Below are 72089 nucleotides of genomic sequence, written 5' to 3'. Positions count from 1 at the left end.
ATCTATATAATGAAGAATGGCAAATACAGCCACAAGGCGATTAAAAGCCTTGATAAAAAATTTACATTCTTCTCACACGTACTATCTTCATTAGAATTTCTATTTCTGTGTAAAGACACCATGACCATGACAACTCTTATAAGGGAAAACATTGATTATGGTGACTTGCTTACAGTTCATAAATTTAATCCATTATCATCTTGGAAGGAGGCAAAGCAGCTTGCAGGCAGACATGGGGCTAGAGAGGGAGGTGAGAGTTCTTACATCTTGACTCACAGGAAAGTGAAAGTTGTCTGGGACACTGGATGACATCTTGAGCATATATAAGACCTCAAAGCCCACCTCCAAACTGACACACTCCCTACAATAAGGTAATACCTACTCCAACCAGGTCACACCTCCTAATTGCACCACTTCCTTTAGGAGCCATTTTCTTTCAGACCACCATAATAGGTATTAGGAAACATTGCTGTAGGATTCTTTAATTAAATTGAAGGTCCCACATAGAAATATAATAACTGAATGAATAATGATGAATGTATTATAATCAATCATTTTTAAGATGCTATGAATATTAACAAACATTTCTTTATAAGAGAAATGATCCAAGAGTGTGACATATGTTAAACAAAATATGATATATATTTATTTTATTTTTGAAAACCTCAGAGTCAAATGATATGCCAAATGATAGAGATTACTCTTATTTGAAGTATTTCAGAGCAGCATGGTGAAATATTTACATAGCAGTATGAGAAAATGAAATATAAACTAGAGGTGGAACCATGTCAAAATATGTATTCATAAAGTTACATATAATACTTATGCTTGTTAATTGGATATTATGCCATTTTTCTTTTTTTTAAGTTTTCTGTTATGATGCTATTTGAATTAAACAAGAATGGCTATGTAGATATATTTAATAGCTCTTATTTAAATATCATTTTAATTCACTAAATCTAGCAAATATGCAAAATAAGCTTTTTATCTTTATTTAATGTAAAGCAAAGGTGGGGGCGGCCAAGTGCAATATTAATTACTGGGCCATCCTGACAAACCTGGTAAATTTGTTTTGTTTTTTGTTTGTTTGTTTTAGGGTGAGTGTGGTTGAATCTTTAGGTATCTATGTTTCACTTAGAATACATATAGAGGTCCAGAAACTTATAAGGGGCTATGAGATGTGTTTCAATGGAGCAAAGAAAGAATACACATAGTATGAAGGGGTGAATGGACTACATGTGATAGGGATGGAGGGTAAGGTAGAGGAGGTAATATGGGAAGAAATAAGGAAAAAATTCTTCTGAGAATATGAAGCTTTTAGTAGTTGATTTCAGCTAAGGTAGGGAGGGTCTGTGTTCTTTAATATTGCAAATCATGTTATACTGGATGATCTCTTGTCCTATAGTATATGAGCAGCACAAATGGGACTTTATAGCTTTTTTAAAAAAACTAAAATGGCGCATAGTTATTTGGGTTGGGAAAGGATTATAAATCTGGGAAGAACTGGAGGACTGAATATGATCTAAATACATTGTATAAAATTTTCAATAAAATACTAAAATTAGTTCAAGTAGCATAAGACTTTCTTGAATCTCATTCACTGCTGCTAATATTATTATCCAAAATCCATAGTAACTTATCACTACCAGGGAATTTACTCTGATATGATATCCCATAGTGCACAGATAATACTTAGATTTTAAAAGTTATTCTATTATCAGCCTTTTTTTTTTCCAAGTTCAATGTAGGAATTTCTGTCGAACTTGTTTCCCATGCTTGCACTCTTCCTTATTGTTGTTCTATATATAATAATTTTCTAGTCCTTTCTTAATCCATATAAGCCCTTGATATCTATTACTCCTACAAATTTATTCTGGAGAATTCCTCTAAGGTCAATTCACCTTATTTTTATTATTGCTGCAGTTCACAATACTTGAATAAACTTATGAATATGTTTTATTAATAAAGTGAACAAAAATAATAGTATATTAGAATATCGTTTTTTGTATCCAATCAATGTGTATATACATTGTCACTATGTCTTATCAATAGTTGACAAACTTAACCACTTATATAAAGTGTTATTTGTACTTACTTTCTGTTTCTGGTTAATAAATATTGAGCTAAATTCTTTGAGACTAAGATACTATCCTGTATCTTTAAGTTTTCACCCACTACTCTATTGATCCTATTGTGTATCTCTTCAGTAACAATATTTCTATGGTCACTTGACAGTAATTTTCTATTATAACCGAAGTCAATCAACAGGTAAAATATTTTTTATTCTTCATAATTTAATTTATTTATACATATCAAACATATTTTCCCCTCCTTGCTCGCCTCTTACTCCCTACCTCTATCTCCCTTTTACCACCATCCACTCCTTTTTTGTCTCCATTCACATGGGGTAAGGCCTCCTGTGGGAATCATCACAGCATGCCATATCAACTTGATTTAGAACCAAGACCCTTCCCAGTGAATCAAGTCTGAGCAAGGCATCCCACCATAGGGAATATGTTCCAAAAGCCAGCTGATGAATGAGGGACAGATACTGATTCAACTGCCAAAGGTTGCACAAAAGACCAAGCACCTCAGTTGCCACCCAGATGCAGAGGGCAGGTCATTCCCCTGCCTGCTACATAGCTGTCTGTCTAGAGTCCATGATCTCCTACAAGCTCAGGTCAGCTGTCTCTGTGGGTTTCATCATCATTATCTTGACTCCAACCTTTCTTGTATAATTCCTCTACCCTCCCTTCAACTGAACTCCCAGAGTCTGGTCCAGTGCTTACCTGTGGTTCTCTATATCTACTCCCATATATATATATATATATATATATATATATATATATATATATATATGATGAATTCTATGATGACAATACTTTATGTGCACTGAAGATTTTTTTTCTTTTATATCCTCACAACCTCACTATCTTTAGGTAAAAATGTGGCTCTTAGTATTATTTATTCTCCCTTTTCTTACTGGATTTCATGAAAAATACAAAATTGTCTTCAATCAATATTGGTGTCTCATTTTCACAGCCAACTGTGATCTGGAATGAGTGAAAAATAAGAATCTGCACTATGCATTACCCAAGTATATTCCCTGATACATTCCAATGACAATGTAAAACATGAGCCAATTTCTTTCCAAGATGCTAGATGCTGAAAACCAAACATGTCATTGATTATTAGCAAATATTTTTGTGCTTGGCTAATAATAAAATATATTTGATAAGGTATAAGAAAATGTATCTTCAGATTCCAACTGAGGTATTTTCAATGGAAAAAATATAATATACAAAGATACCAACTCCCCTAATGACAAATAAAAATAATCCCTCAAAGAATAATTGGAAATCAATTCATAAAACACTTTCCTCTGACTCATACATATACATGTAAGTATGCATATATACATATGTACACACACATACATATATATTATATGTGTATATGTATATTCATATTTATATATGTGTGTATGTATATAACTCTGGAGATAAAATTTATTGTGACTATATACTTAATGTGTAGCCTAAGCAAATATTTAAATATCTTAGATTATTGTTTCTCTAAAATGAATGTCTGGTAAGTTAACTCTAAAATATATTGCATGAGGCTTTCAAGAAACTATCTACCCAGCTTACTGAAGTATAGGTATATTTTTATGGTTATGGGAAGTCAATATTATACTACACTCATTTTAAATGAGATTATTTATTAATAAGCACACATTTTAATTGTGGGAAATAAATCAAGCAAGTAGAGAATAATTTTAATTGTAAGCTTATCTTCATATCATAGTCAAAATTACTAATTTTATATCAAAATGAAAAGAAATCCAATTATAATATTACTCTGTGATTTCTAACTTTTATGGAGCATTCATCATATACGTTTTCTTGATTCAGACTTACTTTTCAATTTACATAATGGAAAGTGGTCTTTTATGCAAAACTGAATAGCAAGAAATAAACTTCTATACAAATAATGAGTCTATGTTTTTCTCCATATACTTTTTCACTAAAATCAACATCTAAAATACCAAACCATTAAAGTCAGGATTGATATATTCAACAGCACTATATTTAGAGTTTGACAAGCTCTGTCATGGTGAGGACTCAATATGGTCTAACTGACTATGAGTTATTTAACTCTTGTAAGATATCATCTGTAGTTAGGAAAGTGTTTTAGACATGGAGACACAAAAACTCAACTTGGTTACACAAAAATTAAATCACAGGAAGTGGAATACTTTATTTTAATTTGTTGACTGAAAGAAAATGTATAGAAGAACACATCAAAAAAACAAATTTTTCCACTGATCCATTTATATATATCTTTACATTAGGAAAATAAGTATACTATGAAGTTATGGCAGGAAAGAACTCTCTGAATCCACTGCTAATCATATTAGATTTAAATCAAATCAAGAGTACAATACACCTTAAATATATACAAATTCTGTAAAAAGAAAAAAAATATCATTTTCATGAAACCACAAATTTTAATTAAAAGACTCCATAAGCATAAAAAGTAAGACTAACATCAAAAATAATTTCTTTTGAAAACAAACATTAGTTCTTAAAATAGGAAAGATTCTAGTCATAGGCTAGTAATCTTTAGAAAGTGTGTGCTGCTGTGGTGAAACAGTGGAGAAAAAAGAAAGAATTCCATTAATAATTCACTCAGGTAGCACTTACTTATTGTTTAAGTAGATTGATACTAAGCTTCTCAGCTATTTAACATACTTAGTAAAACGTCCTAAGCAGTAATACTCTGCTGTGAGGGCTAATCTTGGTATTCTAATTGGTTACATCAGGTATCATCTAATCCCAAGAAACTAAGCTTCCCTGTGAGGAGTTGCATTGGTTGGGTCAATTTAGGAAGGAATTCCAACCTTGATTCTGGGCCACACCTTTTGATGTCAGTCCACATAAAAGGACATTGAAGAAGGAATATTTTTCTTGCTTCTTCCTACCTAAGCTGGGACAACCATCTGTCCTGTGTTCGAGGCTTAATTTGCTGGCACCAGAACCCACTTCTTTGGGAGTCTAACATACACTGAAGAATACCAGCTCTATAGCTTTCCTGGGACTCCAACAGCACATTGGGACCATTAAAACATCCATTCTCATTGACTGAACATCTACTTGATTCTGGCCTTTCCATCTGGACACAGCCATTGTTGGATTACCTGGGCTGAAACCTTTAAATCACTCTTATAAATCCTTTTCTGTGTTTTTGGGGCTGGCACCGCTTTGGGACCAGACCAGCAGGAAAAGAGCTCATAACGGAAACTAAGTATACAAAGGTGTTTTAATTATCAAATACATGTAAATATATTAGTTATTTAACATTATTTTAATAGTTCAACTTATTTAAAGGATATATATTAATATATATTAAATAATTTTGGTAAAAGTCATGTTTCAGTAGTTAAAAGTGCTTGCTGTTTTTTTCAGAGGACTAGTGTTTGGTGCCTTGAACCCACAACAGAGACCTCACAGAAAAAAAAATTCTCTAGTTCCAAAAAATTTCAACATGTGGGAAAATAAATCTGTAAAATATGACTAAAGAAGTAAAGGACATAGAATATACATACATTAAGAGGCATTGGTAATTTATCTTCAGGCTAGGTGTTCTAAAAAGAGATGAGACAATAAAGGATATATGGGAGAAGGGTGTTTTAACAAATTTACAAATAATTACAAATTACAAAGATTTTCAGAACACTTCCTGCCAAACAGCAAGAGGGAAATAATAGTAATCTTTGAGGTACTTCAGAAACTACACTGATATATTAATGTTCAAGGAAGATGAACTTTGCCATGTAAGCAACATTTGCTAAACACGCTATCCTCGCACCATCATATTCTTTTAGCTATTTTGTCGAAAATCAGGTGTTCATAGTTGTGTGGGTTAATATCAAGATTTTCAATTCAATTCCATTGGTCTACCTGTCTACTTTTGTGCCAATGCCAGGCTGTTTTCAGAACTATACTTCTGTAGTACAGCTTAAAGTCAGGGATGGTGATGCCTCCTGAGGTTCTTTTATTGTACAGGGTTGTTTTGGCTATCCTGGGTCTTTTGTTTTTCCATATAAAGTTGATTATTTTCCTTTCATAGTCAGTGAAGAAATGTTGTGGGATTTTAATGGGGGATTGCTTTGAATCTATAGAGCAATTGGAAGATGGTGTGTAGAAGACTTCAGATAGACCATTGTCTGTCGCCATGCACAAAACTCAAGTCCAAATGGATCAAAGATCAAAGATCTCAACATCAATCCAGCCACTCTGAACCTCTTAGCACAGAGAGTAGGAGGTATCATTGAACAAATTGGTATAGGAGACATTGAGAGCAACAATTAATAAATGGGACCTCTCCAATCTTAGAAGCTTCTGTAAGGCAAAGAATACAGTGGACAAGACCAAATGGGAGCCCACAGACTGGGAAAAGATTTTCACCAATCCTACATCCAACAAAGAGCTGATGTCCAAAATATACAAAGATCCCCAGAAACTAGTCAACAAAACACCAAATAACCTTATTAAAAAATGGGGTACAGGACTGAGGAAAGAATTCTCAATAGAGGAAATCAAAAAGGCTGAAAGACACTTAAGAAACTGCTCCACATCTTTAGCTATCAGGGAAATGCAAATCAAAACAACTCTGAGATACCAACTTACTCCTGCCAGAATGGCTAAAATTAGAAACACCAATGACAACTCATGCTGGAGAGGATGTGGAGTAAGGGGAACACTGCTCCACTGCTAGTGTGAGTATAAACACATACAGCCATTTTGGAGATCAGTATGGTGGTTCCTCAGGAAAATGGGAATTAGTTTACCACAGGACCTGGCAATCCCACTCTTAGGCATATACCCAAATGATCCACATCCATGCAACAAAGACATCTATTCAACTATGTTCATAGTAGCACTATTTGTAACAGCAAGAACCTGGAAGCAACCTAGATGCCTCTCAACTGAAGTATGGATAAACAAAATGTGGCACATCTACACAATGGAATACTACTCTACAGAAAAATGTAATGGTATCTTGAAATCCGCAGGCAAGTGTATGGCACTTGAAGAAACCATCCTGAATGTGGTAACCCAGTCACAAAAAGAAGAACATGGTATGTACTCTCTCATATATGGATTTTAGACCTAGAGCAAAGGATCACCAGCATATAATTCACACCACCAGAGTAACTAGTATACAAGGGGTATTCCAAGAGATTCATATAAAGTTGCTCACAGAAGGGGAAGGGACAAGTCCCCCAGAGCACAGGGGAAGTAGGGTGGCAGTGAATGTAGTGAGAAGCAGGAGAAAGAGAGGGGGAGGAGAGGAAAGCATGAGTCAGGGAAGAAGAAAGAGAGACAGAGAGAGAAAGGCAGAGAGAGAGAGAAAGAATATAAAGGAGGGAGCCGTTATTGGTTTGAAGAGAAAACTGGACCTAAAGAAAGGTCTAAAGACCTACAAGACTGCTGCCAACTAACAATTTGAGCAACCCTAGAAAGTCATCCTTAAATGCCCTTCCTGGATAGTGAGATCAACAACTAACTTTTCTATGGAGCCCTCATCTAATACCTGTTGGAAACAGAAGCAAACACCCATACCTAAACACTGAGTAGAACTAGAATCTAGATGCAGATGAAGAGGACAAGACCAGGTTGCTGAAACACTTAGAGAAAGCTGACCTGAACAAGGAAGATCTAATGCCCCCCCCAGCCTGAGAGCTGGGAATCCAGCATAAGATTGACTCAAGCCCCCCCCTCCTGAATATGGGTCTCAGTCAGAAGTACTGATCAGTGTAAGGGACCTCAGACAGTGGTACCAGGATATATCCCTGGTGCACATGAGGACCTTGGGGACACATCCCCCATGGAAGGATACTGCCTTAACCTAAAGACAAGAGAGAAGTCTTAGTCCCTACTTCAAATGACCTGACAGATCTACTTGACCCCACCTGGATGGCATTGCCCTACATGTGAAATTGGGGTGGGGGGATGGTAGGCGAGGGTGGTCAGGGTGCATGTAATGTGGCAGAGAGGGTATAAGGGAAGGAGAGGGGACTGGGATCGACATGTAAAATATTAAATTAAATAAAAAACAATGAATGAAATCACTGACATCACTTTTAATCATCAGTACCTTAAGCACAAATCAATTTGAAGTTTCTTTTACAGTTCTGTGAAACTTGCCTTGTTATAAGTAAAAGAAAGCTAATAATAAACAAATAAGGGTAGTCATTCAATAAGGTGAATATCCTTACATTTTCTATCATGAAATTACTATGAACATATACACATACATACACACACACACACACACACACACACACACACACACACACACGCACCCATGCACGCACGCATGCATGCACACACACACACACCACACCACACATACACACACACTGGAATCAAAATATGTGAAGTCAACATGAAATACCACACATAGCATTTTTCAAGAACTAGAGTATAATTGTGGAGACATAAAAATTATGAGCAGATATTTAAAAAATTATTTTACTTTGAGGAAAAGGACATTCATTGAAACCACACAAACTCATGACATAAGGTTTTTTTCTACATAAAAACACACACTTGTATGTGGAGATGTGGTTCAGTAGTTAAGAGCACTGACTTCTCTTCCATAAGACCTGAGCTTCATTTAGAAATCCAGCCCCAGGGGATTTGAATGCTCCATATATACTGCACGAAGATAGTGAATGAAGGCAAAGCATACATAGAAAATAAGATGGAAAGTTTTTAAACAAGAATTTTGCTATACGTATCTTAACCATTGATATTTTCTCATAAAACTGGTCACATGAAACATCTTTACAATTCTGATTAATATTTAATGTTAATATTTAATTCTTCAGTTTCATAAGAGCAATTAACATTGCATTATTAGTTATCAATCCCATTATCAGGGTAGGACATTTAAGGTAGCCTTTCCACTGTTGCTCATATTGTTATTTGGGATCACTAACTTATATGCCATTACAGAGCCCTCATCTAGTAGCTGATGGAACAGAAGTGGACAACCACAGCTATACACTGAGCTGAACTCCTGGAATCGAGTTGTAGAGAGGGAGGAGTGATAATAAAATGGGGTCAAGAGCAGGCTACAGAAACCCATAGAGACAGCTGACCTGAACAAGGGGGAGCTCATATACCCCTGACTGATAGCTGAGAAACTATTCTTACTCAGACCCCTTGAATGATTGTCTCAGTTTGATGGCCTGGGCAGTCTTAGGAACCTCTGATAGTGGAACCAGGATGTATCCCTGGTATACTAAATGACTCTGGGAGCACATTCCCCATGGAGGGATATTCCCTTAACCTAGATGCAGAAGGGAGGGCCTAGATCCTACTCCAAATCACTTGACAGATATTGATGATTCCCTCCTAAAAGGCATCACACACTCTGTGGAGTAGAGGAGGTGGAATGGGAGAAGGGCCTGGAGGCATAGGAGGGAGGGAGAGGAAACTGGGATCTATATGTAAAACAAGAAAACATAATAAATAAATATATACATAAATATATGCATATATTTTAAAAATTGCAACATTGGAAACTCATTTTTCATAAGTGCTTTTCCATAACAAACTGGCATTGTTCTTTCTCAAGATCCAATCTGTCAGCGTTTTTACAATTTTGAGTATTTCAATCAAATCAGATAAGGTAAAAGAAGCAATTTCTTTATAATTTGCTAGATACAAGCAAATATCCAATAGGAAAAGGTCAAATTATAGTCAAGGGAATAACTGTAACTGTGAAAACAAACAAAATGAAACTCTTCCTTGTATAGTCTACATGGAGAATGCAAAAATGTGATTCCAAATTTCTTCTCTCTACCAAGAAATATCCTAAAAGTATTTGGAATTATTTAAAGATCTGAAGTGAGATAAAATATTTATAATAAATTCTATAAGCTTTCGATTTAGAATTATGTATGTGCTTAGGTTTACATAAATATAGGTCGTTTTCTGTTTAAAGCAAAAAAATATGTGGCTGGAGAGATGGCTGACGGATTGACCATATTTACTGTTCTTTTAGAGGACCTGAGTTCAGCACTTAGCACCTAGCTGTGGACAACTACATGGAGGTAGAGTTGCAGCCTTTGCCCAAACCCAGCTCTCATATTTAAATGTACACACTGATACCAACCCCCACCCCTGACACAGACAGAGAGACACACACTTCTAATATTTGAAAACTAAAATGAGATAGTGAAGGTATGTCAGAAAGAGAATATATTGTACCCTTTTTTCAAGATTTTAATGTTATATAACCATTTAAAAATTTATGAGATACAATATGACAACCCAAAACATGTATAATTATGCAATAATGTGTGCTGTTTAAACTTTCAGTTTGGAATTATCTACAATCATCACATAGACAAGCAATCAGAAAATCAGGTGTGAGATTATTTGAGCTCTCCACATAAATTGGTTAGGTCCATGAAGACTCATGGAAAGTGATTGACACATTAAATGGGCTTGGGATCTGCACTATATAAAGAGGAGAGTGCCAGCTGAGAACAAGTATTCATGGTTCTTGCTCCCTGATCATTCATGTGATATAATCAGGTGCTTTATGCTACTGTCATCTTGACCTCCCAGCCATGATGGACTGTGCTGTGGACTCTCAGTAAAATAAACCCTTTCTCCCTGAGTTCCTTTCATTTGGCAAGTTTGCTGCAACAAGAGGAAAAGAATCATGAGACCATATTGCAGTAATTAGCATTTCCATGCCATTAAATATTTATTATTTTTATTATGAATCTTCAAAGCCCTCTTTTCTACATCTCCATAAAATACACAAATTGTCAGATCAATTTACTCTGCTGTTGTAAAGCAAAATATTCCTTTTAAACAACTAGATCTATAATTTTATCTCTCTCCTTCCATTTACAAACTTGTAATAATTGTTCTGTTATGTACTTCTATTAAGTTGTCCCATTGAATTTCTTTTATTTTTTCATGCTTGATTTATTTTCTTTAATAAAAATGATATAATTTTTATGTATGATTTTACATATGACCCAATAACATCCTGGGTGAGGTAACCAGACCCAGAAAAAAAAATGTGGTATGTATTCATTTATATGTAGGTTTTAAATGTTGTGTCTTTGATAAGATTGCATATAGAATAAGAGAATGGAGTCAGAGACTGAGCTTCTTAGGAAGGGAAAACAGAATAGATATAGTCAAGGTGAGAAAATAGAGATGAGAGACCAGGGTAGGAGAGGGAAGTGTTGTCAAGGGAGAACGATGGGGTTGTCTTTTTGTATATCTGTTTCTCTTACTGGTTAATGAATAAAACACTGTTCAGCCAATGAGCCAAGAAGATAGGCAGGTTTAGGAGACAAAGAGAATTCTAGGAAAGGTTGGCAAAGAGTGCACACCAGAACAGTTGCCATGGAAGGACTATGAAGAAAGGACACACCAGGCATTCTTGTGTAACAAAAGACAATTTGGAAATACATAGATTAATAGAAATTGGTTAATAATTAAGACAGAGATAGCCATTAAGAAGCCCTAGTTATCAGCCAACAGGTTCATAATTAATATAATCTTGTGTGTTTATTTGGGGCTGAGGTGGCTGCCAGACCAGGCAGGTAGAGTAGAAATTGTTATCAAGAAGAAGAAATACAGGTGAGAGAAATGTCTAAAACTTAAGGACATTTAAGGGATTATAGAAAAATATAATGAGGGAGATATAATAAGCTTCTTAAAATATATGCATATATGTTGAATGTGATCTATATGAATCACCAAAGAGTGGAGGTGAGGAGGCAGAAAGATTGGATAGATGCAGTCCCGACTGATCTCTCACTACCACATAAAGCTTCCCATGCTATGAATGGGCTACTTCTTTTTTGGGGGGGTAGAGCCGTGATATTAGGGTTTAGCTATGGCAGGGTTTATTTTTTATTTTTTTTTTATTTTACATATCGATCCCAGTTCCCTCTCCATCTCTCCCTTTCTCCCTCCCTCCCTCCCTCTTTCTCTCTCCTCACACCTCACATGCACTCCCACCGCCCTCCCCTCCCATTTCCCTCTACTCCACAAGTAGGGTGATGCCATCTAGAAGGAGTCATCTAAATCTTTCAAGTCATTTGAAGTAGGAACTAGGACTTCTCCCCATCTCTAGGTTAAGAGAGTATCCTTCCATGGGGGATGTGCCTTCAAGGTCCTTTTGTGCACCAGGAATACATCCTGATTCCACTATCTGGGGTTCCTTAAACTGCTCAGGTCTTCTAGCTGAGACCCAGACTAATAGCTGGAAATCCAGCATGGGACTGACTCAGATCCCCCTGAATGGGCTACTTCTGAGTTGTTGCCAAAGGGGCCAAGGAGAACCCACAAACAAATTCAAGAATATTTGTTGCTCTTAACAAGTTGAGGCTACAGCCCTATTGCTAAGAAAAATAACTACAAAACTCATTGAACATGGAGAAGTCAAGCTGAGGACAACATGGAGATTCAATCCCTACAGACTAGTGTCCATGGTACTTGAAGGTACTCTGCATGTAACCAAATGCAAAAGGTAAATACCAACCTAGCTACTAACCATTCATTTTACCATGGTTACCTGCCTGAAAGCTGAAAGATATATTACCTGATACTACTTGGGTGGCAAAGAACCTGAAATGAGATGAAACAGTGACCATGCCAGGAATCAAATATAACTATTCTGCTAAGGTTTTCATGTTTTAATTTTTGCTAAGACATCATCAGAAAAGCTTCCTCCTGCAATATATGAGGACAAATAGAGAAACTCAAAGCTGCACACTATGCAGAGAGAAAAACAGAGAGACAGAAAGACAGAGAAACACACGGAGAGAAAGAAACCTTGGAAGAGTTAGTTCCAAACGGTAGGACTCTAAAAATAGGCTCACAAAGCCTATTCAAGAAGAGATGGGAAGATTGTAAGAAGAGGGGATGGGGACATCAAAGAAACAAGGCCCTTTAAAAACACCACAACTGGCACATGTGTGAAATCACAGAGACAGTGGGAACATGCACCATGCCTTCCTGGTTATTCAGTATTCATCAAATAGGTTCTTAGTGCTGAGAGATGACTGCGTGTGTCCCCTCCCCTATCTATCTCCATGCTATCTCCATGGATATTCACTCACAAAATGAAAAATTAGTCTTCTTCTCTGGAATATCATTGGGACTACACTCTTAAGTTCAGGCTCTGTGCCTGGCAATAGATGGGTAACACAAAAATGAGCTCAATGGTATTTTTGGAATTCTTTGTCTCCTAAGGTTTTTACAGGACATTTCTTTTCTTTTGTGACTTTGTATGTCTTTTACTTCCAGTGTTGTAGTTTTAGGAGATTTCTGTGTATAGGAACATGCATGGCTGTGCATCTATGTTTGTATACCATGCCTTTTCTTTCTGATTGCTTGTTTTTCTTTTACAGTTTGTTTATTTTTGTTCTGTCTTAATTTAATTATTATTCTTTAGATCCCTGTTGGTTGTTAAAAGGGAGGGTAGGGATGTGAATGGAAGGAAAGTAAGGAAATATCAGATGAATTGGAGGAGTGGAAACTATAATAAGAACATATTTTATGAAAATTTATTTTCAGTAAAAGAAAATTATCCTGTCTAGGTAACAGAGCAAAATCTACATCCAATTTGGTGGGTAAATTTCTGAAAGTATTTTTAAGAAAACTGTATGGAAGCATTCCATGAATACCAATATTTAAATAGAATGTCTTGTAAGTTCAATTGCTAAGTTTCTAATATGCCATTGCAACCTAATTGTTTTTTATGTATTTTTTATTTATTTTATATAACTATGTCCATTTAAATGAAAACAAACATTTTATAGACAATATATGGGAATTTGGGAATTTGGGCATCGTTCTTTCCAAACTACTTCCTGCTGGTAAGGGGCGCTGTCATGTGGGATTCTAAGAAGATTCAAAATCCTGGCTATAGTCTGTAAGGCTGCTTTGTCCAGCTGTTTTCAATGTAGGATCACCTGGAACTCTGTTTCAGGGGGTCTAGCTTGATCAAACCACATTAGTCTGGAAGGAATCCACATCTTTTCATTTTCTGTGGAAACAAAAATAGAAATCCTTTCCCCCAGTATCTTGTCCTTGAACTTAAATTTTGGAGTCAAAGCATTTTTTTAAATTTAATTTATTATTTTACATGTTGATCCTAGTTCCCTCTTCCTCCCTCCCTCCTTTCCTCCCTTTTACCCTCTCTGCCCTCTCACATGCACTCTAACCACCCTCCCCTCCCATCCCCCACACCAATGCCATGTGTAGGGGAAGGCCATCCAGTTGGGGTCATGTAGGTCTGACAGGTCATGTGAAGTAGGGACTAGGGCTTCTCTCCTGTCTCTAGATTAAGGCACTTATCCCTCCATGGGGGATGTGTTCGCAAAGTCCTTTTGTGCACCAGAGATACATCGTGGCTCCACTGTCTGAGGTCCCTGAGATTGCTCAGTCCTGGCTGAGACCCATATTCAGGGGGGCCTGAGTCAGTCCCCTGCTGGCTTCGTAGCTATCAGTCTGGTGGACCTTTAACTCCTCCTTGTTCAGGTAAGCTGTTTCTATGTGTTTCTGCAGCCCGGTCTTGTCCTCTCCATCTGCATCTGAGTTCTACTTCGACTCAGTGTTTATGTATGGGTGTTTGTACCTGTTTCCAACAGGCGTTAGTTGAGGGCTCCATGGATAAGTTAGTTGTTGATCTCACACAACCTAATTGTTTTTGTGAAGTTTGTTATTTTTAATTTTCTCTGAATTGAAAAAAAAATAAATTAAAAGGTATTTGTTTTTAAATGTCATTGACACTTTTACTTTCTTGCTTCAAAATAGAAAGACTCTAATGATGGTAAGTAGTATTTGAGACCGTTTTCACTACATCACACTCTGCAGGCATGTGTGAAGTAACATCATTGTGTTCCTAATTCCAGTCTGAAAGCAGTTTCAGATCATGGTTTGTTTGACAGTGCTATTGTATAACCCAAGTAGAGGTACTGCAAGTTTTACATCCAACCCACTAGTATAAGTTCAAGACTATGCCAATCTCACTCACCTTACGTGTTCCTATCTCTGTTAGATTCAGGATACTTGCTGAATATTAATTAGCTGTAGCTTTTTTGATTCAGGAATCCTAATACTGTAAGCTAACCTCAAATAGAATACATAATATGATTTTGTGCAAATTAGTACACACAGTTTGAGAGGGCTTTTACCTTAGATAACATGGAATTCATCAATAGTTGAACAAAATGAAAGATGTGTAAACTCTGGAACAACTGTTCAATTATCAAGAATTATGCCTATAAAGAAATTCCAAGCAGGAATACTGTCCATTTTTCAACCTCTTTCCACAGCTTCCATCTGTGATTCATTCCCAGGAAAATTATCATTAGAAAGCGATTTATCAAATTATACTTTGCTCAATGATAATGGGGTAGGTAACAACAAGGTTTTTAGCTATTAGAAAATTAACAATTTATGAAAGAAATATATGGTGACAATTTATAATATATATATATATATATATATATATATGTCCATTTGAATTTAATATGCTTTCTATTTAATAATGTATCAGATATCTTTTAATGTTTTCCACTCTTCAACATTGTCCTTATAATTATTTGTCACCTTCAGAATAACCATACAGTTAAAGACCATTGGACAATTTAGTCATAGCATAAAACAATGAGGTGGCAATGCCTCATATACTTTGTAGTAATTTGTAGCATTATGAGTTAGTCTTGGCTCTGCTAAAGAAAGAGGCCTCAGCTTGAGAGTTCCAGTTTCCAGTGAGATCCAACTATCGTGCAAAACCTTCCCAAGTTCCAGCTCAGTCCTTGTCCTCTTCCACCAGCTATTGGCCAGAGGTGAGTCTGGGCCCAATCAGGGCTGCCTGTCCCCTACAACCTCTCCGCCCCCCCCCACCTGAACTACCTGGGTTGGCCCCTGATACTGCTGCTCCTGTCTCCTGTCCCAATCAAGAGCACCCTTGGAGCTCTGATACACCCCCACCCATCCACACTGCGAACCAACCCCCACTACCCTGTGCCCTACCCTACCCATGGACCTGCAGCTCTGGTTGAGAACTGGGACAGAGGGTGGAGCCAACAGTCCACCCTACTTCAGAGACTTCTTTGAGCAACTCTAAACAAAGGAGAGCTGAGTAGCCACACAGGACCACCCATAATTTCCACCTGCTTGGTCTATGACCTAACCTCCAGTTCTCTGCTGGAGTCCATCTATCTCTGTGGGTCCACTCTGAGTTCCTACCAGCAAGAACATTGACCCCCAAAGCAGGGGCTCTGATAAAGAAAGAGGCGTCAGCTGGAGAGACCCAGTTTCCAGTGAGATCCTGCTATCCTGCAAAACCTTCCCAAGTTACAACTCAGCCTTTGTCCTCTTCCACCAGCTATTGGCCAGAGGTGAGTCTGGGCCCAATCAGGGTGCCCTCTCCCCTAAAATCTCTCCTGCCCTGAACTCCCTGGGTTGGACCCTGATACTGCTGCTCTTGTATCCTGTCCCCATCCAGAGCACCCTCGGAGCACTGATACATCCACACCCATCCCCACCGCGAGCCTGCCCCCCCCCCACCCTGTGCCCTACCCTTCCCACTGTCCTACTGCTCTGGTTGAGCACTGAGACAGAGGGTGGAGCCAACAGACCACCCTACTTCAGAGACTTCTCGGAGCAACTCTGAACAAAGGAGACCTGCCTATCCAAGACAGACCACCAGTAATTTCCCCATGCTTGTTCTCTGACCCCACCTCCAGTCCTTGGCTGGAGTCCCGGGCCCCTCCCAGAGATCCACCTATCTCTGCAGGTCCACTCTGAGTTCCTGCACCACTCCTGGGTAAAATAAAAAATAAAGAAAGAAATTAAGGACTTTCTAATATTCAACGAGAATGAGGACACAACATACCCAAACTTATGAGACACCTTGAAAGCAGTGCTACGAGGGAAGTTCAATGCACTAAGTGCCCATATGAAGAAAATAGAGTATAGTCACATAAGGGAATTGACAGCACAACTGAAAGCCTTAGAACAGAGAGAAAGGATTTCACCCCATAGGAGTAGTTGCGAGGAAATAATCAACTTGAGGGCTGAAATCTACAAAATAGAAACCATGAAAACAATACAAAAAAATCAATGCAACGAAGAGATGGTTTTTTTGAGAAAATCAACAAGATAGACAAACCTTTATTCAAGAGAGAACATGCAAATTAAAAATATCAGAAACAAAAAGGGTAACATAAGAACAGACAGAGAGTAAATCCAGACAATTTTCAGGTCATACTTTGAAAATCTGTATTCCACAAAAATTAAAAAATTCAAAGGAAATGGACAAATTTCTGGATAACTATCACTTACCAAAATTAAATCAAGAACAGACAAACAACTTAAATAGACCTATAACATGCAATGAAATAGAAGCAGTCATCGAAAGACTTCCAACCAAAAAAAGTCCAGGGCCAGATAGATTCAATGCAGAATTCTACCAGATATTCAAGGAAGAATTAATACCACTACTCCTCAAACCGTTCCACAAGATAGAAACAGATGGTTCATTGCCAAACTCTTTTTTTTGAGGCCACAATAACCTTGGTACCCAAGCCTCACAAAGACACAACTAAGAAAGAAAACTACAGACCAATATCCCTGATGAACATCGATGCAAAAATACTCAATAAAATACTGGCAAACCAAATTCAAGAATACATCAGAGAAATCATCCACCATGACCAAATAGGCTTCTTCCCTGGAATTCAGAGATGGTATAACATACGAAAATCTGTCAACGTGATCCACCATATAAAAAACTGAAAAAGAAAAACCATATGATTATCTCCCTAGATGCAGAAAAAGCCTTCAACAAAATTCAACACCCTTTCAAGATAAAGGTCTTGGAGAGGTCAGGGATAACAGGAACACACCTAAACATAATAAGAGCAATATACAACAAACCAACTGCCAACATCAAACTGAATGGAGAGAAACTTAAGCCAATTCCTCTAAAATCAGGAGAAAGACAAGCTGCCCTCTCTCTACATATCTCTTCAATATCATACTAGAAGTTCTAGCTAATTCTATAAGACAACAAAGGAGATCAAGGGGATCCAAATTGGAAAGGAAGAAGTCAAACTGTCTCTATTTGCAGATGATATGATAGTTTATATAAGCGACCCATTAAACTCTACCAGGGAACTCCTACAGCTGAAAAACCCCTTCAGCAAACTAACAGGATACAAGATAAACTAAAAAAAAAAATCAGTAGCCCTACATTTTTAAAACGACAAATAGACAGAGAGAGAAATCAGAGAAACATCACCATTTTCAATAGCCACAAGCAACATAAAGTATCTTGATGTAACACTTACCAAACAAGTAAAAGACCTATATAATAAGAACTTTGTGGCTCTAAAGAAAGAAGATACCAGAAAAGGGAAAGATCTCCTATGTTCTTGGATAGGTAAGATAAACATAGTAAAAATGGCAATCTTGCCAAAAGCAATCTACATATTCCATGCAATCCCCATTAAATCCCACCACAATTATTTACTGTCATTGAAAGGATAATAATCAACTTTATATGGAAAAACAAAAGACCCAGGATAGCCCAAAAAAAAAAAAAAAAAAAAAAAAAAAAAAAAAAAAAAAACTATACAATAAAAGAACTTCAGGAAGCATCACCATTCCTGACTTTAAGCTCTATTATAGAGCTAGAGTTCTGAAAACAGCCTTGTATTGGCATAAAAGTAGACAGGTAAACCCATGGAGTCGAATTGAAAATCCTGATATTAACCCACACACCTATGAACACCTGATTTTTGACAAAAAGCTAAAAGTATACAATGGGGCCAGGACAGCATGTTCAACAAATGGTGCTGGCACAATATGATGAGGGTGTGTAGAATACTGCAGATAGACCCATGTCTGTTGCCATTCACAAATCTCAAGTCTAAATGGATCAAAGACTTCAACATCAATCCAGCCACATTGAACCTCTTAGAATAGAAAGTAGGAGGTACCCTTGAAGAAAGTGATAAAGGAGACTGCTTCTTGAACATAACTAGAGGGGAACAGACACTGAGAGAAACAATGAATAAATGGGAGCTCTTCAAACTAAGAAGCTTCTGTAAGGCAATTGACACAGTGGACAAGACCAAACGGCAGCCCACAGACTGGGAAAGATTTTCACCAATCCTATATCCGACAAAGGGCTGACCTCCAAATATACAAAAAACTCAAGAAACTAGTCAACAAAACACCAAATAACCCTATTTTAAAATGGGGTACAGAACTGAAGAAAGAATTCTCAATAGAGGAAATCAAAAAGGCTGAGAGACACTTAAGAAAATGCTCCAAATCCCTAGCTATTGGGGGAATGCAAATCAAAACAACTTTGAGATACCAACTTACTCCTGCCAGAATGGCTATAATTAGAAACACCAATGATGACTCATGTTGGAGAGGATGTGGACAAATGGGAACACTCCTCCACTGCTGGTGGGAGTACAAACTCATACAGCCATTTTGGAGATCAGTATGGCAGTTCCTCAGGAAATAGGAATTGGTTTACCACAGAACCCGGCAATCTGCCTCTTAGGCATATATCCAAAGGATTCACATCCATGTGACAAAGACATCTGTTCAACTATGTTCATAGCAACACTATTTGTAATAGCAAGAACCTGGAAGCAACCTAGATGTCCCTCAATTGAAGAATGGTTAATGAAGATGTGGCACATCTACACAATGGAATACTACTCTGCAGAAAAAAATAATGGTATCTTGAAATTCGCAGGCAAGTGGATGGCACTTGAAGAAACCATCCTGAATGAGGTAACCCAGTCACAAAAAGAGAAACACAGTATGTACTCACTCATATATGAATTTTAGACCTAGATCAAAGGATCACCAGCCTATAATTCACACCACCAGAGGAACTAGGATATAAGGTGTATTTTAAGAGATTCATATAAAGTACCTCACACAAATGGGAAGGGACAAGTCCCCCAAGCTGAAGGAAAGTGGGGAGGGTGCAGCGAATGGAGAGAGAAGTAGAAGAAAACGAGAAGGAGGAAAGGAAAACATGTGCAACCAGGAAGATTGAGCCTGGTTAGGAATAGAAGACAGCAAAGAGAAGAGAGAGAGAGACAGAGACAGAGACAGAGAGAGAGAGAAAGACACACAGAGAGAGAGAGAGACAGAGAGAGAGAGAGAGAGAGAGATCATAAAGGAGGGAGCCAATATTGGTTTGAAGATAAAATTGAACACAAAGAAAGGTCTAGAGAACTACAAGACTGCTCCCAACTAACAATTTGAGCTTCCATGGAAAGGCTATCATAAATGCCCTTCCCTGGAGAGTGAGATCAACAACTAACTTATCCATGGAGCCCTCAACTAATGCCTGTTGGAAACAGGATCAACACCCATACATAAACACTGGGTCGAACTAGAACCCAGATGCAGATGGAGAGGACAAGACCAGGCGGCAGAAACACAGACAGACAGCTTACCTGAACAAGGAGGAGCTAACTAATGGCCACTAGACTGATAGCTGGGAAGCCAGCATGGGACTGACTCAGGCCCCCCTGAATATGGGTGTCAGCAAGAAGTACTGAGCGGTTAAGGGACATCAGACAGTGGAGCCAGAATGTATTGCTTGTGCACAAAAGGACTTTGCGAACACATCCCCCATGTAGTGATAACTGTCTTAATCTAGAGACAGGAGAGAAGCCCTAGTCCCTACTTCACATGACCTGTCAGATCTACATGACCCCAACTGGATGGCATTCCCCTACATATGGAATTGGGGTGGTGGGATGGGTGGGGAGGGTGGTTAGAGCGCATGTGAGAGGGCAGAGAGGGTAAATGGGAGGAAAGGATGGAGTGAGGGACGTAGGGAGAGGAAACTGGGATAGACATGTAAAATAATAAATTAAATTAAAAAAAATGCTTTGACTCCAAAATTTCGGTTCAAGGACAAGTTACTGGGGAAAAGGATTTCTATTTTTGTTTCCACAGAAAATGAAAAGACTTGGATTCCTTCCAGACTAATGTTGTTTGATCAAGCCAGACCACCTGAAACAGAGTTCCAGGTGATCCTACATTCAAAACAGCTGGACAAAGCAGCCTTACAGACTACAGCCAGGATTTCAGAATCTTCTTCGAATCCCCCATGACCCCCTTACCAGCAGGAAGTAGTTTAGAAAGAACAACGCCCAAATTCCCAAATATTGTCTATAAATATTTGTTTTCATTTAAATGAACTTTGTTATATAAAATAAATTTTAAAAAAATTTAAAAAAATATGAGATAGTCTTGCTTATCAATCAGCTTTTTTTTTTTTTTTTTTTTTTTTTTGCCAGCCAGACACCATTTGCATTACTCATCCTGTGGACTACTCTCTATAAGTCTATAAGTGCAGCTACTGTGTAAGGTACTTTTCTCCTATCTGTTAAATATGGTTCAGAGGAAAAAGATTTATTTGACTCACATTTTAAGGACATATTGTCCATTGTGGATTAAGAGCAGGGTGGATACATGGAGGTGGGAACATAAAGGCACTTCATATCCATAGTCTGAGGCTAGAAACAGGGGATGCTGGTGATCTGTTTGATTCTTCACCCACTCACCCCTACTTTTAATTTAGTCTAAGACACAAGCCCATAGGAGACTGTCATGCATCATGAAGTTGTCTTTTCAATGTTAATTCTTTATGGAAACAAGTTAAAATCAGAGTCACAGGTCTCTTAGATGGTTTCAATCTAGCCTAATGAGCAATTAATATTAAACAATCCAAAATTCAGATATATCTCCTGTAGTTGATAGAATAAAAATGACCACAAAGGTCATAGTGGCATAATTCTACCAACAGTTCACTTATGTTTTGTAGTTTGGGATAGTTCAAAGGAAGGTTATGGTCATGTAGAATTGTAGCAAGACTGGAGTTAACAAATATATCCATACTTTGTCTAACATATAGCATACTTATGATGAATTGATCATGTTATATATTTACTACTAGTGATGGGATTTCAACAAGAAGGAAAATTGTTTGTTAATTTTTAATTTTAGTGTTGTTTTTCTAAAAATGACATTGAAATTACTCTACAGGAACCCTTTGAAACTTTTCACAGTTCTACTAGTTCTCTTAAGGGAAATATCTAAATTCCATTGGAATTTGCTTAATTTAGTTACTAGAAACCATCATATTCTCTCTCAGTAATTCTAGCAATGGATATTGTAAAATGTTTAATGTCATAATTTTCAAAAATATGATCCTGCAACTAAATCTAGGAAACTATTAATGCTATAGAGGGTTTTCAATAATTATGTCTCTAAAACTAATAATGACTATGAAATATCTTCTTCAGCCAGGTATTCCATTCTTTTCCGAGACTAATATATAAACCACCCTCTTTCTTTCCATTGTAAAACCTTAGTTAATAACATTCATATTAATTAAAGTAATCAATGCTATCATTAATATTTATGACCTGGCTGATCATAATGAAATTTAACACTTTTGCCTAGTATTGATTATTTTTTCCTTATTTAATTCAATGTGATGATGAACCACAGTATTTACAAAGTTCCTTGTATGTATGCTGTTATGGCAAATGATTACTCTTAGATTTTTTTTGTTTAAATTAGAAACAATGTTATTTTACAAATCAATCACAGTTCTCCCACCCTTATATCATCCTAGCTCCACCCAACAATCCCACTCCCCATCAATTCTCCAAGGAGAGAAAGGCCTTCCAAGGGAGATCATCAGAGTATGTCACATCATTTGGTGCAGGGCCTAGGCCCTCCCCCATGTATTTAGGTTAAGAGAATAACCCTCCATGTGGGAATGGTCTCCCACAGTCCATTCATGCACTAAAAATAAATACTGATTCCACTGCAAGAGGCCCCATACACTGCCCAGGCCTCCTAACTGTTACACAAGTTTAGGGGTCTTTGTTCCGGTCCTATGCTGGTTCCTCAGTTCTCTGGCTGGGGTCCATGAGCTCCCACTTGCTCAGGTCCGCTGCTTCTGTGGTTTTCTGCAATATGGTCTTGGCCCTTTTGCTCATCACTCCTCCCTCTTTGCAACTGGATTCCAGGAGTTTGGCTGAGTATATAGCTATGGATCTCTGCATCTGCTTTCATCTGGATGAAGGCTATAGGATGGCATTTAAGATAATTATCATTGTTATTATAGGAGAAGGACATTTAAAGTAGACTCTCCACTATTGCTTACATTCTTATTTTGGGTCATCCTTGTGGATTTCTGGACAATTCCTTGGTGCCAGATTTCTCCTTTGTGACTCAGTCTTTTAGATCCCACATGTTCTTGCTCCCCTCCTCTTTCTCCTACCTTCATCTCTGCTCCCTTCCCCCATGTTCTCAATTTGTTCAGGAGCTTCTGACCCTCTCCCCTTCTCAGGGGTACCATATATGTCTGTCTTAGAGTTCTCCTTGTTCTTTACCTTCTCTAGAAGTGTGGATTATAGGATGATAATCTTGCTCTATGTCTAATAACTATATATGAGTGAGTACATCCTATGTTTGAGAGGTGACGCATTGAAGGCTAGGCTCACAATAAATTACTAGATTTTTAAAAAAATATTTGGAATGTGAAGTCTGGTGGACTGTATTATCTGTTTCTTCCAACTACAAATTGGGATCATCCACCCTAAGAGTAACTTTTGTTATCTGAAAATTGTATTATTAGTAACAACTACCACAGTGAATAATTGTGAATAGATAATGGCACTATGTAGACAAAACCTTTGGTGTTTATTGGTACAGATTCATCTACAAGGAACATTATCTTTACTTTCTGTCATTCTCTTGCTTGGACCGCCTGTTTCTCTTTTCCCCTAAGGCAAGTCCTAGAATCTTGTGACGAAGGAAGGTGTGACAATCAAGTAATTCAAGCAGGCAAATGTCATTAATCTTTAACTGCTTTCTTTTACTAAAGCTCATGAAGCTTTCAGCTTGCCTCTTTATCTATGTGTGACATCCATTGTTCTCTTTCACCCTGTCTTGCCCCACTACAGAGGATTTCCACTATCAGCAGCTGCAATGTCATATCCAGTCCTTCCCTGGGTGTCCTTCAGCACTTTTTTAATTTATTTTTTTCTTATTTTACATATTGATCAAGTTCCCTCTTCCTTCCTCCCTCCCTCCCACTTTCCCTCCCCTTCCATGCACTTTGTTGACCCCTCCTGGAAGGCCTTCCTTCAGCACTTTATCTTCACTTTCCATTGGCCAATTCAATCCCATAATTGACTATTTTGAGAACATGGTTCTTGTCAATCTTCTCCTTTTCTAATTGTAAATGTCTTGTCTTGTGGTCCACAAGCTCTTCCTCAAATCAATTAAAAATGTGACTTTAGCAGAAAAGGGATCTGCAAGAGCCTGAATGGACAGGCAGACAGACTGAAAGACAGACATTGTTCTGTCTCACTGTTTGTCTACAAATGTCTTTATTTTCTTTGAACATATCACCAACTGACAATCTCAGTTATCTCTGGCAAGTAATGAAAGTTAAAATGTCTGGAGCCCCATATTTATCATATCTTTCAGTAGGCTATTTATGTAAGTGGTACAGCCCCATTATTATAAAATGAATGTATCTGTACATAATCCTAATATTTAGAAAACCATGACAAAAACAATAACAATACCAGTAAATTAACATTTTTCAAAGAAACAGTGAATATTTTATTTAAAATAAGCTTTATGCATACTTTCCAATAATCTTACAGTCAACCCACACCATTCTTTAATTAAATTAATCAAATATACAGTATGCACGAGAATGTCAAGTTCAATCAGTCAGTGCAGATTATGCTGTCTCTACATAAGATGTGGAGTTAACAGAGAGAAACACATGGGTAAATATACAAATGTCAGAGCTGGCTCTATAGAGTAGGCTCCCTTAGAATAAATGTAAGTTTCCTTCCAAAGGAGGATTAGAAATAGAACAGTAGTTTATATATCCATGACAATGTCATATATTACACTTAAGTCTACAAACTAAGCAGAGATATGCATTCAGTATAAATGCATGTGTTGTGTAGGCTGAATATAAATCGTGTTTTTTTTAAATACAGAGAGCAAAAAATCATTGTGCAATTAGAAATGTGAAAAGAAATGCTGCCATGAGCTTTGACTTACCAAGGAAACATTGTGTTAAGTGTGAGCCAAACTCTAGCTGATTTTCCAGTTTGAATTTCCCAGGAAAAAAATGTCTGCTCTACAGGTGGCCATTTCCCCCATTGACAGAGTCATGGAGTCACTATAATTTAACATCATTTTTTTGGTGGCAGTTGAAGACAAAGCTCTACATTGCTGTGTTTAGCACCCTTATTTCTCTTCAGTACTGTCTGCTGAGGTGGAGCTAGGGTTACTGAATCAGCTGCAGAAAGGCATTGCAGGAAGAGATAGCATGTTGCAATACTGAGATATAATAAGACATAATTTTACCACAGTTTTAAGTATTCAGTGTTCCCTGAGCCTTAGGTTCAGGGATTGTGGTGTACACATACTAGTTGCAACTAGGTACTACACAAACAGACTTTTTAGCATTTTTATCAGTTGTGGATTTCTGTAGTAGTCTCCAGCTAACAAAAATTAGAAGAAGCCTCTTCAAAGAGGCTTCAAAGTATATGGTATACTTTCTCGTGAGTGTAAGAAAAGTGTGTAGAACAGAGTTAGAGATTATATTAAAACAAAAGGGTGAGAGTAGTAGGATCCATAACCTCAATGGCCATGTGTAACTGGATCTAGAATACCAGGTTACTCAGAAGAAATATGGGCCAGTATTAAATCCTTAGGGCTATCTTGCCATGCATGTCATCATTGTGGTTTATAGCTGGGTAGCGAAATATTAAAGTGGACACACACACACACATATAAATACTAATATCACTATTTTAAATGTTTATATTTAAGTAAATATAAAATTATGTTTAGATATTTTTAAAATATCATTATTGTTATATATCCAATGTTTTAGAGAGGTGCTGACCACTTCAAATAAGGTCCACATGTTTGCATAGCATGCCTTCTTATCCTATGTGTCTTCTCCTCAGCACCACTGTGACTTTTCTAAAGGAAATATCCATATAATGACATGGTAAAAATGTATCTAAAATATTCTAAGCTCATCGTGGAACTAAGCCTAGATAGTATGGGTTTTTTTATATAATTTTTTATTTAATTTTATATAACAAAGTCCAATTAAGTGAAAACAAACATTTATACACAATATTTGGGAATCTGGGCATCGTTCTTTCCAAACTACTTCCTGCTGGTAAGGGGCGCTGTCTTGGGGGATTCGAAGAAGATTCAGATATCCTAGCTGTAGTCTGTTGGGCTATTTTGTCCAGCTGTTTGGAATGTAGGATCAGCTTGTACTCTGTTTCAGGCGGTTTGGCGTGATCAAACCACATTAGTCTGGAAGGAATCCACATCTTTTCATTTAATGTGGAAACAAAAATAGAAATCCTTTTACCCAGTAACTTGTTCTTCAACTTAAATTTTGGAGTCAAAGCATTTTTTTTTAATTTATTATTTTACATGTCGATCCCAGTTCCCTCTCCCTCCCCTCCCTCCCTCCCCCCAGCCCTCCCCTCCCTCCTTCCCTCCCTTCTACCCTCTCTGCCCTCTCACATGCACTCTAAACACCCTCCCTCCCAACCCCACACCACAATTCCATATGTAGGGGAATGCCATCCAGTTGGGGTCATGTACATCTGACTGGTCCTGTGAAGTAGGGACTAGGGCTTCTCTCCTCTCTCTAGAATAAGGCAGTTATCCCTCCATGGGTGATATGTTTGCAAAGTCCTTTTGTGCACCAGGGATACATCCTGGCTCCACTGTCTGAGGTCTCTTAGACTGCTCAGACCTTCTGGCTGAGACCCATATTCAGGGAGGTCCGAGTCAGTCCCCTGTTGGCTTCCCAGCTATCAATCTAGTGGCCCTTAGAAACAATTAATAAATGGGACCTCTTCAAACTTAGAATCTTCTGTAAGGCAAAGGACACAGTTGACAAGACCAAACGGCAGCCCACTGACTGGGAAAAGATTTTCACTAATCCTATATCCGACAAAGGGCTGATCTCCAAAATATACAAAGAACTCAAAAAACTAGTCAACAAAACACCAAATAACCCAATTAAAAAATGGGGTACAGAACTGAAGAAAGAATTCTCAATGGAGGAAATCAAAAAGGCTGAAAGACACTAAAGAAAATGCTCCACATCCTTAGCTATCAGGGAAATGCAAATCAAAACAACTTTGAGATACCATCTTACCCCTGCCAGAATGGCTAAAATTAGAAACACCAGTGATGACTTATGTTGGAGATGATGTGGAGAAAGTGGAACACTCCTCCACTGCTGGTGGGAATGCAAACTCATACAGCCATTTTGGAGACCAGTATGGCAGTTCCTCAGGAAAATGGGAATTAGTTTACCACAGGACCCGGCAATCCCCCTCTTAGGCATATACCCAAACGATTCACATCAATGCAACAAAGACATCTGTTCAACTATGTTCATAGCAGCACTATTTGCAATAGCAAGAACCTGGAAGCAACCTAGATGCCCTTCAATTGAAGAATGGTTAATGAAGATGTGGCACATCTACACAATGGAATACTACTCTGCAGAAAAAAATAATGGTATCTTGAAATTCGCAGGCAAGTGGATGGCACTTGAAGAAACCATCCTGAATGAGGTAACCCAGTCACAAAAAGAGAAACACAGTATGTACTCACTCATATATGGATTTTAGACCTAGATCAAATGATCACCAGCCTATAATTCACATCACCAGAGGAACTAGGATACAAGTTGTATTCTAAGAGATTCATATAAAGTCCCTCACAGAACTGGGAAGGGACAAGTCCCCCAGACCTCAGGTATAGTGGGGGAGGACAGCGAATGGAGAGAGGAAATGTAGGACACCATGAAAAGGCCAAAATAAGAATAATAGGCATAGAAGAAGGCAAAGAAGCACATTTCAAAGGTGCAAAAAACATATCCTACAAAATCATTGTTCACATTACCAGAGGAACTAGGATACAAGTTGTATTCTAAGAGATTCATATAAAGTCCCTCACAGAACTGGGAAGGGACAAGTCCCCCAGAGCTCAGGTGAAGTGGGGCAGGACAGCGAATGGAGAGAGAAGTAGGAGAAAATGAGGGGGAGGAGAGGGAAGGCATGTGCGACCAGGAGGATTGAGCCTGGTTAGGAATGGAAAATAGGAAAGAGAGAGAGAGACAGAGACAGAGACAGAGAGAGAGAACATAAAAGAGGGAGCCAATATTGGTTTGAAGATAAAGTTGAACACAAAGAAAGGTCGAGGGAACTACAAAACTGCTCTCAACTAACATTCTCAGCTTCCGTGGAAAGGCTATCATAAATGCCCTTCCCGGACAGTGAGATCAACAACTAACTTCTCCATGGAGCCCTCAACTAATGCCTGTTGAAAATAGGATCAACACCTATACATAAACACTGAGTCGAACTAGAACCCAGAAGCAGATGGAGAGGACAAGACCATGTGGTAGAAGTACATAGTAAGATACGTGAAATGTTTTAACGTGACAATATCATTTTCCATTCTTAGGAGAATTTGAAGACTGATATATTTTTGTCCACATGTTATTGAGAATTTGATATTACCACATTTTTGAAATGTTTATTTTCATTTATTGTCATGTAGTAGTAATATGCAATCTCATTCTTAATTCATGCTTACTGAGTCAATGCTAATTTGAACACATGATAAGCCTTCTTCAATGCCTTTTTCACATGGGTGCCTTCTTCAGTGAAATGTTCATTCATTTGTGTTCTTACTGGAGATGGAAGGTTTATTTTTATTTTTATTTATGTGTTTTTGTGTATCTCTATGTGTGTGCTAATATACATGATTGTGACTAAGCAAGCTAGGATCAGATAGCAGTTCCCCTGTAGCTGAGTTTATGTCCATAGTGAAGCCACTGATTTGAGTACTAGAACATATAGCAATAAGCATGCTTAAGCACTCATCCTAATTAGTTCAATTTTTTATGACTTCTTTTTTTGGGGGTGGTCTATTTTCTTCCTTTCATACTTCTTTATTTAAATTTGAAATAAGGTTGGTTTACATATCAATACCAGTGTCATTACCCTTCCATCCTTCTCCTATCTTCCCCCACCAAACCCCAGCCCATCCCCTTTCTGCTTCCCAGGGAGGGTGAGGCATTCTATGGGAAGTCTTCAAAGTCTGTCATATCATTTGAGGCAGGGCCTAAGCCCTCCCCTGTGGGTCTAGGATGAGAAAGTATCCCTCTATGTGGGATGAGCTCCCAATGTCCATTTGTATACTAGAGATAAATACTGATACATTACTATAGAGCCCATAGACTGCCTAGTCCTCCTAACTAACAACCACATTCAGGGTGACTGGGTCAGTCCTGTGCTGGTTTCCCAACTATCTGACTGGGGTGCATGAGCTTCCCCCTTGTTCAGATCAGCTGATTCTGTGGGTTTCTCCAGCCTGGTCTTGACCCCTTTGCTCATCACTCCACCCTCCCTCTCTAACTGGATTCCAGGAGTTGGGCTAGTGTTTAGCTGTGGGAGTCTGCTTCTGCTTCTATCAGCTACTAGAAGAAGGCTCTAGGATGGCATATAAGGTAGCTGTCAATCGCATTATCATGGAATGGCATTAATTGTAGTCTCTCCACTATTGCTTAGATTGTTAGTTGTAGATCTCTGGGCATTTCCCTAGTGCCAGATTTCTTCTTAGAACTAATGGCCATTATAGATTTGTGACTTCTTCTATGTGTGTTTAATTTAGTTTTCCAAGTTCTTTATGTAATCTACATACAACTATTCTGTCAGATGTGGATATTGTTATCAATCCTTTTTTGGGGGGGAAATTGATGTGAAAAAAACACTATAACATTGATGTAATTCAGTTCTTTTAATACACACATACACATACATACATACACACACACACACACACACACACACACACACACACACACATATATATATATATATATATATATACATACACACACACACACACATTCAAGACAGGTTTACTTCGTATAATTTTTGAGCCTATAGTGGCACTCACTCTGCAGACTAGGATGGACTGAGGCACACAGAAATCCACAAGCCTCTACCTCCTGAGTGCTAGGATTAAATGCATTCAGCACCACTGCTGGGCTCAAAGTAAAGAATGACATGCCAATGAAAGTACAAGAAGCTTACAGAACACCAAATACAGTGGACCACAATAAAAGTACGCTCACCACATAATAATTAAAACACCAAACATATAGAATAAAGAAAGAATATTAAGAGCAGCAAAAGAATTGGGATAAGTAACATATGCAGGCAAACCTATCAGTATTATACCTGATTTCTCCATGAAAACTCTGCCAGATTACTATAACCAGCAAAGCTTTCAATCACTATAGATGGAGAAAACAAGCTATTCCATCACAAAACCATATTTAAACAATATTTATAAACTAATCCAGCCATAGACAAGTTCTAGAAGGAAAACTCTGACCCAAGGAAGTTAACTACATACAGAAAATCATAGGCAATAGAGAATCCCACTTTACCAACAGCCAAAACAAAATTTAGGGGAGATACACGCACAATACCACCACCAACAACAAATCCAAAACAAACAAGAGTTACCAATCAATGGTTCTTAATTTCCCTCAACATTAATGGACTTAACTTGCCTATAAAAAGACACAAGTTAACAGATTAGATACGAGGACAGAATCCTTCCTTCTGTTGAGTTTTCCTCCTTTCATGCTTTAATTCAGTTACTACATAACAAATACAAAAACAGTTGATGTTACACTTCAGTGATTCAAATTAACGTGATAATATTTGCTACTTACAAATTTACCATTACATATATTTTAAATAAATCAATAAACATTGTTAGCTGAAATGATTGTTGTTACTGGTTTATTATTTCCATGGTGCAGGTAAGCAGAATAAGTAACACAGTAAACAATTTGCTTTCTGCCTAGCTCATTTTCCTATATATGAAATGTATAGACCTCTTATGAGATTTTCATTTTAGGTACCTCTCTTTTTTCTCATTTCAAAGTGTATGCAAAATACATGGCTGTGGAAAAAAAGAGAACAGAAAGAAAAATTGCATAATTTCCTTAAAATAGGAACACACAAACTTTGCATTATTTATTTTAGAGGCATTTTACATAAATCATTTTCACTCATATAAAAATAATTATAATAAGAATCAGTATCATTCATGTACAAGTACTGTGACATACAAAGGGTATTTCTTTGGAAGATATATTGGTGACATAGTACTACAAATGTTATGTGCATAACAGACCATTTGATTGTTGAATTTTATATCCATTCCAATAGATGGAATGCATATCTGCCATTAATAAAGTGGCCAAAAACTTAACACTATGTAAAGCATGACCATAGAAGATAGCCTATTTACATTATCTTATAATTTTCCTAATGACATGTTGGGATATAAATTAACTCCTCACCAGAGAAGTGTCTTATTGCAGTAGATGGTAGTTAACATAATGATCCTCAAAAATACCATGTGGTGAGAGTTTACGACTTTGAAGCATTCAGATCTACATAGAATGACTTTATCAACATGCTTCCCTTCAGGTGGAAAGGTTTTAAGAAGCACATGTGGTGGATGTCACAAAGGAAAATGCATTGTTCAAACACAACATGATTATTACACATATAAAGTCAAAGAGACGATGAAAGCATGCACAAGATATGTAAAATTTCAAATCACATGAAAATTACTGAAAAGTGTACACAATGTCTCACTAACCCCTAGCCAAGAAGAAATCATGTAATGTTTCATGTCTTCTTTGAAATCATGAAATGTAGTATCTAAATCATTCTATAAAAAAATGCTGAAAGAACCAGCTAACAGTTGAAATACTTGGGAAAATTAACTTAAAAAAATACTAATGTTAAAAAAAACATTCAATTTCAATAAACCCTAGAAGCCAATAGCATTCAAAACTTGACCTCCCTTTTAGTGAGGTGGTCTATCTGAGATTACTGATATTTTATCAAAAATATCCTGAGAGTGTACACAAATTGCAATTTTTCATATTCAGACCTGAAGTAGCTCATAGTCAGTTGTTTAATTATTTGATGGTTTACAAGAGTCCCATATTGGTTCATCTTCTCTGGAGCAGAATCGTGTCTAAAGTGTTATAGAAAAATAAAAGGGTAAAGAGAAAATTGACATGTTTAGTTCCTTCCTTCTCCTAGCAGAAATACTTAGTTATATCAAAATGGAATCAGTCAAGGTAGAATTAGGCCACCTGCTCTGAGTAATAGGTCTGTGAGGAAATAAACTTGTGCCTTTCATATTCTGAGCAAATATCATAAAGAATAAAACATAAGAGGCACCCAAATTCCCTTTCAGGATGAATGACTCAGTGAGTACAGAAGCAATCATTTTCTCTGGAAAAGATGAGTCAATGAGTACAATTGTGGAGAGATAGCTTCACTGAGTTCAGAGCTTAAAAAATGCTTAGTATCAGAAATGAAATATATTAGACAGGAAATGGTGGGGAATTTTAATTGCATAATCTTGCCTTTTAATCCTGTTTCTGTCCTAATTACTGTGTAACTAGTGAAATTTTCATCACACAGGTTTTATGATTGTGATGTGAACAAATTCTTAGCTAATTAGAATAGGTGGAACTAAAAATGCCATACCAGCATTAAACATGTGATAAGAATCTGTTCCCTATCCATTTCTTAGAGTTAAACTTTTCAAAACTTTAACACTGAAGTACATTTCATATAGAACACTACAGAAGTCTTGACATGTGATGTTTTAATTCATCTAATATTGTTAGAAATTAATGAAGCAAGTATTCAGGCATTCTTCTTGGTCCAGTCTTATTCACCTTATTCTTATCTACCATTTAGGATGAATCATCTGAGAGTTATTAATCTTTATGCTCAACCTTACATATTTACATAAAAGTTCAATTACTTATAGATTGTTTTAAATTTTTAACATTTATTCCTAGTCATCAAATTTTAGTTTAGTGATTGGTTATAAATATTGCCTGAACAATGGCAACAACAATAGACAAAGATGATCTCCCAAAGATGAAGGCATGGAATACAGTATTATGGGAAGTTAGAGGAGAAATTATAAATAGTGAAACTAAACATAAAAGGGTCTAGTGATAAATATCTTAGACTAAACATCATGAAAACAGACAAAGGTGAGTGGCATCCAATATAATAAATAGAACCACACAACTCAGTTTCTTATAAGTGGACAGAAAGATTTTGTGATGCAAGTCGCTAAAATTATTTTCTTTTGGAGGACCTCACAACTGAGACAAAATATAAATTCCTGAAAAATACTCAATGCTTGTACAATAGTTTATTTTTCATTCCTTATAATGTGATTGTGTGATTGCATAAAGCTATGTCTTAGTAACCTATGACTCAATAAAATTTTGTTGTAATCTAGTAAAAGTATATAACATAGTAATGATTAACACAAAATATCTTTAAAATATTTTAACATATTTCTAATGAACAGGTTTTTAAGCTAATGTATAAGGAGAGAGACAGGATTGTTTACAAAGTCTCGGTACTTATAATGGTTTATTAGTAGCTAAGTCATTAAAGTAACACACCCAGAAGCTGATATGCTTCTCCATCAATTAAGAAGCCTAACCACCATTTTGTTTTAATTAGAGAACTAATAACGTATTGCCTATGACATCTGGCACATCATTGCCTTATCATCATAGTTACATTTTTCATATGTAGATGCCGATATCAAATGCACAATCAGAATAAAAACACTGATGTGCTCATGCAAAAAAAAATATGTGTTTGATGTACCCACCATTTCTTATGCATTATTCACAAAATTTAGCAAACATTTATTGCATGATTAAAGCAAGATGCTCTATCCTAGTCAATTAGGCAAGACTGTCAGGCATAAAAGCAATGAAAATCACACAGGTGTCATGCTGTTGAGCTGGAAAGTAACAGTGATTTCTGCACCACAGTCATTGTGAAGTGTGCTATCAGTGACTCAGCAGTCGCAGGTGGCTGAAAACATCAAGGTGATGAAAGCAACACTACTTTTCATTCTGATAAAGAGGGTGACATTTTAGGAATTAGGTTTATGAATTCCACACACCTCAGAAATACATCACTCAGTACCCAGTGATCAATCTATATATGTACTTATTCATCCATAAGTCATTCCATGTATCCTTATCCTGAAATGTAAATATTTCTGTGGACACTTTGAAGATATAAGTGACCTTAAAAGAAAAGCATTTATATAAATGCTTTGGATATAACAAACACATTCTAAATTTTACTCTCTTTAATTTATATATTTAATTATATTCAAGACATGGAAAGTATGAATGGGCATTTTCCTCCCTGTTTAACTATTGGTGATATTAAATACAAAAAGAAGAGGAATCCTTCCCTGATAATTATCTCAGTCCTTTGTGTCTAAGGAAGATTTTCCCAGAGTCAGAAAAAGCCTCTCCTCATTCCCCAAGAAAGATATATGTCCAATACAGATAAAATCAATAATGATTTCAAGGACCAATAACATAAAGGCACATATAACCCCTTTGTCATGAATAACCGAGATTTTCTACCTTGAAAGATGGAGTTAAAAACCTTAATATCAAACTTGTCTTTTATAACTCACCAAGTTTAATAACTTCATTTAGATATGTCCTTTTTCATGTGTAAACTAAGACAGTTTATGACATTTATTATTCTTTGATGAAATCTAGTCAGACAAGTGACCAGATTGACCAACATTGATACTGTTTATTTAGACACATTGGAGATATAAGGCTTAGTAAGAACAGAACCACACAGATGTTACTTTAAACAAAAGTTACACTAAGTAGGCCTATGTCATTCATCATAAAATATAAATTCAGGATCTGTAAGTCTGAGTCTAGGTCCCGGATCTGACACTAATTTTGATCAAGGTATTTATGAACTCATTCTTTTCCTCACCCCCCCAAAAGACAGATGATTAGAGGTATTTTAATGGGTTTTATATTTAACTGATGTGACTAAATAGACATTAAATCTAAAAGAATATGTAAAACACCAAAAAATAGAAAAAAACTGAGAAAAAAAATATACTTTAAGTGAGTAGTGCTGGAACATGCTTGTAATCCCAGAACTTGGGAGGCAGAGGCAGATAGATCTCTGAATTCAAGGCCAGACTGATCTACAGAGTGGATTCCAGGACAACCAGCATGTTTACACAGAGACACCTTGTCTCTCAATGACCAAAATAGTTGTACTCGAGTACAACAGGACTGTATATTCACAGTAAATAAAGTATTTAAATATATTGATTTCTTTTTTAGTTTCAATAGGATAATGATTGAGTTGAATGTTCATGAGACTGACAAAGAGCAAGGCACCAGGCCTGACTTTAAATATGTTTTCCATTATACTGTCATGTATGAAGATAATAAAATTAATATGTTTAAAAATCCTGACTATACCAAGTACTTTCATTTCTAAATCAATACCCGATGACTAGTCAATGAGATATTATTAACATATAACTAATAAAAAAGAAAATATGAGTTGTAGAACATGTAGTTGAGTTCCTAGACATGTACATAAGGAGGTCCAGTTTATGAAAGATACAAAATATCATATTCCCATATGATAACTACATTATTACAAGCAATTACTCATTTACACTCTGTTGTCATGATATAGTTTACTCCACTTGATACATTTTCTCTTTCTGTATATATAAATACCATATTCATATATATTTTTCCAAAGTTGACACATTCTAACACAAATTTCCATGTGGTGGTCACAGGGACATGTAGCAAGGATCAGGATTAATCACCCAGCCAATGAAAAGGATGCTATTTATGATCTGGCAGAAAAAATAATCTCAGTATCTTTATTTAATTATAATTTGTTACATAATTAGGGAAATCAACTTATTAGGAAGCAATTAAAGAGACTCATTAGTATATTTAATTACCTTCAGTATGCTGACGCCATATTGCCACTTCAGTATTTATCATTTAAGTCTGTGTCTGTAATAATTTAGAATTCTAGGAAGCAACAACACAAGTGATTGAAGTAGGTTATACAGGTGAATTATTAAAAAATAAAATAATTTCAAATAAAGAAAAGACCCAAGTGGCACTACTGTTTATTCATATGCTTTTTCTTTTAACAAATGAAATTGTCTAAATGAGTTTTCTTTATGGGACACTTTGTTTTAAAGATGCAGACTCAATGGAAGCCTGACTCACCACTCCTATTTGGGGGGCTGGTCTGTTCATTTAAGTAATTTCACAAGGAAACCATTTTTATTACTTTTACACAAAAATTTATTTTGTAACTAATTGAATTATATTGGAAGGAAGTATACATAGCTGGGTTCACATAAAAAATTCATGTAGAGAGTGAGTGGGAAAAAAATATATATATATATAATTTCTAATTTGATATATTTTGCAAGTTTTCTATTTTATGAGCTACTTTGGCTTCAAACTATAGGAGAGAAGAAATGTAGCAAGCAACTTAAATTCACTTTTTTGTTCTTGACTGTAGATACTTTGTGATTGTTGTTTTGAGGTCTTGTCTTGATTTTCCTTCAATGAGAGATTATAAGCTGGAACTGTGGGCTAACTTACCATCCTGTATATGGCTTTTTTTCCACAGGTGAAGGTGAAGACTCATTATATAGACACCCAAGGATGTTGGAATATCTACAAAGGATCATAGCAGGTGTACAATGAAGAGGGAAGTTGTATATCATGATAGCACAAAGGAGAGGTAAGTCTTCCCCTGGCCACTGTTGGAAAGATAGTGGCTGAGTCACAGGTGTCAAACAATAAGCTATAGTATTTAGTATTTGCAGAACTGTTTTGGTTTTATTCATTTTCTATACCCTAGAAATTCACTTTTTTGAATATTAAATATGCAAATTCTTTTTATCTTTTTACAGCTAAGAGGCATTGGAATTTTTAAAAAGAATGAACTTCTAAAGTGTTAAAATCATTAAAGTCATTGGGGACTTTTAAATTTAAAGCATAATACATTTGTGATTGTATTATAATTAAAGGATGCACACACACACACACACACACACACACCCACGTATTAAAAACGAATATTATTTTTCCTCACAAAATACATTACGTTTTCTCTTCTTTACCTCTCAGAGTTCCTTCCACTTCACTTACCATCAGACCTACCCAATTTATGTCTCTAACTAGAAAATGAAGAGGCTTCTAGGGAATATAAATAAGATAAAATTAGATAAAGCAAAAACTGACACATCAGAATTGGAAAAGCAAACAAACAGAAGGAAAAGAGCCCAAGAAAAAGTACATGAATCAAACCTACTAGCTTACATAATCAGAACTCCCATAAAAGCACTAAACTGGAAACACAAAATATAAACAAAATATCTTTATCATGAAAAGAAGGCAAACATAAATATAATTAAATTAAAAATAAAATTAATAAAAGTAAAAGGGAAAGGCCCTGACATGGCTTTGTGAAACAAGAAACCTCTAAAGATGTCAATAATTTTGTTTTATATTGACTACCAACACCTGGGCATGGAACTCCCTCGAAAAAAGTAAAATTTTATTTGCGAATGACTATCACTTGGAGATTTGTCTGTGGCAGGAATGGAAATGTGTCCAGTTCTTTCATCTCTTGGATCCTATATAATAAAGAACCATAAAAGGCAAATTCTACACATATTACCTAAGACTCTGCCTAATTCAAATGTGCATGTATCATGTTGATTTAAAAGATCTTCATTCCCTATAGCTCTTACATTATTTTTCCTCCTATTTTGCAGGGTCCTTTGAGCCCTGGGAGTTAGGATTTGATGAAGACTTCCCATTTAGTGCTGAGATTTACAAAGTCTCTCATTCTACACATAGTGGACTTAATGTATCTGTGTATGATTGTATGTACTGTGTGATCAAGCTTTTCTTATAAAGGCAGAACAAGGCATTGATTTATGACTGTAGCAAAATTTCTCTGGAAATCATTTTAAAAAACAATTTTTTATCACATAATATATCCTGATCACAATTTCCCTTTCCTCTACCTCTCCCAGTTTTGCCTAACCTTTGCTCCAACCAAAATTGACTTTTTCTGTCTTTCAGTATATAAAAATAAAAGGACTATAAGGAATAAGAATATAATATAGCATAAAGGAAAAAAAAACACTTTGTAATTGGACAAGACAAAGATACAGAAGGAAAAGAACCAATGTGAAGGCACACAAATCTGAGATGCATTTGTTTGCACACTCAGGAATACAATAAACACTCAACTGAATGTCATAGTGTATACACAGAAGACATGGTACAGATCCTTCCAGGTCCTCTGCATGCTGTGTCAACCTCTGTGAATTCACATGGACATTGGAAATGTTGACTTAGAGAGCATTGTTCTCAATGTGCCCCTCCACACTCTCTGGCTCTAATACTTTTTTTCTACTCTTCTGCTGTATTATCTGAGCCATGAGGGGAGGGATTTAATAGAGACATCTTATTTAGGGATGAGTGTTCCAAGGTCTTTCTTATCCATATCTATCTACTCTGTTTCCATTTACTAAGATCTTCTGCCCCTCCCTGTCCCATACTTTAAATCTAGCCCCTATGGTTCTACAGATTGTAGCTTGTTTATCATTGATATGATAACTAATATCTACAGATAAGAGAATATATACCACATTTTTTCCAGGTCTTAAATACCTCACTCAAAATGATTTTTTTTCTAAGTCTATCAATTAACCTACTAATTTCATGATTTCATTTTCTTTATCCATTTTTATGTTGACACTAGATTTATTGCAATTTTTCACTATCATGAATAGAGAATCAATGACCAAGATTGAACAGTGTCTCTATAATAAGACATAGCAATTTTTTTTGCATACATGCCTATGAGTAGTATAGCTGGATCACAACATAGATCTACTCCCCATCTTCAAGAGGATCATGCACACCTATTTCCAGGATTGCTGTACAACTTTGAACTCTTGCCAGCAATGAATTGGATGTCTCCGTACTCATGTCCTTGACAGAAATAAGCAGTCACTTGTTTTATTTACCTTAAATCATTCTGACAGGAATAAGATGAAATCTCAAATTGGTTTTGCATTTCCCCTAATGCTTAAGGAAAATGATGATTTCTTTAATTGTTTCTCAGCTGAGTTTCTCCCATTAAGAATTCTTTGTTTAGATTTTTACCCCTTTTTAAAATTGTGTTGTTTTCTTGATGTCCAATTTTTATGTTCTTTATATATTTTCTATGATCCCTCTATCATATATGTCATTTCTAAAAAAAAATATATATTCCTATTGTTTAGGCTGCTTGTTTGTTGGGAATGATGATGTCATTTTCCACACAGATGATTTTTGCTTTGTTAGATTTCATTTACTAATTTTTGTCTTAAAGCCTGTGCTATCTGTACTTTCTTCAGAAAGTATTTTCCTGTTCCAATATGTTCAAAGATGTTCCCCACTATCTGTTGTAACATGTTTATTTTGATTGGTTTTATGCTGACACCTCTGATTCATTTGGATATAAGTTTTGTATGGAGTGGTAAATATGAATTTATTTGAATTCTTTGACACACATTCATCAAGATTGACCAGCACCAGTTTTTGTAGGTGTTTTCTTCTTTCAGTGTGTATTTTTTGCTTCTTGATCAAAAGTTAGTTGATATTTTAATGTATTTCATTTTATGATATGTATATGAATGTTTAGGTACAAGAAGTGGAATGTCATATGTTTTAAAATAATGGGCTTTTGTAAAACAGACTAGTTGACACAGTCTTCGGTCATTTTGGAGGAGAGTTTGAGTAGAAAATGAATATATCGGGTTGGACTGTGTATGTCTTTGGCGATTTCTCTTGATTATTAACTAATATATAAATACCAAGCCCACTGTAGTATATCCTATTTCCTAGGCTAGAACCTGAATCAAAAGAGAAATAATAATAATAATACAGTAAAATATATGTATTTATTTCTCTCTGCTCTTGGCTGTCAGTGTTAGGTAACTAGTGTGTTCTTGCCTCAGCATCACCTCAGTAATGGACAATAACATGGAATGAATTGGATAAACATTTCATTACCAAGTGGATTTCCTTTTGTTCATGTATTTGCCATACAAAGAAATGAAGCTCAGGCTGAATTGCTTCTTAGTTTTGTAGTTATATAACTTACACAATTTAAGAAAATTATATCTGTCTTGAATGTTCGATAAAATAATTGGTGAGTTTAATATTATGATGTAGATGGTGACAATCATTTTATACATCTTTTCAAAAGTGGTCTTAGAAATATTTCTGAAACATAATACTTACTATACATGAAATGCTTTTGCTTATTGTTTAAATACTCAGAATAAAGTCTCGAGAAGTGTCATTTAGACCATTAATTTCATTGTAAAGAGAGGTTTTAAGAGTACAACAGATGTATTACATGATTACTCTGGTTTATTCTTTATAATAGGAATAATGAACTTTAATCTGACCATGTAAGTTTGATATCATATGATATTTTTTTTAATTTCATATGTTCACATCATTCTGAATAATGTTGATTGTATAATACATCATTTTCTATGTCATATCTATGTGCTTATATATTTATTGTGTTGCCAAGGAAATACTGTAATGCTTTTATATTTGCACATTTTTTTCCAAGCAGAATTTCCAGCTTTATTTAAATACTAGATAAGGAAATTTCTCTGAGACCAATCTAAAAGATGCTATAAATCTGCTAACTATATTGAGTAAATGGGCAATTCATGTTTTATAGATTTGCTACAACTAATTATTTCAGTCAGAAAAAAAGACTACATAGAGAATTTTTAGGCAAAACAAATGTCATTATTTTTGTATACAAAATTAAAACAATGGGAAAAAAATCTCCACAAAAATTTTTCTTGTTTTTAACTACTGATTGCCAGTATGTATGCTACTCTGAAAACTGAAGATTATTTTGCATGTAACATTTATTTCAATCAATATTATACTCACTCAGTATCATGATTTCACCTGAAGTAGGATCATTGAAAAATGCTAATTGTAACATTTTTCAGTTGTAATGTGATATTTTGATTGTATTCTGACAAATAAAGCTTGCTTTTAGTCATAGGGCAGATCTAACCATCAGCTGACCAAAATTAATTATAGAGGTTTTGAGGAATGTAGACAGATAGGAGACAGATAGTAATAAGTCACAGTTGAAAGAGAATCTCAGTTCATATATATATTCTTATTTTGCATATCATTACCAGTTGCCTCTCCCACCATCCCATGACCCCTTTCCATACCATAACCCCCACTCAACAGGTAAGGTGATGCCTTCTAGGAGGGATCATCAAATCTGTCAAGTCATTTGTAGTGGGTCAATGCCCTTCCTCCTGTCTTTAGGCTAAGGCAGTATCCATTCATGAGGATGTGCTCCCAATGTCTTTTTATGCACTAGCAATATATCCTGGTTCCACTGCCAGAGGTCCTTTAGAGCCCAGGCCTTCTAACTGAGACCCACGTTCAGGGGGTCTGAGTTGGTATAATGATTGTTTCCCAGTTATCATTCTGGGAGTCCGTGAGATCCCCCTTTTTCAGGTCAGCTGTCTCTGTGAGAATCTCATTTCTTTTGGGGGGAAGAAGTGGAAGAGCTAGAAAGTCACTGGTGCCAGCTCTCCTGCTTCTCTGATCTTACATGTTTCCCCCCCCAATATCCGACTCATGATTTTTTTTTATTGATAAAGGATAACCAGTTAAGACTTCACTCAATACTTTACTTCTAATACTTATGTGATATTTTCTATACAGTAAAGATGGGGCTATCATAATTCATTTCTTCAATGAGCAGTCATGTTTCTATTTTTTCTATTATAGCTGTTACCACAATGAATATTATTAAGGCCCAAATGTATTATTGCCTTTAAATTACACATATTGCACATGACTGCATTCATACTGATATGTACTTTGTAGATGTTTTAAATAATTATTCCTTTAGAAATGTTAATTCTTTCCCATAGGTATTTAATATGAGAAATATCATTAAGATGAAACAATAATTTCTATAAAAATTAAAAATAAATAATTGAGATAATAAATGTTTATGTATATGATAATATCTTTGGTAGTTTAGATAGAAAGGATGGAAGTTACATTAACTCATAAACATAAATTTGTTGTTCTGAGAGCAGTAAACTTAAATACATGTTTTGGGTACAATTTAGCTAATGTGTTTGATTGGTTCCTCTTCAGTTAAAAGATGATTATAACCTGAGTTCATACCACAGAAAATGCAACACAGTAAATAATGATAAATATAGTGAAAATGTGTATTTTGTTGTTTTAGTTGTTGTTATATCATTATTTATTCTTAGTAAGAAAAATGTTAACATATATATTTTTTTCATCAGTCTTAGATATTTAAATCAATTTAGCAAAGAATGACTTATTAGAAAGCAAGCACAACTGCACATCATAAGATCCTTCTATTCACCTGATGCTTTTTACCCTCAGGTTTGTCAAAATAGTGAATCATTTCATTCTTGTTTGTACATTTTTTATTATCGTTCATAATATCTAAAAACTATATTCTTTCAATGTCATTTCGTCATGCTTTTCCCTCCACAAACTGATCCTAGAACTTCCCCACATCACTATCCACCTAAATTTATGTTCCTTCTCTCCCAAAATAATACATATAATATATCAACTTCATATATATATATATATATATAGAAGTTGATATATTTATTAACTTCATATATATATATATATATATATATATATATATATATGAAACAATGGAAACAAAAGAAAATCTACAGGAACAAAAATAGGAACTAACTAAAGATAAATAAGACAAGTAATGCCAAAACAAAGAAAAAGAGAAAAAAATTCCTTAATTGTGTGACTGATATACCTAATGAGACTGGTGGTTTCCCATTTGCCTATGAGTATCATTATAGATAGCTTCTCGATTAAAGCTATGACCCTGTGACTCTGGCAATATCTCAGTGTTTGAGCCCTGTCTGACTTGAACATGCTCATGTCCTATATGTACTGCCACATGATTTGCAAGTTCATATGGGTATCATTTCTTTTGTTACTGCAGTACAGTTATCCACCTGGGGGTTATCCACCACCTCAGGCTCTTACAGTCTTTGTGCCCCCTCTTCTGCATAGAACCCAGAGCCTTAATGGGGGGGCTTGAAGAAGACAATACATTTCATACTAAGAGTTTCACAGTCTCTGTTGCTTTTTACATGATCCATTGACAATCTCTGTGTTAACAATTTTAACATATATACACTAGTTCATATTTCCCCTCAGAGATTAGCATTTGCTTTATTGTGTTCATTTGTATAATATAATGAAGATAACAATGACTTGTGCTTGAGATAATTGCTAGAAAATCTGATTATAAGATAGGAAAATAATTGACATTATCTAGAACACCCTTTATCAAAAAAGTAGAAAGATATGAAGGAGTTTACCAAACTTTTATTCTCTTGAGGAAATAAAAAAGCTAAGTATATGGAATATTCTTTCTTTCTAGTCCTTACAATTTATGAGTATAATAAAAACCAATGACTAAAAAGCACACATTGTTTCTATGTGTGCTATGAATCAACTCAACATAGTCAAAAAGTCTGGCCTTTGTAACAACATAATGTTTCACAACCAGTGGTTTTATTTCAACCATCATTTTCTCACGAAAAGAATATTTCCTACCCAAGTCCATTAGAAACATACATTATATTTTATGCATCCCAAAGAAAGGAACCTGGTCCAGATACAGAGGAATAATGAGAAGAAGCCTGCAGAATAACAGAGATCTCTTGTTGAAATTCATGTTCTTGAATATCACCACACTTTTAGAAACAAGGATATTTGGGGCCAGCTCCTTGACTTTCATCATCTTAGCCATGAAGCTTCAAATGATTACACTAAATGACTTCAAGAGATTTCTTTCTAAAACATTTTTCAACCTCTATAATCATAATAATCAAATAAGCCAGAAAAACAAGAGCATCCTATTAGAATTATGGAGAAACTAAAGTATATGGAAGATATAAAAAATACTTCTGGAAAAACTCACATCAAACACAGTAAATCTAGTTGTGACATCTTCAAACATGAGATTTTAGTGACCATTTCAATTTAAATTCCTCTATTCCTTTCGATCTTTCCCCCACCTCTATCTCTCTATCTTGTCTGATTCTTTTGTACTACTCATCTCAAGACTCCTTATAGGATGTTAAAGTGTGTGTGTGCATGTCGTAGTTTCTAAAACAGAAACAAATTAGAAAATGACTTTCGCTATTTCAGTTGTCATTAAGTCAGTGCAGATAATCACCCTCATTTGAATCACAAATATTAAAAGTAAAATAATTCAAGTGTTATCATCTATCCAGTGCATAATGCCCAAATGTGACTGATAGCATAAAGGTTTCAGGTAAATAAATGACCCTACATAAATGGTAAATGAAAGAATATTAAAGCATAATAGGAAGATAAAGAAGATGTAAATGCATATGCTTTAAAGAAATCTAAACATGGTGATCTCCATTTACTTTAGAGAAGTTTCTGTGATCAGGGTGGTAGCTAAACTTAACTGTGAGGACAAGCATAAGATTTGAAATGCAGTTAGGAATTATACTGGTGGAGCAAGGTTTTGTAATAGATTCTTTTCTAAGACTACATGACTTTAGCTATGAAAAGTTGCTAGGTTTATACCAGGCACAACTTCTCTCCTGTTATGTGTTCCTTAAATTGAATTAGATAACTCTTCATGTGAGTGCCATGTATTGCATCATCCCAGGTATCTTCCCATTCTGATCATTGTCTGTGGTTCACAGGTGCTGCAGAGGGTAGAACTATTCATTGTTTCCCTCCTGTGGTAATACTTTCTAATATCATAGATGCCAGAATACAAGAAGGATGCTTTTGGGTTCCATCTAGGCCAAGTCATTATGTGCTGTGTCCCATGTGTGTGATGTTTTGAATACAATGATCTTTCTAGGTTCATCCCTTAAAAATAATGTGGACACTACAGGGAACCAACAGCTCTATAAAACACAAGTCAGTATCCACTTGGAAAATGGATACATTTCCATCATTGCTTGAGTGAAAAAAGCAAAGTCAACCCAAAGCAGAACTTGGATAAAATAAATAAGATGGTAGAAACTGAAGCAATACCAGATAATGGAAATACCAAAAATGTTGCAAGAATTTATTATTTTGGTCTAAAAACATATTCCCTTAGATTTAAAAAAAAAGTTTCAAAAACAATAGAACTTACATGAAGTTGTCTTCTGAGGAAACATCTAAGTTTTCATTCCAGCTCCTTAGTAAATGTCAATCCTGCCCGGTTTAAGCAGAGTAGGAATTAGTAGGTATCAGGTGCAGACTTTCTCCCACTTCTTGCCTTTTCCGTTTCTTTCTTTTCATACCATTTGTCATTGTTAACCTCATGTTTTCTCCTTTATTTACAATTTTAAATATCCAAATCAAGCGAGAGTTCACATATAAGAGATTGACATTAAAAAGAGCAACAGAAGTTGTAAGAATACCCCTATCTTCTTTTGACACTTGTCAATTCCTTTTATTTCTCTGTTCCTAAGAAATACAGTTTTCCTATGTTTCTCACATGAATCACAGTAGCAGAGGACAAAAGTAAATATATATGACAAGTATTAATGATTTTTCCTAAATATAAAACAATAATTACAGAATGCTTCCACCAATTTCTCACGAAAAAGTTCAATTCCCCCAGTGTTAAATGATATGCTAACATATATTAACATGTTTTGGCCCCTGTAATAAATTATCATCATAACAAAATTATCCTGGGCTATTGCAGTTAAATAAGGATCAGGATTAACAAATAGGCTGAATAGATGTTTATTCAGTGAGAAATAATTTACAACCTAAACAGATGAACACCACAAGTTCCACCCGGATGGTCTCCTCTCTGTAATCAGCCAGCAAAAGCACATTCCCCAGCTCCTCCTCAAACCTCCTTCCACAGGTCACTTCCGCCCCTGGCTCCACCCCCAATGGGTGTGGTCAGTGCCACAGAAGGAGACAAAGTGAATATCCCACTGCACTAGCCTTACTCTGGAGTTCAAACTCTAAACCTAGTTGTACTAGAACAGAATGAAGATGGTGGCAGAGGCATGCACTTTCCATTACTATGGAATAATCAATTACATTAGTCTTCTTATATTCTTTGGTTAGAGGCCACATAGGGACATGGACAATATCTGATTCTCTGACTACATTTTCTTCCTCAGAATCAGCAAAATCCCCTTTTACTCCAGACATTAAAATACCATTAAAGACTATTTATGCATACTTCTATTTATTCCACAATATTTTGTATGATTGTTTACATAACATACTGTTGCAATGGGTCTTTGATCACAAACAGAGTTTAGAAATTTTATTGCAGAAAACATAGATTTAAAGACAATTAACTATACTGTAGCCAACAATAGACTATTTGGAATACTTATTAAGAGTAAATGGTCTGCTTAAATTTTAATAAATCACTGTAAATCATAAATTATTAAACAAATTTTCACTGTTAATAAAATGCTTTTTTAATAGTAATACCTCATAAAAAGGGAAATCTGAACATTTATGTAATTAGCTGCAAAATTATCATTAGAAGTTTAACAGAAAATCTGCTAAGTATAAAAATCCCATATTAACTACTTAACCAAATATTTTGAATGTTTGCTTACTATATACTGATATCTAAAGTCATAAGAACACATTTTAATCAATATATACATTATAAAATAGTAGCAGTAGATCAGATTGAGAAGAGGAGGAGTTACTGACTCTGAAATGTAGCATCTTTCTTAATGTTAGCATTAAGCCCAATTCAGTTGAAAAAGATCTATTAGAAACTACTGAGCTATACTCTTAACCTCAAGAGAAATAGTTGTTCTGATTCCTTATTCGTAGATTCCATTTTTCCTTTTATTTGTTTAAATTTGAAACAAAGTTGTTTTACACATCATTCCCAGTTCCCTCATGCTTTCATATCACCCCCACCAAACCTCAGCCCATCCCCTTTCTGATTCCCAGGGAGGGTGAGGCCTTCCACGGGGAGTCTTCAATGTCTTTCTTATCATTTGGGGTAGGACCTAGGCTCTTCCACATGTGTCTAAGCTGAGACTGTATCCCTCTATGTGGGATGAGCTCCCAAAGTTCATTCATATACTAGGGATAAATACTGATCCATTACTAGAGGCCCCATAGACTGTCCAGTCCTCCTAACTAACACCCACATTCAGGGAGGCTGGGTTGTCCTGTGCTGGTTTCTCAACTATCAGACTGGGGTGCATGAGCTCCCCATCATTAAGGTCAGCTGATTCTGTGGGTTTCTTCAGCACGGTCTTGACCCGTTTGCTCATCACTCCTCCTCCCTCTCTGTAACTGGTTTCCAGGAGTTGGGCTAGTGTTTAGCTGCTAGTGTCTGCTTCTGCTTCCATTAGCTACTAGATGAAGGCTCTAGAATGGCACATAAGGTAGTCGTCAATTTCATTATTGTGGAAGGGCATCAAAGGTAGCCTCTCCACTATTGCCTAGATTGTTAGTTAAGTTCATCCACTTCCTTTGAAACTTTTTGCAATAAATTCTGAAACCCAGACATGCTGAATTGTGCTACCTTACTATTATCCTGCATAGATTCCAGTAATGTTAGCTACTTTCTATCTTTTCTTATAAGAAAGCCATTATGCTTTTATTGAGTTGGTCTTCTCTGAGACAACTGGCAAGCTTGTGGTCACAGCATAACCCCATCCATATCCATCAATCTACGCTATTATAGAAATGTTATATGGTACTTAAGTAACTTGATGTTTGAGGTGGTGAGAGTTTGATTAACCATTTCTAGTTTAGTAGTCTGTGGGAATATATGAAATGAGAAAGATAAGTAAAATGTTTGCTCTTTAAGGAACAAATCACAAATGCAGATAATGTAAAATGCATTCAAAGAAATAAATATGAAGAGGGGGGCTTGCAGTGAATGTGGGGCACATGATAAAGTATAAGGAAATGAAAAGAAAAGGTATGGAACCCAAAATAAAATGCATAGGAAATGATAAAAACAGAACAAGTCTCAAGATAAGATATTCAAATACATCTACAGTTGTAGAAAAAAGAATATAGTATTACCACTAGGGAAAAGTGTGCTCACAGTATGAGACTCTCAGAGAGCGAAGTTAAAAGGTATGAAACCAAAAGATTTGTAGGTAATGCACAAAAAAACACAATGGTGTTTTTAAAAATGAAAGGTTCTTTCTTCAATGTGAATAAAACAGGAAGCTATAAATATGGTGTTCTGCTCTATGTATTTAAATATTCATTCTGAATGATATCTCAATAATACAAAATGGTTAGGAATTCTATGATGAAACAGATTTTTTTAAAAAAATATTATAAAGCATTATTTTAGTGAGCAGTACTTACCAATCTATAACAGAACACATTGAGTTCCTGTAGACTTCTGTTTTCTGAAGATTCTTCTTAAGATTTCATTTGTCTAAATATAAGTCTAAGCCAAACCTCAGCAGTCTTTATCTTGAATTTCACAGACTACTATATTAGGGAAATTAGTGACTCAATTACTGAAGAAGTAACTGAGGCAGGTATATCATTTAAATTACTTAAGCTATTTTACATCTTTTCCTGAGTAACTATAAGGCTGAAAGTAAAAGGAAGCATTCATGCTTCCATTCACACACAGAAGACAAGAGCTAAAATCATGCATAAATATTAACAAATGAATGGATTTACAATATTTTAAAATAATTTCATGGTAACCACCTACAGATATGTTTTTACTACTAGGATTTTGGGATTAAATTATATATATTATACTTATTTAGTTACATTGTTCATCACTCTAAAGTTTTAAATATCCCAAGGCCAAAAGGACAAGGCATTTGGAAAGAAGCATGTGATCCATTTATACATTAATCTAAATTACTATTTTAGTGTGCAGATATCTTGCTTGTAAACATAAAGTCTGTCTGAGGATCAGAGAATAGAGCTTGCCACTAGATAACAATAGAGGACTGGAGGTCTGTTGTACAATCACTATATCACCACATTTTACTTCAATAAAATTGTCATTTTCCTTCAATTATCTGATTTTTAGTCAAGCTGTATTAAATTACAGAAATAAATCACTAGGAATTCTATATGGCTATTTAACAAGGCAAAAGACTTACACATAACCATCTGTATTTGTTTTTGATATTAGAATTATTGGCTTTAATATATGTGTTCAAAATCTGGAATATTCTATTGTCTTTCAATATTCTACTGATAATGTCAATATTAGATATTGACATTACATTATTTCATGGAAAAGTTGGCCACTTTAAAAAATAGTCCTTTATTTTATCTTGTGTGTATAATAAACATAAATTAAGATCTTATTTCTCGTACACAACCTTAAATTGTAAAACTTTCAGAGCTTCAACACAAGGGGGGGGAATAAAAACCCATGATAGATTATATAATAACCACATCAAATATATACAGATGTCCATAATATAAAATGCAACCTAACATCAATAATGCCATGAAGAATTTCTAAAGTAAATCAAAGTGAAATCATTTCATACATAAAATAACAAAACCCCAGGAACTGACAACAAATTCTGAAGAATATATGTAAGAAGAGCTCATTTTCATGGGATATCAAATGGCACAACTCCTGTAAGTTTGTTTCTATGTATAAATTTTATTAATATTGTTGTAGGTCTGTGTGAACTTTTTGATATTTTGCCATTTGTTGATATGAAGAATACTATGGATATTTTGATTAGGATTATACAAAATCTATAAATTGATTTTGTTATAATGGCAACTTTCAAAAGAAATTCAACTAATCTATGAATATGGAATGTCTTTCCATTTTCTATGTTTTTCTCAATCTCTTTCTTCAGGGATTTGGAGTTTGCATTATAGAGATCTTTGACCCCTTTGCTCATCACTCCACCTTATTTGCAATGGGATTCCAGAAGTTTGGCTCAGTGTTTTGTTTAGCTGTGGGTGTCTTCTCCTGTTTCCATCAACTACTAGATAAAGGCTCTATGATGGCATTAACAGGGAAGGGCAAGGCTCTATGATGGCAATTAACAGGGAAGGGCATTTAAGGTATCCTTTCTACTGTTACTCAGATTGTTAGTTGGAGGTCATCCTTGTAGTTCTCTGGACATATCTCTAGAGTCAGTTTTCTCTTCAAACCTATAATGACTCCCTCTTTTTTCACTTGAGAAGAGGGGGAAAGAAGTTTCCTAATCTAATTTTGTGACCTGTTTTGTATTATATCAGAACATCTGCAAATATGGATAACTTACATTTCTCTCTCTCTCTCTCTCTCTCTCTCTCTCTCTAATATATATATATATATATAACTTTATATATATATATATATATATATATATATATATCCACCAGTCCATTTAAATGAAAACAAACATTTATAGACAATATTTGAGAATATGGGCTTCATTCTTTCCAAACTACTTCCTGCTGGTAAGGGGCACTGTCATAGGGGATTAGAAGAAGATGCAGAAATCCTGGTTGTAGTCCCTAAGGCTGCTTTGTCCAGCTGTTTTGAATGTAGAATCACCTGGTACTTTCTTTCAGGCAGTCTGGCTTGATCAAACAACATTAGTCTGGAAGGAATCCACAGCTTTTCATTTTCTGTAAAAACAAAACTAGAAATCCTTTTCCCCAGTAACTTGTACTTGAACTTAAATTTTGGAGTCAAAGCATCTTTTTTTTAAATTTAATTTATTATTTTACATGTCTATCCCAGTTCCTTGTCCCTCTCTCTCTCCCTCCGTCCCTGCTTCCTTCCCTCTCTTTTACCCTCTCTGCCCTCTCACATGCAATCTAACCACCATCTGCTTCCATCCCCCCCATCCCAATTCCATATGTAGGGGAATGCCATTCAGTTGGGGTCATGTAGATCTGACAGGTCATTTGAAGTAGGGACTAGGGCTTCTCTCCTGTCTCTAGATTAAGGCAGTTATTACTCCATGGGGGATATTTTCGCAAGGTCCTTTTGTGCACCAGTTATACATCCTGGCTCCATTGTCTGCGGTCCCTTAGAAAGCTCAGTCCTTCTGGCTGAGACCCATATTCAGTGGGGCCTGAGTCAGTCCCATACTGGCTTCCCAGCTTTTAGTCTGGTGACCTGTTAGCTCCTGCTTGTTCAGGTAAGCTGTCTCTATGTGCTTTTACCACCTGGCCTTGTCCTCTCCATCTGCTTCAACTCAGTGTTTATGTATGGTTGTTTGCTCCAGTTTCCAACAGATATTAATTGAGGGCTCCATCGATAAGTTAGTTGCTGATCTCACTCTCCAGGAAGGGAATTTATGGTAGCCTTTCCACTGAAGCTCAAATTGTTAGTTGGCAGTAGTCTTGTAGTTCTCTAGAACTTTCTTTGTGTTCAATTTTATCTTCATACCAATATTGGCTCCCTCTTTTATGCTCTCTCTCTCTCTCTTCCTCTCTCTCTCTTTCTTGTCTTCTACTCCTAAATGGGCAAAATCTTCCTGATCACACCTGTGTGTTTTCCTTTCCTCCCCCTCTCTCCATTTGCTACACCCCTACCAACTTCCTCTGTCCTCTGGGGGACTTGTCATTTCCCAGTTCTGTGAGGGACTTTATATGAATCTCTTAGAACACAGCTTTTATCCTTGTTGCTCTGGTGGTATGAATAATCGGCTGGTAATCCATTACTCTATGTCTAAAATCCATATACGAGTGAGTACATATTGTGTTCCTCTTTTTGTGACCGGGTTGCCTCATTCAGGATGGTTTCTTCAAGTGACATCCACTTGCCTGAGAATTTCAAGATACCATTATATTTTTTTTCAGCAGAGTAGTATTCTATCGTATAGATGTGTCACATCTTCATTAACCATTTTCAATTGAGGGGCATCTAGGTTGCTTCCAGGTTCTTGCTATTACAAATAGTGCTGCTATGAACATAGTTGAACAGATGTCTTTGTTGTATGGATGTGGATTATTTGGGTATATGCCTAAAAGGAGGATTGCTAGGTCCTGTGGTAAACTAATTCCCATGGACCTGAGGAACCTCCACACTTATATCCAAAATGGCTGTATGAGTTGCACTCCCACCAGCAGTAGAGGAGTGTTCCTGTTTCTCAACATCGTCTACAATATGAGTCATCATTGGTGTTTCTAATTTTAGCCATTCTCCCAAGAGTAAAATGGTATCTCAAAGTTGTTTTGATTTGCATTTCCCTGATAGCTAAGGATGTGGAGCAGTTTCTTAAGTGTCTTTCAGCCTTTTTGATTTCCTCTGTTGAGAATTCTTTCTTCAGTTCTGTACCCCATTTTTAATAGGGTTGTTTGGTGTTTTGTTGGCTAGTTTCTTTAGTTCTTTGTATATTTTGGAGATAAGCCCTTTGCCGGATATAGGATTGTTGAAAATCTTTTCCCAGTATGTGGGCTGCCATTTGGTCTTGTCCACTGTGTCCTTTGCCTTACTGAAGATTCTAAGTATGAAGAGGTCCCATTTATTAATTGTTGATTTCAGTGTCTGTGGCCCTGGAGTTATGTTCAGGAAGCAGTCTCCTATACCAATTTGTTAAAGGGTACCTCCTACTTTCTCTTCTAAGAGGTCAATGTGGCTAGATTAATGTTGAGGTCTTTGATCCATTTGGACTTGAGTTTTGTGCATGGCAACAGACATGAGTCTATGTGAAGACATGAGTCTTCTACACACACTGATCCAGTTGTGCCAGCACCATTTGTTGAAGATGCTGTCCTGTCCTCATTGTATACTTTTACGTGTTTTGTCAAAAATCAGGTGTTCATAGGTGTGTGGGTTAATGTCAAGATTTTCAATTCGATTCCATTGGTCTACCTGTGTATTTTTGTGCCAAAACCAGACTGTTTTCAGACTATAGCTCTTTAGTAGAGCTTAAAGTCTGGAATGATGATACCTCCTGAAGCTCTTTTATTGTACACTGCTGATTTTCTCTATTCTGAGTCTTTTGTTTTTCCATATAAAGTGAAGGATTTTAGTGGGATTTTCATGGGGATTGCATTGAATCTGTAGTTTGCTTTTGGCAAGATTGCCATTTTTACTATGTTTATCCTTTCCATTTTCTGGTATCTTCTTTCATTTCTTTCTTTAGAGCCACAAAGTTCTTGATATATAGGTCTTTTACTTGTTTGGTAAGCATTACACCAAAATACTTTATGTTGCTTCTGGCTATTGTAAAGGGTTATGTTTCACTGATTTCTCTCTCTGTCTATTTGTTGTCTGAAAAAAGAAGGGCTACTGATTGTTTTCAGTTTATCTTGTATCAGGCTAATTTGCTGAAGGTGTTTATCAGCTGCAGGAGTTCCCTGCAGTTATGTAAACTATCTTATCATTTGCAAATAGTGACAGTTTGACTTCTTTCTTTGCTATTTGGATCCCCTTCATCTCCTTTTGTTGTCTTATAGCATTAGCTAGAACTTCTAGTATGATATTGAAGAGATATGAAGAGAGGGGGAAGCCTTGTCTTGTTCCTCATTTTAGAGGAATTGGATTAAGTTTCTCTCCATTCAGTTTGGTGTTGGCAGTTGGTTTGCTGTATATTTCTCTTATTATACTTAGGTATGTTCCCATTATCCCTGACCTCTCCAAGACCTTTATAATGAAGGGTGTTGAATTTTGTAGAAGGCTTTTTCAGCATCTAGTAAGATGATCATGTGGTTTTTCTTTTTCAGTTTGTTTATATGGTGGATCACGTTGATAGATTTTCATATGTTAAACCATCCCTGCATTCCAGTGATGAAGCCTATTTGGTCATGGTGGATGATGTCTCTGATGTATTCTTGAATTCAGTTTGCCATTATTTTATTGAGCATTTTTACATCGATGTTCATCACGGATATTGGTCTGTTGTTTTCTTTCTTAGTTGTGTCTTTGTGAGGCTTGGGTACCAAGGTTATTGTGGCCTCATAAAAAGTGTTTGGCAATGAGCCTTCTGTTTCTATTTTGTGGAACAGGTTGAGGAGTTGTGGTATTAGTTCTTCTTTGAAAGGCTGGTAGAATTCTGCACTGAATCCATTTGGCTTTCGATGATGGCTTATATTTCATTGTGGGTTATAGTTCTATTTAAGTTGTTTGTCTGTTATTGATTTAATTTTGTTAAGTGGTAAGTATCAAGAAATTTGACTATTTCCTTTGAATTTTCAATTTTTGTGGAATACAGATTTTCTTTTTTTTTTTTAATTTTTTATTTAATTTTATATAACAAAGTCCAATTAAATGAAAACAAACATTTATACACAATATTTGGGAATTTGGGCGTCGTTCTTTCCAAACTACTTCCTGCTTGTAAGGGGCGCTGTCTTGGGGGATTCGAAGAAGATTCAGATATCCTAGCTGTAGTCTGTAGGGCTGTTTTGTCCAGCTGTTTGGAATGTAGGATCAGCTTGTACTCTGTTTCAGGCGGTCTGGTGTGATCAAACCACATTAGTCTGGAAGGAATCCACATCTTTTCATTTTCTATGGAAACAAAAATAGAAATACTTTTCCCCAGTAACTTGTTCTTCAACTTAAATTTTGGAGTCAAAGCGTTTTTTTTTTTTTTTTTTTTTTTTTTTTTTTTATTATTTTACATGTCGATCCCAGTTCCCTCTCCCTCCCTCCCTCCCTCCCCCCAAACCCTCCCTCCCTCCTTCCCTCCCTTTTGCCCTCTCTACCCTCTCCCATGCACTCTAAACACCCTCCCCTCCCAAACCCCCACCACAATACAATATGTAAGGGAATGCCATCCAGTTGGGGTCATGTAGATCTGACAGGTCCTATGAAGTAGGGACTAGGGCTTCTCTCCTATCTCTAGAATAAGGCAGTTATCCCTCCATGGGGGATATGTTTGCAAAGTCCTTTTGTGCACCAGGGATACATCGTGACTCCACTGTCTGAGGTCTCTTAGGCTGCTCAGACCTTCTGGCTGAGACCCATATTCAGGGGGGTCCGAGTCAGACCCCTGTTGGCTTCCCAGCTATCAGTCTAGTGGCCCTTAGCTCCTCCTTGTTCAGGTAAGCTGTCTCTATGTACTTCTACCGCATGGTCTTGTCCTCTCCATCTGCTTCTGGGTTCTAGTTTGACTCAGTGTTTATGTATGGGTGTTTGCTCCTGTTTTCAACAGGCATTAGTTGAGGACTCCATGGAGAAGTTAGTTGTTGATCTCACTCTCCGGGAAGGGCATTTATGATAGCCTTTCCACGGAAGCTGAGATTGTTAGTTGGGAGCAGTCTTGTAGTTCCCTCGACCTTTCTTTGTGTTCAACTTTATCTTCAAACCAATATTGACTCCCTCTTTTATGTTCTCTCTCTCTGTCTCTGTCTCTCTCTCTCTTTCCTATTTTCCATTCCTACCCAGGCTCAATCCTCCTGGTCGCACATGCCTTCTTCTCCTCCCTCTCATTTTCTCCTACTTCTCTCTCCATTAGCTGTCCTCCCCCACTATACCTGAGGTCTGGGGGACTTGTCCCTTCCCAGTTTTGTGAGGGACTTTATATGAATCTCTTAGAATACAACTTGTATCCTAGTTCCTCTGGTGATGTGAATTATATGCTGGTGATCATTTGATCTAGGTCTAAAATCCATATATGAGTGAGTACATACTGTGTTCCTCTTTTTGTGACTGGGTTACCTCATTCAGGATGGTTTCTTCAAGTGCCATCCACTTGCCTGCGAATTTCAAGATACCATTATTTTTTCTGCAGAGTAGTATTCCATTGTGTAGATGTGCCACATCTTCATTAACCATTCTTCAATTGAAGGGCATCTAGGTTGCTTCCAGGTTCTTGCTATTACAAATAGTGCTGCTATGAACATAGTTGAACAGATGTCGTTGTTGCATTGATGTGAATCCTTTGGGTATATGCCCAAGAGGGGGATTGCCGGGTCCTGTGGTAAACTAATTCCCATTTTCCTGAGGAACCGCCATACTGATCTCCAAAGTGGCTGTATGAGTTTGCACTCCCACCAGCAGTGGAGGAGTGTTCCACTTTCTCCACATCATCTCCAACATAAGTCATCACTGGTGTTTCTAATTTTAGCCATTCTGGCAGGGGTAAGATGGTATCTCAAAGTTGTTTTGATTTGCATTTCCTGATAGCTAAGGATGTGGAGCATTTTCTTAAGTGTCTTTCAGCCTTTTTGATTTCCTCCATTGAGAATTCTTTCTTCAGTTCTGTACCCCATTTTTTAATAGGGTTATTTGGTGTTTTGTTGACTAGTTTCTTGAGTTCTTTGTATATTTTGGAGATCAGCCCTTTGTCGGATATAGGATTAGTGAAAATCTTTTCCCAGTCAGTGGGCTGCCGTTTGGTCTTGTCAACTGTGTCCTTTGCCTTACAGAAGCTTCTAAGTTTGAAGAGGTCCCATTTATTAATTGTTTCTTTCAGTGTCTGTGCCCCTGGAGTTATGTTCAAGAAGCGGTCTCCTATACCAATTTGTTCAAGGGTACCTCCTACTTTCTCTTCTAAGAGGTTCAATGTGGCTGGATTGATGTTGAGGTCTTTGATCCATTTGGACTTGAGTTTTGTGCATGGCGACAGACATGGGTCTATCTGCAGTCTTCTACACACCCTCATCCAATTGTGCCAGCACCATTTGTTGAAGATGCTGTCTTTGCCCCATTGTATAATTTTAGCTGTTTTGTCGAAAATCAGGTGTTCATAGGTGCGTGGATTAATATCAGGATTTTCAATTCGATTCCATTGGTCTACCTGTCTATTTTTATGCCAATACCAGGCTGTTTTCAGAACTATAGCTCTGTAGTAGAGCTTAAAGTCAGGAATGGTGATGCCTCCTGATGTTCTTTTATTGTATAGGGTTGTTTTGGCTATCCTGGGTCTTTTGTTTTTCCATATAAAGTTGATTATTATCCTTTCAAGGTCGGTGAAGAATTGTGGTGGGATTTTAATGGGGATTGCATTGAATCTGTAGATTGCTTTTGGTAAGATTGCCATTTTTACTATGTTTATCCTACCTATCCAAGAGCATGGGAGGTCTTTCCATTTTCTGGTATCTTCTTTAATTTTTTTCTTTAGAGTCACAAAGTTCTTATTATATAGATCTTTTACTTGTTTGGTAAGTGTTACACCAAGGTACTTTATGTTGCTTGTGGCTATTGTAAAGGGTGATGTTTCTCTGATTTCTTTCTCTGCCTCTTTGTCGTCTGAAAAAATAGGGCTACTGATTTTTTTGAGTTTATCTTGTATCCTGCTAGTTTGCTGAAGGTGTTTATCAGCTGTAGGAGTTCCCTGGTAGAGTTTATTGGGTCGCTTATGTAAACTATCATATCATCTGCAAATAGAGACAGTTTGACTTCTTCCTTTCCAATTTGGATGCCCTTGATCTCCTTTTGTTGTCTTATAGCATTAGCTAAAACTTCTAGTACGATATTGAAGAGATATGGAGAGAGAGGACAGCCTTGTCTTGTTCCTGATTTTAGAGGAATTGGCTTAAGTTTCTCTCCATTCAGTTTGATGTTGGCAGTTGGTTTGCTGTATATTGCTCTTATTATGTTTAGGTATGTTCCTGTTATCCCTGACCTCTCTAATACCTTTATCATGAAAGGGTGTTGAATTTTATCGAAGGCTTTTTCTGCATCTAGGGAGATAATCATATGGTTTTTCTTTTTCCGTTTGTTTATATGGTGGATCACGTTGATAGATTTTCGTATTTTAAACCATCCCTGCAATCCAGGTATGAAGCCTACTTGATAATGGTGGATGATTTCTCTGATGTATTTTTGAATTCGGTTTGCCATTATTTTATTGAGTATTTTTGCATCGATGTTCATCAGGGATATTGGTCTGTAGTTTTCTTTCTTAGTTGTGTCTTTGTGAGGTTTGGGTACCAAAGTTATTGTGGCCTCATAAAAAGAGATTGGCAATAAACCTTCTGTTTCTATCTTGTGGAACAGTTTGAGGACTAGTGGTAATACCTGAAAATTTTCTGGATTTCCTCTATGTCTTTTGTTATGTTCCCCTTTTTGTTTCTGAATTTGTTCATTTGCATGTTCTCTCTCTGCTTTTTCGTTAATTTGGATAAAGGTTTGTCTTTCTTGTTGATTTTCTCAAAAAGCCAACTCTTCGTTGCATTGACTTTTTGTATTGTTTTCCTGGTTTCTATTTTGTTGATTTCAGCCCTCAAGTTGATTATTTCCTGGTGTCTACTCCTACAGGGTCATTTGACTTCTATCTGTTCTAAGGATTTCAGTTGTGCTGTTAATTCTCTTATGTGACTATCCTCTGTTTCCTTCATATGGGCACTTAGTGCAATGAACTTCCTTCGTAGAACCCTGCTTTCATGGTGTCCCATAAGTTCGGGTATGTTGTGTCCTCATTCTCGTTGAATATTAGAAAGTCCTTACTTTCTTTCTTATTTCTTTTTTGACCCAGGTGTGGTGCAATTGCACATTGTTCAGTTTCAAGGAGTTTGCAGGTTTTCTGCTATTTGTGTTGTTGTTGAATTCCAATTTTATAGCATGGTGGTCCGATAAGATACAGGGGACTATTCCTATTCTCTTGTATCTGTTGAGGTTTGTTATGCCACCTAGTATGTGGTCGATTTTAGGGAAGGTTCCATGTGGAGCAGAGAAGAAGGTATATTCTTTTGTCTTTTGTCTTTGTCTTTTGTCTTTGTTCTTTAGGTGTCTGTTAACCCCAGTTGAGACATAACTTCTGTTAGTTCTTTTGTTTCTTTGTTGAGTTTCTGATTTGTGGTCCACTCTACTGTTGAGAGTAGTGTATTGAAGTCTCCCTCTATAAGTGTGTGAGGTTTTATGTGATCTTTCAGATTTAGAAGTGTTTCTTTTATGAATGTGGGTGCCTTTGTATTAGGGGCATAGATGTTCAGAACTGAGACTTTGTGTTGATGGATTTCTCCTGAGATGAATATGAAATGACCTTCTTTATATCTTTTGATGAATTTTGGTTTGAAGTCTAACTTGTTAGATATTAGGATAGCTATGTCTGCTTGCTTCTTATTTCTATTTAATTGGAAAATCTTTTCCCAACCTTTTACCCTGGGGTAATGTCTATCTTTAAATCTTAGATGTTTCTTGTATGCAGCAGAAGGATGGATCATGTCTTCATATCAATTCTGTTGGTCTTTGTCTTTTTATAGGTGAGTTAAGACCATTAATGTTGAGGGTGAGTAAGGACCATTGATTGTTGATGGTAGTCTGTTTTATGTTTGTTGTTGGCAGTGATATTGTGAATATATTAGTTCTACTTCACCCTTGGTTTCTGGTGTACTTGGATTATCTGTTACCTACATTTTTGTGGGCATAGTTACCTTCCTTGGGTTGCATTTTTCCTTCCAATACTTTCTAAAGGGCTGGATTTGTAGATACATATTGGGGAAATCTGGTTTTGTCATTAAATATCTTGTTTTCTCCCTCTATAGTTGAGAGTTTTTCTAGATATAGTAGCCTAGGCTGGCATCCGTGTTCTCTTAATACTTTTAGAACACCTAACCAGGACCCTTGAGGTTTCCATGTAGAAGTCAGGTGTAATTTTGATAGCTCTGCCTTTATATGTTACCTGTCCTTTTTTCTTTGCTGCTCTTAATATTCTTTCTTTATTCTGTAGTTGTTTTGATTCTTATATGTCGAGGGGTCTTTTTTTTTCTTTGGTGCAGCCTATTTGGGGTTCGGTATGCTTCTTGTACTTTCATGGGCATGTCCTTCTTCAGATTTGAAAGTTTTCCTCGATGTTTTTGTTGAACATGTTGTCAGCACCTTTGAGCTGGGTTTCCTCACCTTCCTCTATGCCGATTATTCTTAGGTTTGGCCTTTTCATGATGCCCCATATTTCCTGGATGTTTTGTGTGAAGGATTTGTTGAATTTATGATTTTCTTTGGTCAATGAATCTATTTTTTCTAGTTTATCTTCTGCGCCTGAGATTCTCTCTTCCATCTCTTGAATTCTGTTGGTTATGCTTGTGTCTGTAGTTGCCAATTTTTTGTTCAGTTTTCCTATTTCCAGCATTCCTTCTGTTTGTGTTGCCTTCATTTTCTCAATTTCAGTTTTCAAGTCTTGAACCGTTTCCTTCACCTGCTTTATTGTTTTTTCTTGGCTTTCTGTAGTTTCCTTAAGGAATTTGTTCATTTATTCCACTTTTTTGTTTGTTTTTTCCTCAATTTCTTTAAGGTTTTTTCTCACATCTTCTTTGAGGGCCTCTATCATTTTTATGAAGGTAATTTTTAAGTCATTCCCTTCTGCTTCCTCGGCTTTGTTGTTGTGTTCCATTCTAGTTGGTGTAGATTCCCTAGATTCTGGTGGTGTCATGCTTGTCTTTCTGTTGTTAGGTGTTTTCTTGTATTGCCATCTTCCCATAGTTTCTTCCAGTAGGTGTTGCTGGGGTCTCTTCCTCTTTCTATGGTACTTCCCCGGTGGGCATCTGTGGGTCAGAGATTCAATATCTGTAGCTGTGGGTGATCCAAACTCTATAGGATGTCTCTCCACAGACAGGGAACCAGGGATGTGGTCAGGGCTGAGCATCCAGTACAAGATGCCACTAGCCAATGGCTCTAGCCAATGCCTGGCAGAAGAGGACAAAGGCTGAGCTGAAACTTGGGAAATTTCTGCAAGATAGTCTGATCTCACTGGAAACTGGCATTTTATCTTTAGCAGTGGTCTTGCTTTGGGGGTCAAGTTTCTTGCTGGCATGAACTCAGAGTGGACCCGAAGAGATAGGTTGATCTCTGGGGAGGGGCCGGGACTCCAACCAAGGACTGGAGGTGGGTTCAGAGACCAAGCAAGGGGAAATTACTGGTGGCCTGGCTTGGATAGGCAGGTCTCCTTTGTTCAGAGTTGCACTGAGAAGTCTCTGAAGTAGGGTCGTCTGTTGGCTCCACCCTCTGTCCCAGTGCTCAACCAGAGCAGCAGGACAGTGGGCAGGGTAGGGCACAGGGTAGGGGGTGCAGGCTAGTGGTGGGGATTGGTGGGGGTGTTTCAGAGCTCCGAGGGTGCTCTGGATGGGGACAGGACACAGGAGCAGCAGGATCATGGGCCAACCCAGGGAGTTTGGGGGGGAGAGGTTGTAGAGGAGAGGCAGCCCCAATTTGGCCCAGACTCACCTCTGGCCAATAGCTGGCAGAAGAACAATAATTTACATTTTTCTTTGCCCATATGTATCCATTTACTTTGCTTTCCTTGCTTTATTTTTCCACATAGTATTTGCAGTACTATCTTACCATCCACTGCATTGGTGACCTGCTAGAATGCATGAAGGGACTGGTCTTGTGGCACAATAAATACAGGGTCCCCATGATTCAGGACAACAGCAGGATATCGGAGAGGAATTTTGGTGATGGTTCTGTGATATGGTTTGACAGAGTTCTTGAACTAGAAAGGTTGATCATTGCAATGGATATTGTGTGGGACAGGCTTGTTGGAGAAAATATTTGTGACACACTGCAGCTCCTCATACCATTTACATGAAGGAAGAGGTTTTGGAAAGACAGAGGAGCAAGGTTGGGTTTTTGTTTTTGTTTTAAAAGTATTTTTTGTTGTTAATTGATTTGGGGGTTATGCTTCAGAGGTGAGCGAAGAATGTGGAGCGACTGGGAGGACAGCAGGACTGGGATGCATGAGGAAAATTCCCAAAGAATCACTATATAATTATGGTATTATTTCCTCAAATAATAAAAGTATTGTATGTTAATAAAAACAGAGAAAATAGTTAATATAAGATTCATGAAATAATTGAACTAAAAGTAAGCCTATTTCAGCAAAGAAATGAATGAACCATGTTGAAATATGTATCACAGCAGTATATTTCTCTGTGAAAGATGAGTAGAGTACAAACTGTACTTTATGGAATATCTAAAATATTTTAAGAGTTTATAAGGTCTTATTTTATGGAAAATAAAGCTATTATTTAAGAAAAATCACTACCTTAATTTTCCAAACACTAACCCAAATAAAAGACAGAAGAAAACACATTGTTTCTGGTGGGAATATTTGACGACCACCACAGAGCCTTTAGGTAAGTTATGATTGATTTGGTAAAGGTGCACTTGACAGTCAGTGACTCTTGCTTAATGTAAGCAGTGACTATAAGTACAGGACCTAAGTTTAAACCTTTGATCCCACAAGAAAAGATGAAAACAGCTCCCATATTTACCCTATATGTGCTCATGCTATACATATGTGTTTCTATCTGTGCACATAGTTGTAATAAAATACTAAAATTCATAAATTTTTATAAGGAATATATGGGAAGTTTATCAAACAAATGTTAAGTATGTGTAATAATGTAAATGATCATTTCAATCCACTATTGATGTAAAAGTAGAGAAGTTCTCCTAAGTTAAATAATGAAATCATCACTGCCTACATACTCTCATTCAACCAGACATATGTGTTTGTATCCATCCATCTTTCACTTAAAAATAAACTTTTGCTAAGTGCCTAATTATACAGGTTATACAGAAATTCATTAAATTCTTAGAGAAAGAAATGATTAAATTATCTTAACAGATTTATACAACATATACAGTTATGCACTATTTCACTAAGAAGGTAATGTATATTTAATTACAAAATTATACTATCAAATCACTACTATTTTCTCAGGTCCTTTAACTACTTTTCAAAACTATGGTACCAACAGCTATTTCTTACGATAGCTGAATACTTTCTTTTTCTTCTAACCTTTTCCAACCTTCTCTCTCAACATCCAGCCAAAGCATGGTTTTAAGCCCATTTGCTCTGCAAAAGAGACAAAATAAATAGGATTGAACTCTACTTATGTCCCTCTTCTATGACATTCATTACCTTTTCCTGTTTCCTTTCACTTCTAAAAACCATAAGATACTTTTCTACAGTCGACTTATTGATTGGGATCTTAGATCTTGCAATCTGTTCTTAGTCATATAGTTCAAATAGTGTGATTCAGCCCCTAATTTTGATTGAACAAAAGGAACATATAAGAACAATGTCATCTTTTTTTGACTTACAAGTATAAAAACATTTTCTACTGTGAAAACAAGTAGAAAGAAAACTAAAGCCATCAGTAATGTTGAGATGAACACTGAAGCAGATTTCAGGAAAAGGGATATCTAGGTGAACAAAACATACTGTGTTAATATAATAGTGGGTTGTGTAATTTTTATTGATGGAGAGGGAGCCTATTGATGCTACAGAATTCAAATCCTCTTTTGCTTGAAAGACAGAAGTGGGTGATAATTGGCTAATATATGCTATATGCCAAATAAATAACCCAAAGTCTTAACAGAAAGACAAATAGAATAGTACCATATTACTTTAATTGTGTGATATTTGCATTAGAATAAAAACTTGCATTTGCTTTGTTATCATTTAGCTAAGTTACATATGATGAATATAAATAGACAAAATTTTATTCAGGTTGATATTGTTTTATTTTTAATTATATTAGGATGCAAGTATATTTTATTTATTTACTTTTCCTTTTGTATAAAACATTTTTGCTAGTTTTCTCACATACTATAAACTTATTTTGTTTTTCCCTCCTTCTACTCTTCTCATTTTCCACATCATCTCTGTCTATTTGGATCCACCCCATTCTTTCTCTCATTAGAAAACAATGTCTTTCAAGGATAATAATAAAATTTAAATAAAATGTAATGGGATAAAACAAAGGCTAAAACTACTGAATACTATAAAAACTAACCAAAGGGAAAGAGCACAGGAAAATACCAAGAAACAAAGTACCTGTTGTTCACACACTAAGAAATTTCATAAAAGCCCAACACTGGAAGCCATAATTTATAGTAAAAAAGAAAATAAATAAATATGAAGGAATAAGATAATGAAAATCCATGACATGACATTATGAGATAAGAAACCTAAGATACCTTCAAGGCCATTTTTCTTGACCATATACTGCTAGCCATGTAGCCTACACTTAACATGTAGTTTGTTTCTCTGTTGAGACTTCAGTGAAGGCAAGAACATGTTCATTTTCAAGTGGTTATCAACTGGAAATTGCTTCTGGGTTAGGAAAACAAGCATGTATCCACTTTTCCTTCCAGTGTTTGTAATTGTTTTGGTGAAGACCAGTGCAAGGCTTCTATATGCTACCTCAGTCTCTTTAAAATTATGTTGGATTAGAGGGCCTTGTTTTCTTGATGTCCTCCATTCTCTTACTATCTTTTCAACTACTCTTCAGCAGGGTTTCCAGAGCCCCAAGGAAAGGAGTTTGATGAAGACCTTCCATTTTGTGTCAGTATTCCGAGATATCTCACTCCTTACTCACTGCATAATATCTAGATGGGGAGTTTCTGTCTACTCCCATTTGCCATAGGAGGAAGTTTTATTCAGATAGCTGAGGAAGGCACTGATCTATGAGTATAACAGAATGTCCTTAGGTGCACAAAAGAACTTTGAGAGCACATCCCCCATGGAGGGTTACTCCCTTAGCCTAGAGACAAGAGGGAGGGCCTATTCCCTACTCCAAATGACTTGACAGATATTTTGATCCCTCCCAGAAGGCATCACCCTCTATATGGAGTGGGGGAAGGATGGGATGGAAGAGGCAATCGGGGGAATGGGAGGGAGGAAGAGAGAGAGGGAATTGGTATCAATATATAAAATAAGAAAATAATAATAATAATAAAAAGAATCTTTAAAAAACAGTCACTTTTCTTATGTCTATTTGTTTAGTTTGGTTTAGGACAATAGTATTTGGTATTACCCTAGGACTATGGGATTTCTAGTCTCAGGTTCTTGGTTACCCAAGCTGCGTCTGTTATTGTTTCATACATATGGAGTTTTCATTAAGTCAAATCATACATTGGTTGGTTAGTCACACAAGCTTTGAGCCACTGTTAACCTAGCATATCGTTTAGTCAACATACAATCATAGATAATAGATTTTGGGAGTTTAGTAGGTGTTTATACCTCTCCTTTGGTTGTGAGCAAAGTAACTTCCCATACAAAAGACACTGACAGAGATTAAGGTTCTACATAGTCACAAGATTAACTTCTCTATCATAATATCTGTATATTAGAAACAACTGAGATAGCCCTCAGCAGATGAAGACATAAGGAAATGTGGTATATTTACACAATGAAGTATCATTTGGCTGTAAAAAGAAATTAAATCCCAAAACTGGAAAAATAATCATCCCAAGTTATGTAACCCAGACACAGAAAGACTAATATAGTATGTATTCACTTACATGTGGATATTAGCTTTTAATTCATTGATAACCATGCTATAATCCATAGAGCAACAGAGATTAAGTGTAGAGTAAGGACAGATTTGTGTGACAGACAGAACTTCTTGGGAAAGAGCAATGGAATGAATAGTTATGGGTGGATTGTGGTTGGCTAGAATGGGAGGATCGAGTACAGAGAGGGAGGAAAGAAAGGAATGAGGATGGGAATAAGGGTAGAGATGAATAAAATTAAGGTCTATTTGAGGGAATAGTATGAAGACATAATACAATAAAGATCCTAAAATATACACATATATGAGAATGATATAAATGAAATCACCAAGCAATTGGGAGACAGTTCCCCAACTTGTCATCTCTTGAAATCAAATGAAGTTTCCATAGAAGGATTGGGTTACATATAATTGAGATGTTACCAAAGGGGTCAACAACCTCCAAACAACCAAGGTTTTAGAAAAGCATACAGGTTGCTCTCCACAAACAGACAGAAAGGCCCCTTTATAAATACAACATTTCCTTGTTTCTTGAAATTTTCCTACTTATATAAAAGCTGTCTTGGTCATCACAGGCAATCTTCACACCCATCAGTCTAAATTTCCCTTTCCTTAGTATGCCTACCATCTCCCTTAATACTTCAATTCAATTTTTTATAATCCAGTAAATTTAATTATTTCTCTCCATACAAACAGGGATATGTTATTACCTATTGGGACATGGGCAAAATTCTAGTGGCAGTCACTCTATATTAAAAGGGACTCTGTTTCCTTAAATACTCTTTAGTTGTCAATTGCTTTTCATTGGTGGATCAAGCATCAAAAACCCCAATTCAGTTTGATCTGCAATTATCAAGTCTCTTGATCTTGGAGAGTCTTGTGTAACCACAAATGCTGTGAGTTCAGGTAACAGCTCAGTCCTGTCTGTAGGCCAGCCTTACATAGTGTTTCTTCTTGTATTCCTTCTCTCACATTATTTCCCCCAATTATGTAATATTTCTTGAGTGATATAGATGTGACATCCATGGCTGAACTCACACAGTAACTGAACACTTATTTTGATCATTTGGAAATTATAAGTCTCTTTAATGACCATTAGACTGTGCAATAAAATTTCTTATGACAAAGATTTGAGATAGTATAAACAAATGCATAAAAATTTAATTGTTTTAAAAGGAAGATTGATGACATGACTATATATAACATGAAAACGTTTTCTTTTGTAAGTTCTATGTCTTCCAAAGACATTAACATTTTGGTGGTAGGAATGAGAATAGCCAAAAAGCTCACATTGTTGAAACATTTTGGGAAGGATTAGGATGTGTGGCTTTGTTAGAGGAGACAAATTACTGTATACCAATTTTGAGTTTTCAAAAGACTTGAGCCATTTACAGTGTATTCTCTGACTCCCAATTATGGATTGATATGTAAGCTGAACTTCTGCTCCAGTCAACATGCCTGTTGTAATGCTTTATTTCATACTGCTATTCCATGATGAAATCTTGTCCCTATGGAACCTTAAATCCCAAATAAACCGTTCTGTAAGTTACCTTAAATATTATATTATTTTCATACCAATAGAAAAGTAACTAGTGCAGAACTAGGTACTGGGCAGTATGATATTTCTGTGAAAACCTGATCATGTGGATTTTGAAAGAATGTGGAAAATGGAATTTTGGACCAGAAATATTATTGAACTCCATAATCAGAGCTTAATGGAAATTGTATAAGAATCCCAGAAGACAAGTATAGAGAACCGTGAAGACAGTACAGGTCCATTTCAAACATGTGAAAGGGGAACTATACTAATAACAAGACTAGGGAATGTGATTGTTTTCTGTCCTTGTCCCAAGAATTTTCCTGAGGCTAAGTAAAAGTTAATGAAATAATACATTTGATGGATCAGGTGTCAAACCTAAACAAGAGAGTGATTATTTATTATCAGAAATAGTCTCAACACTATTGCACTGGTGGGCACATCTCAGGTGGCATGTAATTAACACTTTATTCCTTGTCCAGTTCTGATCAACACCTCTATTGACTTTTCTGCTTGTGGTGGTTTGAGTGATAAATTTCCCCTATTGACTTGAGTACTACAATACTTATTTTCGAGATTGGGAGAGGGATGCTGTGTTAGAGGTTTAAGAGATGTGGCCTTGCTTGAGGGAATGTATCAATATAGCCAAGATTTTGAGTTTACAACCTCATACCAATTCAAGTTTGTTTTGCTTTAGTTTTTACTGTGGTTGAGTATGTGAATTCTCACCTTCTTCCTCTAACTGCCATTACTGAATATTGTTGTCAGATTTTCCTGCCATAATGGATTCTTATATCTCTGGAGTGAATACCCAAATAAAGTTCCCTTCCCTAAATGTTTTATCATGAAAAACAAAAATTGCCCAGCTTGACTACCATTTCCCAGATCCATGATAGCTGATAATGTTTGAAAGGATTTGGCAGGATGAGTCTAGAGAAAAAGAAGGAGTGGAACATTGACTGCTCAGGGGAGTCAGTGGGTCAGAAACATAACAGAAAAATAAGATGCCAGTTAAACTCCAATTTTATACAAAATCTAAGCTTTATTTTTAGGTTTTGCTTATAAGTCATTGTTGCTCTATCCCTGAGATAAAACCCCAAGCAGATATCACTCTATTTATGGGAGATTTGTCTAGAATCCTATCACTTAACTTTTGGTATTTGGGTAATTAATTTGATAACTGGATATTTGAGACCTTGCATTATTGTTTACTAGACATTTGAAAACTAATATTTGAAATCTCCAAAATTGTTTGAAGAGGGTGGATTTATAGGGAGAAATTCAGTATTAGCAACCTGAGAATGTTGCCCATATGTGGGTGTTTATTTATTTATTTTACATATTTTACATATCGATCCCAGTTCCCTCTCCCTCCCTTTCTCCATCCCTCCCATGTCCCCAGACCATCCTCCCATCCCAGCCCCCATTCCACAGGGAGGGTGATATCTTCCAGGAGGGGTCAACAAAATCTGTCAAGTCATTTGGAGTAGGGACTAGGCCCTCCCTCTAGGTTAAGGGAGTATCACTCCATGGGGAATGTGCTCCCAATGTCCTTTTGTGCACCAGTGATACATCATGGTTTCACTGTCAGAGGCCCCTTAGACTGCCCGGGCCTTCTAACTGATACCAATGTTCAGGGGGTCTGAATTGGTTCAATGCTGGATTGCCAGCTATCAGTCTGGGGACCCATTAGCTCCTCCTTGTTCAGGTCAGCTGCCTCTGTGGGTTTCTGTAGCCTTGTCTTTTCCTCACTATCTGCAGCTGATGACCAACGTATCCACCATCATAGAGCCCTCATGTAGTAGGTGATGGAAACAGAATCAGACACCCACAGCTAAACACTGAGCCGAATTAGAATCTAAACATGGGTATTAAGACTGCAGTGAGGTAAGTATGGGATTAAAAGAAGAATTTCTTTGAAAAGAGACAGATCAGTAAGCCTCAAAAATATTTAAGCATTATCTTCTTGGCATGATAGCATCACATATGAACTCACAGTCGTTAGAGCAGTGTGCTGGAGAATGGATTTTTATTTTCAAATTGACATCAGCTAAATTTATTTGGGAAGAGGTTAGCCTAATTGAGAATAATCTCTCAAAAACAATGGGGTATAGAAAGTTAATAGAACATTTTCTTGACTAGTGATGGATATAAGGATCATTTCACTCGGTACAAGTACCACTCCTGTGTTTGGGTGGTCTTGGGTTGTATGAGATAGAAGACTAAGCAAGTCAAGGAAAACAAACATGTACAATGTGTTCCTCCATGTCCTCTGTTGTTTCATTTCCTGCATCCAGATTACTATCTTAAGTCCCTGCCCTCAATTCACTTTAATGATGGATTACAAATTATAAGATGAAATTTCTTTCACATGTTGCTTTTGTTCATGATGTTTGATCATTTCAGTAGATATCTGTTTAAGACAGACAAGCACAAATTTTTGGAAAGCCCAACCTAGACCAATAAAGACATTGACATAGGAGTTGTGTAATAAACCAACCCCTAGACGTGAGCAATTTTTAATTATTAGTTGATGAAAAAAAGTATTTTCTCTTGGAGTAAATACATTGACAAGTAGATCTTTCTATAGAGGAGGATGACATATCTAAGAACATTTCTGCAACACAAATTACTCTCAAAGTATATTTTTGTAAAGGTCACAAAGTTGAGTGATTAGGGGAAGGGTATTTAGTGAGAGCTTGGATGTGAGTATGAGCATAATATTTTGTACAAAAACTACCAAGTAACTAATAAAATTTTATAATGAAGAAGAATAATCAAGCATTAACTACTCATTGAACCAGTACTAATTATGTTGGTTAGTGGCAAGGCAATGTTGTGCACATGTTTGTATGGAAAATAGACTAAAAACTAAACTGCAAAATCAGGGTAAACTTATCAACGGACTATTCTGATTACTAGGAACACATACTGTAACATTTGATACAAGGTAGTTCTAGTTTGTTTTAGCAATTACTGAGTTAAGTTAATCATGTATCATGGATATAAAATTCAAATTTGCTAAAGTTTTACTTTTTATTTCTCTAAGAAACAATAGTTGGTACTAATAGGCACATCAGCACCTACTTGCCTTCAAGCTATAAGATAAATAAATATATGTATTTACCATTAAATAAAATCATTTTATGTTTACAGATATCATGTAAATTCTTTTTGCAGAAGAAAAATCATCAAATTAAATATAGTAATACTTATACTACTAAGGCTTCCTCACATAGTAAATCAACTTTTTGTTATTTTTTAGTGGTATAAATTAAATCTTTATAGAAAATATGATTTTCAATTTATATTACATTATGGAAAAAATAATTTGATTATAACAAAAATAAAATAAGAATTTTCTTAAAATATAGTTTCAGTTCATAATTAAAAATGAAACACATTTATGAGTCATATGAGAAATAGCATGCCACCATCTGTGAGAAAAACAAAAGAGGATGATTAGCATGCATTATTTACTTGTTTGAGGATTGAATTTCTTTGTGTGGTGTGATATATTGAGTACAGCAAATGTTTAAAATATATTTTATAAATATTTAAACCTTAAATCCACTGAATCAAAATTTTCTACATTAGATGTCATTACTTTTACAAGGTAAAATTAAGAAATAACTTATAAACATACACACACCCACACATATACACCTTTAATATATCATACTTATACATATATTTGTATCATGTATACATATATGTATAACTATATACATGTTATTATTTCCAATATTTATGATACATTTCCAAAAGGCACAAAGGCCTGTTTTGCCTGTGTGTCAATGATATAGAGTAAAGTTGTAAGATATTGTGTTAATTGAAACAGATTTTGATGTCAGTGACATGAGATCTCAAAGTCAAGACTCTAGGCCAAAAATGATTGATTTGTAGAAAAAAAAAAAAAAAACCTGTCTTTCTTTCTTTACATTTATTTTTGCTGTCTTTTGCCTAGGGTCTTTGAAACACACACACACACACATATGCATATATATAGTTACATCATATATGTGTGATATATATCCATGTATATGTCATTTATAACAATACATAGAAAAGCTCAAGTTTTTAAAATGTAGCTTGATATATTTTTCTTAATTAGACCACAAGTTTTCATCAATAATTAGGTAGTTTTTTCATATTAGGTGATAAAATAAGATCAATTTATTGATCAAATTGTGAAAATTTGTTCCTTTTATAGTAAGTCCTATAAAATAAACTGGAAGTTACCAACTTCCATTGTTCCAATGATAGAATCAGTTGTGTATATTACAACTGGCTTTTTCCTTTTCAGACTTCCTTACTTCAGTTTTTTATCAAGTTAACTACAGATAATTTGTGAACTATTGAAACAAATTCATTCTTTTTATGAAGTATTAGAAAAAATAAATCCTTATTTGAGATCTTTATGTAATACCACCTCTGGTGGTGTTACTAGATGCTTAGGCTTCCTTGCTGATTTCAGTAATAGTGAGTTTGCAAGTAAATGAAAATTTGCTTCCAATCAGTTTTTAAAGGTTCAACTTGCATTGTGTTTGTGTTTGTGTTTTATACAATTTTTGCTGTTTTTTCTTAATAGTATAAGTTAAAAAATCTTCAGAATATGTAGGCTAATGAATTTATTCAAGCCACAAAATCGAAAAGTAATATAAAGGAAAGAAAAATAAACTTTAGTCACATAAATAATGGCACAGGCTAGGTTCGGAACAAGACACTCTTATTTGTGAACAACAGTCATGTCCATTATCAAACAAGATTTATTTTGTAAATTAAAACCAGATACTATACTGAGAATCAATAGTTGTATAAAAAGGTTGTTTATCTCAGGATTATGACAGTGGTGTTAAAATAAGTTAGTATGACTTTAATAATGAGCCTCAAATTAATATGCATAACAATGCTTCCTCAAGGTACTCTAGTCATTTTATTTTGTCTGAGCTGCAAGAGAATTAAATATAATGCATACTATGATATAGTAATGATGGTTTATAACTAATTACCTTTCTATAGTATAACAGAGGGCATTTCACTATATAGAACTACATGAAGTTTGAAGAATATTCTATACAACATTTATAAGGAATTCAGTGCTCTTGAAAGTCCTTCCTTTCTTTTTGTTTCATGACTTATATAA

Source organism: Phodopus roborovskii, unplaced genomic scaffold (assembly GCF_943737965.1).
Source record: "Phodopus roborovskii unplaced genomic scaffold, PHOROB, whole genome shotgun sequence".
Taxonomy (NCBI): Eukaryota; Metazoa; Chordata; class Mammalia; order Rodentia; family Cricetidae; genus Phodopus; species Phodopus roborovskii.
Note: the sequence above shows the minus strand (reverse complement) of the source record.